Below are 72,089 nucleotides of genomic sequence, written 5' to 3' on the forward strand. Positions count from 1 at the left end.
GCAGTTGGTCAAGAACTCAAGGACTGAAAATTTTGTATCTCTCTTTTTCTGCTCTTCTTTTAAACATTTCCATGGTGGAGTTGACATTAATTATCAGTAGTGTTGTTTAATAAATTTTAGTAACTCCTTCTTGGAAATACTTACAAAATGAGATTAGGAAGTGAAAGATTTAAAAATATGAAAATGTACAAACATCATATCACATTAAACATTAGATGGCAGAACTTGGTAATACATGCATTCACACAAAATTACTTAATGTAAGATTATTTATTGTATGGCAAGAAAAAGTAAGATGCAAGTTATTCATATGAATACTATATGTATGCAAAGTATTTTTTGGTGATTGATCTTTATTTACTGATGGAAGCTTATATTTAAAGGCAGATAGGCACCATTTTGACCCTTTGCAAAGGAATTGAGGACATCAAATCAGTTCCTCAGTTTTGAAATACATATGAACTACATTCCCTGATGGCTGTAATTTGTTTAGAATTCTACTAAATGGTTGCAATTTGTTTAATGCTACAATTTTAGCATTTATTGTGCTTATTTGTGTATGATATTTTCCATACATTTGGAATGTTCCCTGTATTTTCTTACCTAAAATATTCTTTGAAAAGTAGACGCTGATAGCTCAGTTTTAAATTGTCAATAATCAGCCTAGTTTCTAATTAACATAGCTCCATTGTCTTCACCCAGGCAATAAAAACCAAGGGTATTGGTTTGATATATATTGTGACAAGAGATTAAACAAGATTGGTTGGCCATGCCTCCTGTCATTGTGAAAAGACTTTAAGAGAAATCCTAGCCTTATTCCAGCTAACCAGTTCAAGGAGTTCTTCTTCATGACATTAATTCTAAAGCAATAACTGTTACCTTCTCTTTGACCATCACCCGGTCATGATTATAAATAGTGTATGAGACTTTAGGAAATTCAAAGTACTTAGCCTTTTTAAAGCAAAAAAAAGCTGTGAGTGGCACTGAAGGCATAACTGTTTTGAGTGACTTTTTAGCTTCTAAATATTAGCTTAGAGTGGCAGATACATCCATAAGGGATTCATCCATTATTTATGCAACAGGACAAGGTAATATGTGATTGCCTATGGAAAATTAATAAAACTCAACAGTAAAAGATAACTGCATTACTATATAATCCTGAAGACAGCTCTCTAAGCTCAATCCAGCACAGAGCCAAGTTTGATGAAAATACAAGGGTAATTCCAAAACTAAGACCTCCAATTTTTTAGAAATGGAAAGAAACAATTAAATTTCTATGATATATACATCATTTAAAAGATTAATCAATTATCTATTTTTCTACATGATTTCCATTTTGGTCGATGTATTTTTGTAGATGCTGTGACAGTTTTTGTATGCCCATGTCGTACCAGCTTGCTACCATGATCAAGTTGATTCTTCACGTGAATTTCTTCACAGCCATGCAGATGAAAAGGATAGATTTTTGGACTCAATTGTCACGGGTGATGAAACCTGGGCATTCCACTTCACACCTGAGATCAAAGGACAATCACTTGAGTGGTGGCATCCCTCTTTGCCTAAGCTGCGAAAATTCAAACAGAGTCTGCCAGTAAAGTCATGGCAACTGTGTTTTGGGATTGGAAGGGGGTATTGTTGGTCGACTTAATGCCTGCTGGAGCCACATAAACACTGACTGGTACTGTGAAACATTGAAAAAACTCAGATGGGCAATTCAGAACCGAAGAAGAGAAATGTTGAGCAAGGCAAGGAATGCGTATGCATTCTCCATGAAAACGCTCGCCTACACATTGCCCACCAAACTGTTGCTCTCCTGTAAGGCTTTGGTTGGGACATTGTCCACCACCCACCCTATAGCCCAGACTTGGCCCCCTGTGACTTTTGCCTGTTCCCTACGTTGAAAGAACATTTGGCCAGAGGGCGATTCAGCTCCAACGAAGAGGTGAAAGATGAAGTTCAACGTTTCCTCAAGGACTTGGCAGCAAGCTGGTATGACATGGGCATACAAAAGCTGTCACAGCGTTTACAAAAATGCATTGACCAAAATGGTGATTATGTAGAATAATAGATAATTGATCAATCTTCAAAATTATGTATAAATCATAGAAAATAAATGGTTTTTTATATTTCTAAAAAATTGGAGACCTTACTTTTGGGATTACCATTGTACATATTGCCACTATCCTACTTATTATGATAAATTTCAGCAAAGAAGGAAGAGAAACTTTTGTATTGACTAAAATTTTCTTCTTTTAAAACTTATTTTCCACCTTAAATCCTCAAATTTTTAATTGATAAGTACATTAGTAACCTAAACACATAAAGAATTGTGATAATTGCTCAGTGTACAATGCACATTTGAAAGTCTTGGCATTAAAAATGTCAGAAATAAATCTTTGGATACAAATAAGCTGAGCAAAGTAAATATTGTGCCCCTTTATTTGACTTGTTACCAATGCTACTTACATTATTTGTTAGTTTCCATATTCTTTAAAGAATTGGTGCACCAACAAAAATTAACAAAACCCGAGTGTAAATTCAGATAGAAAAGTGGATATGCATGAAAAATAGTTGGCATGTAAATGCTAAATTGTATTTCGTATATCATTGTTTTAGGTAGTAGACATTTTTAGTCATATCACAATAAGTATCTAAGATAATTACATTGAGAATTAGTCAAATTTTTAATTTAAACATTTTCTTCTCACCTCCATTACCAAACACAAGTTTCTCCAGGTTTATCAATGGGGCTTCCAGAAGCATAGACATTGAAAATGCTAGCAGGAATGTGAAGACACAGTCTGCAATAGTCATTTGTGTCTGCAAAGGAAAAATCATTTATTGTTTGTGTACGTAAGAGGGTATTTATCCTTCACATTTGTAAAATAATTATTCTTTCCTTATGAATTAAATCATTATACAGGTATTTATATGTATTATGACTAAATTCGTATATCTTGTAGGCAAAAATAACTACAGAGCAGTGAATGGGTTGAATAATTGTATAATTTGCTTCCCACCATATTATTAAGAAGTAAAAGAGATGTGAAAGAAGGAAGCAAAAATAAAGTTTAATAAGCAGTTGACATATTTTGCCTGAAACATTCTGGGTAGAAACTGAAAGAATTGGTTGGCATTAAAGGGCCTTGCACTCTGTATTCTTGGACATAAACTGGTTTACCATTTAAAATACACGTCAAGGTTTTCATTCAAGAATAAAATTTGGCATTATTTTAATGGAAAAGAATCATACATACCACATAAAAAGATGACATATGTTTAGGGCTTCTGATAGAAGCAAAACTGTAGAGCTGTGGAAGAAAATGCAGCAAGTATGCTGAGTAGGTCAATCTACTCAATGGTACAAACATCCTCCAAGATAAAACTTTCATTAAACTCCCTGCAAAAGAAATTTTTTAACAGTTAAAGCCACATCTTCTGGCTACATGCGTGTATCGTAATGTCATTCTCAAGATGCATCACATGATGAGTAGGGCACATGCAGTGATTTTACTGCTATGAAAGATACAAACCAATCATTTTAAAATCAAGTGTAATCCTGGGAAGAAGAAAGATTATTCCAAGTCATTGTGCATTTCTCACTGAATGTTATTTTTTCAAATTTTTCATCAAAACAGCAAATAGATCAATATCCAATTTCAACTATCTCTGTCAGGAGACACACAAATGTACGTTGGTGTAAATGCCAACAGTATTTCTTCTGGATTTGCTAAAATAAGGTAAACCTAATACTCATTTTGCCATCAGATTCTAAATTATAACTGATGTCAATGTGCTGCATCTTTCCCTGGACAAATGAAAGTGGAAGATTGGATCAATTCTGGCTGAAAATAAAGCTATATTCAGTTAGTCTAAATTTGGTGTTTATCCATAAAACATTTTATGCATTGATGTATTTTTATTAGGAATTTTTGATCATTTTAAAACTTTTAAGGAAGGAAGCTCAAAAAAAGCTACATGCCGAGATCCTCTTAAGTTAAGCCGATTTCTTTTACACATTTGGCAGTAAATTTCAATTGCTTTCATGTTTACTGACTCAGAATGACAAATTCAGTCCAAGTACCAGAAAATCAGAAACCAAGGATTTTATTAGATGAAACACTTAAGCTTAACCTTTAAACCACAGAATTTAAATTCTCACTGACTGTCCTGCTGGCTGGAATTTTTATGCGTGAGAGTTTTATGAGATACAATACCTTCAAGATAAGGATTGGCCACTCAGCACCTCGATGATGACAAGGAATGAAAAGTAAACAACCTGGGTATGATTAGGCACCCCAGGCTACCTCATAGAAGAAGCATGTGGTAAGGGTATTGGGATGGTGTGGTGGCTAATGTACAGGCTTCCCACCCAGAGGGCCCAGGTTAGGATCCTGGAGATGATAAATATATTTTAGTAGTATTCCATTCCATACTTGAGGTGCTTGGTGGAGAGCACTTTGAGTGAGTATACCGTCCGTTGGATGGGACATTAAACTGCAGACCTCTTGTCGCCTTTCAACAAGAGTAGGCTAATGCTGATGACAGGTTTCTCTCCAACCCTTACTTTCCCAACCATCGCTAATGGCGCAAATGACCTTAGCTGACGGTCACCTCCCTTAAAACTACTAGCATATGATAAATGAAACCAAATGGTCCCTAAGTTTCCATTTGCCCATTCGGACTCATTTAAACAGAAAATCATGCCAGGAATTTTATGTAGACTGGTTATCCAATGCAACAAATTTTTTCAGTGAGACTCGGCATCTCAAAATTATTTTGAGTGAACATTTTGTCCATCTTTTCAACGTAAGATTTATCACAAAAAGTAATGTAGGTAGACCACCCGCTTATTGTCCATTTGCTTAATATGATGACAAGCTAATGATAATTACCAAAAATTTGAAATATTGGGCTAAAAATTTGCCAAAAATTGTTTACTTAAGTTAATTTTTCTTGCGAAGGCTTTGTCCACTGCTTCGTGCCAGAGATCCATCGCAAAAAGGTTCTGATTTTGGTTATTTAGAAGATGTTTTCCCAGCAGTTTTGGAGATCTCCGTGAATTAGTTATCAGTATATAGTATTAAGATGATATTTTATTCAAAGGTTTGAGCACATTAATGGTGTTACAGGCGTTGCTCAAAATGTTGTCTTAAAAAGGTAAGCCATTATGAAGTATATTACGTACTGTCCTCAGGCTTTTGAGATGTGAGTGTGGAGAAGAAAGGAAAAAGTGAAATAGAGAGAGAGGAATACTAAGGAATAAGCTCTAGGCATGATGAGATGGGAGTAGAGAGCGTTGTCGGGAGAAATCCAAAGGAGGCAGGAAAGATGAGTGTAGAGCAATATTGTTGGTGATAGGATGTTGAAGAGTGTGATGGGGGGGTGGGGGGAAGTTGGGCAAGCAAGGATAGGTTGGAAGTAGAACAGGCATGTTGGACAGAATGAAGGGAGAGAAGAGGTATGCGGAATTGAGGAGGGGTTTTACTATAGTATCGGATGTCAGGTTGCGATTTGCTGGTAGACAGAAGTAAATGTATCACAGTTCAGTCTGTGTCAATCCGAAGCCTACCTTAAGCATCAGGGTTAAATTAATAATAATAAACTGATCCCATAGAGATATCCCATGAACTGAACCATTAACTCACCACTTAATCCTTTTTTCTGCTCCATTTAGTATTTTTCAATGAAAATATAAAACTGAGGGACTTCGCTGATAAAATTTCCAACAGTCATGACTAACCACAAAATTTATTATTTGTAAATATTACCAGAAATATTGAAACCTACCATACCTGTAGCAGGGGGACTGATTAGTGTGCGGTGGTGATTCAAGTGTACATCTTTACACGAGATTTATTTCTCTTCGCATTTTCTTATTAGGTTACTGTTAATATGAGCATTTGTTTCCATTAGGTGCAGTCACTTATTTATTTTGAGAGTTAAATGAAAAATACAAGCTCTAGAGATTGGTAGGAGCGCAATCTGATGTAAATATGACTAATACTACATCAGACTGTGCCTCATGATGATGTCACTTGCCGTGTGACAGAATTTGAAGGGTGTGTATGTACATTTGACCACCATACTACTCCTGAGACAGTGATACACTAAAGTATACTCACATTCCTTCCCTGCAGCAATGACATAGCTGATGCCAATAAATGAGACACCCCAAGCGATCCTTTGGAAGATGGCAAAGGTAGCAGATGATAGGGCATTATATTTGTAACCCTTTTGAAAGAAAACTGTTGTGGTTAATATGGGAAGCCATCCAATTACTAAAGACCCAACAGTTATGAAATGCGCCTTCATCTAGAAGTAAATGCAACAGTTTGATTAAATTTAAAGAAATGAGAGACATTTGTCAATCAAATACTCAATTTTCACATCCAACCTGATCTAAGAATTTAATCTCAAACCAAGCAGTTGATAGAACTCCTTCAAACGACCCAATCGTTTGTGCTCTTAGGCTTACCTGGGACAGCTTTGATTGATTTACTCTGAACTGATGTATGTAGTAGCCAGTCCAAATTCCAATGAGGTATGGGGTCGCTCTCATGTACGATGGGGTGTATACATATTTGTAAGTTTCATCTTGTGTAAGTCTCATCAAAGTTCTGCAAAAGTTTGGGGACCCTGTTAGCGCTATAATAGAATTTTGTCACTAATATTATGTACACATTTTTTTTGCTTAGATTTCATATTTAAAATGCCCTATGTTAGTTTATTCTCTTACTGCTTCCTTGCTACCTGAATCCTACAGCCTATTATTGGAATTAGTATGTTAGAAGACAAAATATCTGAATACTAATTGATATTTTTGTCAACGAAGTGATCATCATGGATGAGGTGATGCTATTCACTAATCATATGTAGGGGGCTTGTGGCCTAGGAATAATCTACTATCCCAGTGTCCACTGGACCACGGGCAGTGGACCTGAAATGATATCTTCCAATGACAAGTTGCTGCACACTTTTCCCTCTTTTGGGAGATGATGGTAAACCTATAAAAGGGAAATACTGAAATTATCATATTACCTATGAATTTAGTGATTCAAATTTTCATCTAATCTCCTCCGTAATTTTCATTGCTTTAGCATTATGTATACATGGCTGTGTGTGTGTTTGCGGAAATATATATGTACATATATACATGTATGCATATGTGCATTCATGTACATATATATGAATATGAATGCATGTATATACATATACATACATGTATACATACATATATATGCATGTCTGTGCGTGTGTATATATATATGAATGGTATATATATGGACTGCGACTTGATTAATTTGTACCTGATGATAACGCTTAAGCGTTAAAACTAGTTGTATGTCAATAGAGAAAAGTGGAAAGATACATTGTATTCTTCATTTATTAAATATGACTTTCCACAAACTTGAACTGGGAACAATTCAAAACTTCATGTTCACTAAATTTCATGGAAATATGTAAACGTTCAAATACCGAAGGGCAGTGATACTTTATTTTAATGAATGAATTCTGGACAAACTTACATTATACATGAATGTTAAAATAAATAATCACCAACATACCCACCTAACACCACAAAATTTCGACACTTACTTCTTATAGTTACGTATGATGGGTTCCAGTTGATAGTAATATATAACGAAGAATGGAATGCCGACTGATGCCACCAGTAAAATTCCAAGAATAGCTTTCCCTATCTTAGGTTTATTTATGAGTAGGAACACGATAGGAACAGAAACGATGAACAATTGCATATCTGCAGCCAAATACCAAGAAAAATTGAAGCACTGGAAGTGAAACAAAAGGTCTGTATTAAAAAAATTGCATTTAAACACTCGAAAAAAATACTCTCCTTATAATAAAAGTGATATTCTCTGTCACACAGTGAAATGGATGCCTTTGTGATTGTAAATAACAAGCACCATAATAAAATTTAATATTATATGTTTTTTAATGCTAAACATCAAGAGTTTCAAGGGAGTTCTGCTTTCGACAATAATACCACGAGACGATCTATTTTTTTCATCAAGGCATCTAAAGAAACTTTTATACACCGTTAGCCTTAAAAGTTCCGTTTCCTGTAAGTTTTCCATAAAACGTATTTCGAAAAGAGTTATTTTTCCGTTGATATCTTTAGTTAAAAAAAAATATTTATAATACTAAGAAGTAATCCAATTTTTCCAAAAAAACTAAGACTTCAAAAGGTTAATTTGATTTTTTTGTTATTATGAAAATATAACTATGCCTCGGTGCCTGTTGAGAGGTAAACGGATTGGTTTTGCATTAAATTGATAAATGAATAAAGCATCCTGAAAAGTTTTGAATCAATACATCATTGCTCCTCATTGAACATAAATACGAGAATAATATAATTGTTATTTTAAACGCTATTATTTACCAATATAACGTGGAAACGCTTACTTATATTGAAAGAGAAGAAAATACATTGCCCTAATCTATTACATGATATTGTTTAACTGGAGCATTCCCCCATTTTTTTTAAATAATGGTTTCCACTGAATATACGTAAAACACTTTTTAATTAATGTATACTAATGTTAACAATGTTTTTAACTCTTTTTTGCCACATAGCCCGTAAGATTTCATGTTTAGCGTATTCTTTTTTGATAAAAGAATAGCGAGGAAACCAGTGCGGGAAGCATTCTAAAATAAGGAACGAAAGACTGCGTAGGTAAATACGAGTAGAAGAGCGGAAGAGGAAAGGACAAACCCTGAGGCACAATAGAATTATTTTGAAACATGAGAAAAGGGAAAAAGAAAGGAATATTCTTGCAAGGAAGATCAAGAGGCAAGTACAAAGGAACACTTAAGAAGGACGTAAATTGCAAAAGCTATCCCGTGATGAGGAAATTGACACCGGATAGAGAAGACTGGAGGACTGCAGTAACCCAATCATAGGATTTAAATACAGATGAAGATGAAAGCGATAAGCATTACTGGTAAAACTCTCTTTAGCCAATCTTTTGTGAAATCTTCAAAATATTTAAATTTGCTCGACTTGCAGACCTTGGCGTGCCTTGGATTGTGCTATCATCTCATTTCGTCTCCAGCGCCAGATTCACGTGTCCGGTGCGTGAATGAGGTCGTTAAGTTTTTCTCGCGATTAGGATGATTGTTAACAAACCTCCCAAAAAAACATTGAACATTGAACTGTTCAATTAACTTGCAGAGGAGGTCGCTATTCACGCTGTCCAATGTTCGCTGGCTGTTTATGGAGCACGGCGGGACACCCGTTGCCCGACTGATGAAGGAAATCCCTTCCGTATCTCCCGATTAGATTCACACGGTTGATAAGGCCTCATACAATGAAAACATTTTCAGGAAACGAAATTGCCCTCGCTGAACAATCCGGGGCAGCCGCTAATCGTGTTTCGGGGGTTTTTATTGCCGTAGGATAATATTTTTTTTTCGTCCTCTCCCGCTCTCCGCCCACTTCTGATTGAGACTGTCATAACCACATGTTCCTCTCCCTGCGGAATCCGCTCACACTACTTCCGTGTAATAAAGTCCGCCGGAGTGAAATAACCGCAAGTAGGCATTCTCAAAATTCATAAAACGCTTTACAAGGCTTTAGCCATCGAAAGCTCTAAAAGGCGGCGCTTTTCGCGAAAGTTTACCCGCAATCTTCCTTTAGAAAATAATAAGTTCAGCGCCGGCATGAACGATGCTGATATCTTCAGCAAAGCATTACTTAAAACATGAATTATCTAAAAAATAATATTTAAAGCAACCAAAATGAAAAAAATTTATGCTAAATGTAAAAAAAATATTATAAGGACTAAAAAATTATTCACTAAAACGGTCAAAAATTTCTTAAAACATCCGAGTCCAAACAAGGCTCTTCAGCGCGAGACAAAAATTGGATGGCATTTAATGAATTATTTCCTTCAAATTTCAATTCTTTTGGTACAAATAAACAAATAAGTTCAACTGTAAGGCCTACGTTAAGTGTAGGATATTTGACAAAATGAAAGTTTTTATGATTAAGCTTAAAGTTTTATTGAATCTATTTTTATGTTTAAGTAGAAGGGCATAGACTAGAGCAGGCGGGAAAGTTTTCCTATCATGGAAGTATTTTGGACCAAAATGTAGTAGCGGCATAAGAGGAAGAATTGTTTTAGCCAAAGGAGATTTCACATGGAGGAGGGAACTGATGGCGGGGACGTTGGGAAAATGTCTGCGAAAAGCCTGATATGAAGCGTGGCTTTTTGCGGTACGGAAACTTGGCAGTTGAAGCAATATAATAAGCGTAGAATAGAGGCTTTTGAGATGTGAGTATGAAGAAGTATGGGATAGGTAAACTGTGAATATGAATACAAATGAATTACTAGGTATGGTCTAGTAGAGAAGAAATGTTTGGCAGAAATGCAGATGCATATCATTTTGATTGTCGATGGAATGTTGAAAACTGTTATAGAGCAACGCTGTGATAGACCGATAGAGTTGAACGGAATGCAATGGAGGAAGTGGGAGGAAAAGGATAGGCAGGTTGGACGAAATGAAGGGTGGAAGGAAGTAAACGGAATTGAATAAGGGTTTTTTTTGTAATGAAGGTATCAGGTTTTGTCTTGCTAGGCACACCCGAGAATTGTAATGCAACAATTTCAGAGTGTAAATATCATTCGCCTTGACCGGGATCAGTATCTCGCAGTTTCTTGGAATCTGAGCATTGTATTTCACTTTTTGTCTATCCAAAATCTTCCTAAAACGGTAGACTACCAATCATAACAATAATTTTAAGCATTACGTTAAAAGGCCTTAGCTACAAGATCACTGTGATTCCCTTCACTCATGGTACGAGTGAAGGGAATCACAGTGGTCGTATGTCAAACTTTAAGGGAATAACGTATAATTTTTTTAGGTAGAAAAGTTCCCTTGATTAGTATTAAAAAACGGTAGAATGATGAGCATGAGGTCAATATAGTATTTTCCGACAATTATTAGGAGAGATAAATAAACCAAAAAGTGTGAGAATGTCAACAGAAGGGCTGTGAGGAGCATGCATGTCATATAAAAAATTGAATATTTGCATAAGATAGCAATTGGAAGCGTATAAAATTCCTTCCCATATGCTTGTGTGGAAATTAAACCGGGATATCCTGGAGTAAGCTTGAATTTCTATGAAAGGTAGGTGAACCCGTATAATTAAAGGGGAGAGGGTGAGAAATGCGAGGATTATGACATTTTATCCATTAAATGGACCTGGAACGGACAGTAATGAAAGAAATGGGGGCTGCTGTTTTGGTCATGCTGAGGGAATGAACGAGAATCGCCGTAAACAAAAGAGATTACGTCTAAAAAGAGACGTTTCAGGCGTGATATGGTGGAATATCATAATTAATTAAAAATTGCCAAATTTTCACAAAATGTTAAAAAGTATTTTGTTGAACATTGCAAATTTTTAATTAATAAGATTACGTCTGGTTAGGTCTCTTATGTACGAGTTCATCTTACGGTATTTTTGTATGTGTTGTGCATGAGGTTAAGCCTGTCTAAGGTGGAGACTGCATGAGACGGAAATCATAAGAAGCTGGAATTATAGAAATCGTATCGAGTTATAAACATCATAACTCGTTACGATTACTCGATCACAGTCATATTATCACATAATTATATTCAATGAATAAATGAATTTTTTCCTGATATTTTCCCAGAAAATTTAATTCGGTACTGTAATGAGGGTTGCTTATATATTATTTCAATGCATAAGCAGCCCTGCCATTAACTCCCCCTTTTCATCACAAGCCAGACCTCCCAGGCCTTCTTCGCAAATACGTATCTCTTCCTCCCACTTCATCCTCCCCCTCCATGAAATGACATACACGTATATCTATCGCTAGGATTTATTGTGAATTTCTATACCTTATGTATATCGAAATCGGTAGCACCGAAATAGATTTACCGTTGAAATACGAAAAGTTTACTTGTTCAGCAGTCATGGATTTTCACAAAATTGGCCCTGAGACCGCCGAAATCATTATACTCCCGAATCCTCCTCGAAAGGCGGAACCCGTTTCACGAGGACGGAAAACATTTATTTATTCGATTATTTGGCTGGATTTGAAACGTTAAGGCAAGGATAGGAAATAAAATTTCAGACTAATTTCTCTCGCCTGGCCTGTTTCGGGGTTCCACAGCAACTGCAAACAAAACGTTCATAGATGTTCTTTTACTGGACTGCTTTGTTTTCAAGCCATTTAAAAAACATTTGTCCAAACTGGGAAAGTTTTAATCACATTCGACGTGGTAGGATTATTTGTGTGTTTGTGTGTATATATATATATACACACACGAGGGTCATCCGGAAAGTAGTACCCGTTCGTGCCGCATGAAGTGCTGACGACGCGAGTAGCCGCTGGACGAGGTCAGATAGCTTCAGTGGCTTGTCTGCCTTCTCTGAGCCAAGTTGCGTGACGCTAGCATTGCCTGTGTTGTTTCTGTGATTGTTTACAATGTTTAAAAAAATTGAGAACGCCGCCAGTTGTGAAGTGAGGGCAGTGATTAAATTCCTCAATGCAAGAAACGTTCGCCCATGTGATATTCATCGCCAATTAAAGGAGGTGTATGGAGACAATGTAATGGACGAGTCGTCTGTTCGGCGGTGGTGTCGCAACTTCAACATGGGGAGGGGGAACACACACGACGATGAGCGTTCGGGGAGACCGTCTGTCATTACAGACCAACTGGTGAGCTCAGTTGACGAATTCGTGAGGAACGATCGGCGCGTCACAATTGATGACATCTGTGAGCATTTTCCCAATGTTTCTCGAACAATTGTTCATGAAATTGTTAAACACCATCTGCATTATGCAAAAATTTGTGCAAGATGGGTCCCTCGCGTATCTCAATGAGCTGGCGGCGAAGGACTATGCAGCAGGAATACAGAAACTTGTCACACGTTATGACAAATGCCTTAATTTGCTTGGAGATTATGTTGAGAAGTAGTTTAAAGTATCCTCTTTCAAATAAAATTTTTTATGTTTGTTAATATTTACTTTTGTGTCTTTATTTCACGAACGGGTACTACTTTCCGGATGACCCTCGTGTGTGTGTGTGTGTGTATATATATATATATATATATATATATATATATATATATATATATATATATATATATATATATATATATATATATATATACACACGAAATCCCGCCAAACGGCGAACAAATACTCATTTATATAGAAACAGATAAAAGGAAAACGGATAGGAACACATATAAAGGACGAACACAATAGAGGTGGGGAAGGCGGAATCGAACGGATCACAAGAGTAAAAATATTTCCTGGACCGGATCTTTCCACTTGCCGGGCGGAGGCTCTTAACCACTTGAGCTATCGAGGAAACGTAATTTACCCCGAGATCCGTGGGTCTAATATGTCACCAAGCGCCCCGATTCTTTAGCCAAGAGATGGCGTCAGGGGGCTGTTTCACCCACCAAAGGAGAAATACACGCTACACAAGAGGAAAGGTCAGTAGGTTAGAATTCATACAACATCATACAGGAAAGGAACACTGCGTTTGTTTCGTGGCACGCATAGCCGGAAGAAAGAGATGATCCACATTGGCGATTCCGCCTTCCCCACCTCTATTGTGTTCGTCCTTTATGTGTGTTCCTATCCCTTTTCCTTATATCTTTTTCTATATAAATGAGTATATATATATATATATACATACTCATTTATATAGAAAATACATAAATGAGTTTTATATGTGTCTATATATATTATATATATATATATATATATATAGACACATATAAAAGAGAGATAGAACAATAGAACATAGTAAAAGAGAGGAAGGGGTTAAGAGAGGAAATCATGGACGAATGTGAACGAAGAGACCCAAGTCTCGAGAGTAGAGGAGCATGTATGAACATTACGGACACCAAAAAATATTTATGGAGCAGGAATGTACAGAAGAAGTCAGCGGAAAGGAACGGTTCCATTATATAGCTTAAGATGAGTCAGTTTTGACTTTTCATTCCCAACAAGTGAACAGCACCAGGAGGTTGTTTGCATTTCTGGGGCCCCTGGAAATGTAATTTTTATGCATTCAGATCAAACTTACCATTTTGGTGCGATTGACGATGTTGTTGACGTAGAGCGCGTGTGTCCACCAGGTCTCTATGCATCTATCCCTCAGGATGCCGATCGATGAGCTCCAAACCGGGCCGGAACCAAGTTTCACAAAGAGCGTAGGTATGAAAGCTACGACCATCATGTACACCGGGGTGAGCCTGGAAGCAAGTGACCAATTAAAATTCCCAATTTGGTACGTCATCTATTGAATATATTTGAAGTCGTTTGAGTTTAACGTTAGACCTTACGGTTTAACGTTGTTCGGTCTTGCCACTTGATTAAGGTTTATGAATACCCTTTTCATTGACCTAAGTTCTTTAAATTAAGAATGATTAATCATCGTTAAGGTATATGGACGTGTGTTTATAGTATTGTCATTTTTTCACATTATCCATATATATATATATATATATATATATATATATATATATATATATATATATATATATATATGAATGATAATATATAAAAAAAACATCAACCACGAGGTTCCTACAGAAAGTGTATTATTTCTTACTGGCAAATGCCATGTATTATATATTTTCGGCCTGAATTGATTCCAATGCCAATATTTGTGTGACGTAGTGATCCAACTGTGACGGGCGTTCATATCTAACGTGGCAATGTGAGCTTCAACACAGCAGCGAGATTTCCATAGAAAAAGGATGGTGACACAAGGAAAGGAAACGTATTCCTTTATTACTGCCTGTATGGGAATGTGTGAATTTCACACGCCTTGTAGGACTTAGCACGAGGTGAGCTCAGTTAATTGACCCATAAAAAAACCAACCTTCGGTTTCATTATTATTTTGGAACAAGTCGAACATTTAGGAGAGATACTAGCCACTAGGACCTGGCACGAACAAAACACGTTAGCAAAATCTGTGAAGCTGTATTAGTGGTGAGTAGTCGCGAAATACCCGAAAGAAAAAGTTGAGAAGAAGCTTTATTTCGCGTTGAGTAGACCTTACCTTGAAATCATGTCGAATTTACCTGAATATGTTCAAAAGTATATGATTTATGGATTAAAGAAGATACAAAGAAAAAATGTTGTGAACATTCGTATGTAAAAATATTCGAAGGGTCGCATTATTTTTAGAATCTGGTTTGGAGTCATTCTCAGCCCTTAAGCTATTGGATAAATAACATTAATTCGAGAAGAGAGTTGACCCAGAGCCAATAATTTTAGCTACCCATTAATTTGTTGGGCGGGGCTGAGAGAAGTTGACCGCCAAACTGAGCGGCGTAAATTATCCGATTTACCATTGCTCACGGCTCATTCATACGCATCGCATACGTAATTCGGACTTGCCGACATTAAAATGATACCCAACGAAAATAAACTACAAGTAATCCAATGGCTGGTGATCTATCATACCCTAAGAAATGCCCTTGTGGAGGTGATCTAGTTGCAAACAAATGCAAAATATGAGGAATTTCACCTCATCAATCCGATATAACGGTGTCAAATACTTGACTGTTTCATTAACGCCAACCATTTGATGAGGTACTCACATCAAATAAGTATGAGGGTCAGCCTTAAGAAAGATAGATTACATTAGGCTGGCTGTCGGAAAAAGTAATGAAAAAGTAGAAAAGGGGTTTTTCTTCGATATAGTTAGGTTTAGAGGAAATCATTTATATTTTTGCTAAAATTGCTACCAGAAGAGAGTAAGGGTGACGAGTTTTTTAGAGGAACATAAGCAACCGAATATATATTTACTCAAAGACCAAAATGTTATGATTTAGTCAAACACACCAATCCTTGCATGGTCTACGTATATAGCCATGCATGCGTGTGAGTGTTTGTATATACGCCCAAATATATATTAATTTGCATATATTAGCCAATGTATGACCACTTATGGCTTGTGCTTTACCACTCCGCGACACACAACCTTGCGGCAGATGATTGGATATTGTGTTAGTGTAGATGTAACCCAAAAATACATTGATGTCTACCAATCCGTCTATATTATCAAAATATGAAGGAAAACATGATTAGCAAAACACTTTTGTGGTCATGAGTTGTTGAGCTTTTAAAAAAATATGTAGTATTTTCAAAAATCAAGTTAAGTTTTGCGGATCTTTAAGAAAGTGAAAGTGACGCTCTGGAGTTGTCTGGTATCGACCCACGGCGACTTTAGTCAGCTCCTCACCCTTTGGACTCTCTCCTTTCGTTGAAGCCACAAAACCTGCCCAAGGTGAAAATATCCAGGTTTTTAAAGCATGGCAATCACTTTATCTTCAATTGCTGTACAACTTTGAGTAGGTACATGTATGCGTATAAGGCATAGTGCATCAGGGAAAAGTCCTCATTCCGAATCTACGCCAATCATGTTGCTTCATTGGTCAAATTTCCGCACCGTACAGAATCGCGCTCCATACCAAAGTTTTCAATAGTCATTGCTTAACCTCCTTACTTAACGTCCCCATAATCAATTCCCTCCTTCTTGTGAAAGCTTATTCGCCTAAAGCAATTCTTCTTCTCATATCCTTACCACTGTATAAGCCGTAGCGCACCATCCAGGCCAAGTAAGTCAGTAGAAAGGCCATATTTCGAGGATGATTCAAATAGGGGGAAAGTGCGTTTAAGTCGATTACGAAATCTAATTATGATATAAATCGCTTTTTTAGGATAATGAAAATCAACAAAGATGTATAAGATAATAAAGCAGACAATTCATTAAATGAACATTAGTAATCGTACTTAAAAAAGAAAAATCAAACTCAGCGAAAATCAATGCATCAGTAAATAGTAAAAATTAGTGGCACACCATCGGTCACCTTACGCGTGAACCAAAATGCGTGAAATTCGATTCTTATATTACTGGACCTAATAAAGTAAGGATATTTGCGAATTAAATGTAGAGTGGCTTAAAGCTTAAAGGTACGAATTACTACTTGAAAATCAATTAAGCACAAATATTGGGAAATAATCCATCAAATTATCTAATGAGAGTCCATCAAAACTTCTGTTTTCCCTCGAGCGCTTTCAACGTTTAGGTATCTATTCAACCCTGAAACGAATATACATCGTGACCATAATTTTTAAATGATCTTGACCAGAATACTCCTACGGCTTTCCACCCAAAGAGTTTATGTTCGAATCTTGGAGTTGTAGTAGTATCCCGATCCGTTATCCTAATGTCTAGTACAAAAATTAAGACGTTTACTTAGGGATTTAGGAAAACGTGCGGGGACGAGTTTTATGGAATAATTTGTAGCGTTCAAGAGGGAGGTATATAACCGGAAGATTTTGCCAGATCAGTGTTAGCTCCTATTCCAACACAGAGAAAGTCAGACATATGTGAGGACTACGGAACAATAATTTTGATTTCACACGCAGCTCAAGTGGTTCTCAGGATCATCAATAAGAAGATGGAGTCCAGGGCAAAGGAATACTTAGGGGATGATCAGTTTGGGTTCCGGAAAGGGAGAGGCACGCGTACAGTAATGAGATCACTAATGGATAGGAAGATAGAATATAATAAGGGCGTACTTGCCTGTTTCTAAGATTTCAAAAATGTGTTTGATAAGATAAATTGGGTTGAATTAATGAATGTATTGTATAAAATAATAGTAGATTGGAGGGATAGGTGACTTAACCGAAACCTGAACATGTTTTCGACCACTTAGGTGAGAGTGACGGATGGAGAGTCCAGATTAGCAGTTTTAGGAAGGGGAGTAAGACAGGGTTGTCTATGATGACCCGTGATTTTCAAAATATACCTGGAGTAAATATTTAAGAAGCATGGGAAGAAATGGAAACAGGAATGAAATACGGTGGAGAATTGATAAAACTTTCAGGTTTCCAGATGATCGAGCTTTAGTTTACCAGGCAGCTAAGGGTTTGTAAGCATTACTGAACGCATTGGACTAATTTCGTTTTATCCAAGACAACAAATGTGAACCTTGAACAAAATCGAAATTCCAAACTCCACTAATGGGAAAGTTAACTCTTTGTTAAGTGAACTGCCCTTTCATTTCTGTGTTTCCTCTAGTATTGTGTTTAATATGCATTTTTTAGTAATTATAAAAAATTAAGTACTAAGCGTAACATTTCATGGACGAAAAAAATTACAAATGTATCTAGCTTACATTATTGCAAATTAAATATTTTAGTACTTGCAAGCCTTGTCCAGAACTGTGAACCTTATTCCTATACATCCTAAATATCCACAAAAGATTTTGGAATTTTCATGTTAAATAAGATTTTGAATAACTGATCGAAGCACTTTTCCACTTGATAATTTTTTTTTTATTTTACGACCGGGTTTCGATGTATTACATCATCATCAGGTCCAAATGAGATTTTGTTGTAGTTTGGTTTAAAAATTGTAAATTAATATTTACTTCCTGCAAAAACGCAGAATAATAATCCAGAAAACCCTTGTGGTATCTTACATTTTATTTTTTGGTTGCATATCGTTTGAGGTAAGTTTTAAATCGAAAAATGACTAACCCGCTTTCCTTTTTCCGCCTCTCCTTACAAGGCACAACCTGGCATGTAACTCTACAATAAAATGATGCTCAATTTCGAATACCTTCCCCCAATTTATTCAGTCCAACATGACCATTCCATTCCATTCTTCCTTTACCTCAAATTTCTAATGTTCTCCCCTTCATCACAGATTTCGACATTCCATTCCCCATTAAAATGCTTTGCAACCACCTTTCCTGTCTCCTTTGGAATCCTTCCAACAATTTGGAGTCCTCTCTCATCCCCTCCAATGCCTAACAGTTCCTCGTTGTTATCTTTTTAGTCCACTTAATCTTTTCCATCCTTCTCCACACCCACATTTCAAAAGCCTCAAATCTACGACTATCATCTTGCTTCGTGAACCATTTTTCCGCGCCGTAGACAACTATGCTCCAGATCAAAGTTTTGAAGTGCCTTTTCTTAACACTCCTACTCAATGCTCCTGTCAACAATACTCTCCGCTTTGAGTAAGCTTCTTTGCAATTCTTCTCCTTATGTTCCTTCTACTATGACCATATTGGTTGAAAACACTTCCGAGATACGTACTCTGTTCTACCTTCTCTAGTTTTTGCCCTCCGAATTTAACGTTTAACTTTGCTTTTCTCTTTCTCAAAAACCTCATGACCTTTGTGATGTCGTTATACCTGATGTTAAAAATTTTATCATCACTCAATCACAATAGATTTTGCACCAGTTGTGAGTAACAAGAGATATTTCTAACATCTCACAAAAATAGGAAAGGATTGCAAATTTCTCATTATATTTAGAGAAAAGTATTACTGTTAACATTTTTGGTGCAAATGAAAATTGCCAGCACATCTCTCAAAGTAATAACTCTTTCATATATGATTAAACTTAGTAGGCATTACAATGATTACAGTAATGGCTTCTGATTTTCACGGCAGCTCCAGTATATCTACAGAATTCCCGGAATATGGCGATAAATAAATGAAAACCAATAGTATTTCCTTTCCACGAAGACTCAAAAAATAGGTAAATTCAGAAGATCAAGAAGAATTCAAGAAAAGCAATTGCAAAGATTTGATAAAGCATGGTTTACCTGATGTATCTGCGGAAATATAAGTATAGTATTGAAGACGCCTTGTTGAATCTTCTTGCCTCTTCCTTTGCGATATAGCAGAGGAGGAATCCCGTTAACAAGAAGAAGGTGTCCACAATCAAATACCCATTTAATTTAATGGCGTAATCCAATGTGTCGTACTTCTACTGAAACAGTATAAAACATATAAAAGAATATTGAATAACTTAATTAATTGTATTAATCATTGAGGTAAATTATTGGAACCTTTTTGTCTTAGCAATAGAAAGTATTAGAAACACAGAACTTGGAGAGTAGTGAATGGGGATATTGGAATGCTCAAATGTTCTTCCTCGGTTCACAGTTTTCTCTGTGGACATAACGGTATTAATAGTTAGGACTTCGTTTCACTTTGAATAAATGTCTCCCCTTTTATTTCTTAATTCTGCATTTTTATATAAAATGATCGTTACTTGTCTCGTTAGAATCAATCTTGGAAATAGATCAAAAAAGTTATTTTAAATAAATAAGTGATGAGATTGCTAATGAGTGATTATAAATAAATTTTGATTTGACTAAATAATAAATTATAAATTTGACTCAACGAATATTCTCTTTCATAGCTTAAATCTTCCCGTAGCAAAACACTAAGTTATTATATAACTTCTTGAGAAATTCGATATTACGTGAAAACCTTCATCAGTTCCCAAGGAGATTCGTACAATGATGTCGCATCCGTGGAAATTCCTTTAAATTACTAAGTCTTTCTGTGGATATGTGTTACTAAAGAACATGTCCGTGATGATTCTTTGGCATAGCTTTAATCTCACCTCAGCATTGATGGACGAGTTGTCCAAGGGTCCTACGAGGGTCCATAAGTCTCTGTGTCCATAGATGATCACGACTATAAAGATAACCTTCGTGCCAGATACTGTTCTCAGGGCGTCGTCGTGTTTGAAGTTACTGAACAGCATTCTCACGTTCCTCCGGAGCGAGAAGCACGTCAGCACATTCGAAACACATCCTGGAAAAAACCAAATGGGGTGTCAACGATTCTAAATGACGAAATCCCAAGTCCACGGACAGAAACTGATCACACCTTTGGCTATGGTGAACCTCTCGACTGCGTAATCCGCTACGGTTCCAATGACAGTTAAACTGGCAAGCAGAGTGATGATGCTCCTATAAATAGATTGGAAGAGGGAATCAATAACAAAAATATTTCGATGAAAATTTGAAATTACATCGTGCTCATATGTTACGATTTAAAATACCAAAATTTGAGTGACAGACGTGAAACTGGTACTAAAATAGAATTGAAAGATATTTTGTCTCACTGAAATCTTGCTTCCTGGTTCACTGTGATAGTCTTTTTGGAATGTGCTCTTTTGTAACTACTTATCGAATTACAATTAGTACAATAAAAATGGTTCATGCTGTAAGTAGTATTATTTTAGATCAAGGAAGCTAACACAAAACGACTGTAAAGATTTTGAGAGCTGATCAAATGCTTGGATTGGTCCTTTGAGCTGGGTCTACATTTATTATTAAAGAAGCTGTTTTTCCTCATATTATTTTGGCGCCAACCCTAAGACTCCAATGAAGGTTATCGTTTGAGAGTACTCTACTGAATTCACCATATTGAACTAAGGAAGCTAATTGAGAAGCGCAGAGCAAGGTTGAATGTTCCCGTGTTACTTTCAAATGCACCATACTTTTACGAGAGCTAATTATGAAGACATGATATACTCTTATGGGCTACCGATGAAAATGCTGCTGCTCCTGCTGCTGAGGGGACATGGTAGTCCATTTGGTAGAACCCTGGGCTACTAACCATACTGCCAGGGTTTGATTCCGGGCGCCCTGGGTTTCACCGAAGCTGTATGATTTTTCTGGAACCAGATCTTCTTGGGAAACCATAGGCGGCGCAGGGTAAGGATCAGGCCTCCCTACCCTGATGTGGGAATTCCACACACCGTTGGACTTAGTTCTGGGTGAACTACCCTTACCTATCAAAACTTACCTCGGGTTGATAACTGTGACTTGTTTCTGTCCAAGAGTACCAGAGAGGTTTTCCGACCCGTAGAGTTTTGAATAAATTAGTTTGTATTTTTCCCAAATATTACATGATACCGGCGCATTTCCCAGCCCTCACGTGCCCAATGAGCGCTGTTTCCCCGCACTCGCTTGATACAGCAAAGACATGCGTGGAAGACCAAAACTTACAGCATTATTGCTTGTCCAGTGGTCAGACCGCTGTTGTCCTCAAGCGTGGAGCAAGTGTGGTCGCTAACCAGGACCTGGACGTCGTCCAATGGGATCCCAAAGGACTTAAGGCGATCCAGTTGCGGGACCACGTTCCCCAGGTGGGCCCTCAGGTCGGAGCCGGTGCAAGAGGACGGTATGCAGGAGGCCAACATGACCTCGTTCAGGCTCGAGTGCATAAGACTGCCGACGGTGTACTGGAAAATGAAAGGGGGCGTGTAAAATCACCTTCACCGGGTGAAGGTGAAGGACATCGCGGCATTGCTGAAATTTTTCTTTTCACGGTATCGTTTATTTCTGAGAAAGCCCAGAGTATTTTAACACAAACACTGATTTTTGAGCAAACAATATTTTCAGGATATTCCGGATTGTGTGATATTTAAAAAAAGGTAGGTTTACTTCAAGATAAAGTAACTAATTACAGAAAATATTAGTAATTTTTGAATGCAGAGTGCAGCACGATCTGGTTCTGGTATTTTATTCTGATCCCTCATCGTTCACGGAAAAAATTACATCTTTAATCTATCTGTTCTACACTTAATCTCTCAAATTTTATTGGCATGATCTCGCCTACTGTAGTACAATGGGGGCAATAATACATTTTCAACATCATTGCTAAAGAGATGTCCTTCCAATTCATACAAGAGATTTGCTGTGTAATTTAACCTTCGTTCCGTGAGTGATTCTAAGCCTAGCTCCTCTAATGTTTTGACGCTACTAAATTTATCATAACAAAATTTTACAAACCTAGTTTCTCTATGCTGCACACGATCCAATTCGGCAATCAAATCAGCTTCGTGAGGATCCCATATCCAGCAGCATATTCTAAATTAGGCCTAACCAGCGAAATACTATGGCATTCCTCTTTGACCTTTTCATCACATTTACTCAGTACTCTTATAAATCCTAATTTTTTTGTTAGCATGTCCACATATTCCCCGTATATTGTCCACATTTTACCCAGGAGAGGTCGTGAGTGAGGGTAACGCCTAAGTATTTAATCGAGTCTATTGCGGGACGAAATCAGAATATGGCAGAGTAGGTGATTGGAGGAGGAGATATTTGGGAGTCAAGCGGTGTTGAAAAGGTTGCGTTGGAAGGGATAAAGTTTGGCTACAGGGGAAGATAAAGAAAAAGGTCATTTTAATGTAAATACAATAAAGAGTCAATATATTGGCCGCGGTGGCTTTTGAAGTGTGGGTGTGGAGAGGAATGGAGAGGGTGAAATGGACAGGGAGGAGAACGAATGAGGAAGTGCTTGGTATGGTGGGCGAGGGGAGGGGTTTGTTGGGAGAGGACCTATGGAGGCAGGAAAGGTAAATAAGGGGGGTGTTGACCAGCAGTGGGATGTTGAAGACTATAATAGAGGGGAGAATGTTAGGCAAACGAGGAAAGGGAAGGACAAGGATAGGGATGTTGGACGGGATGAAGGGAGAAGGAGAGTACTCAGAGATGAAGAGAGACCTGATGTAGAGTAGGATGTTGTGTTTTGCTAGGAGCCACATATTATTTAATTAGTAGCTATGTCCATCCAAAAACCTACCTTAACCGGTAGATTACATATTAATTAATATTGGCGGCATTTCTGGAACGGTAGGATTTTCAGTAGAAAATACAGAGTTAGGATTGAAATAATTCAGCGTAGATAAGAAATCATAGTTATTATTTATTTATTGAGTTTACTGTTTTCACAACAATAAAATATCAAATTGTGCGAGGGAAAATTTTATTCCTTATATTGAGCGATTTCGCAGTCAATTTCTCTTAACCCCTAAAAGTAGTCTCGCAGCCGATGTAATGTGGGGCTAAAATTAGTTCTCCTGTGTCAGTACTAAACTCGACTGATTTGTATCCATCTCAAACCTATTAATCTACCTTGCATGTAATCTTCGCGATTTCGGCGACTCCCATTTCAACCAGTTGCATAATAAGGAGACGACTTCTTTTCGTTCATGAAGATACTTACCGAAACGGGCAGAAACTCCAGATGTCTCTTACGTGCCCACCATGGATAGCATGATTCTCAGTTGCCTATTTGGTATAATATTCTTATACCTCTTTGAGTTATTGGTGTATGCATTTCTGTGCCTAGTTTTCAGGTTAGGTCCTTCAGCATTAGGTACCAAACCCATGAATATGATTTCAATATTGGGTCTAATCAACGCGAAATAGCAGTTTTTGTTGATCTATTATTTTTCCAATAATGCTTTTAACAACCCTAGTTACCTTAATGCAGCTTCGCAGATGTTACTATGGTGCCTGCCTTGGATATTTTGATTCTCAGGATTCTCTTCACTTGATCAATTTTTGGGATCGGGATTGGTGCGGGGGCTAACGTACTGGCTTCCCACCCAGAGGGCCCGGGTTCAAATCCCGACGGAGTTGAATATTTTTCAGATGTATATCGATCCCTGCTTGAGGTGCTTTGTGGAGGGCACTTTGAGTGAGTACGACGTCCATCGGATGGGACGTCGTACTCACTCACCCCTTGAGGCCTTTCGTAAAGGGTAGGCTAATACCGACGCCAGGTTCCTCTCCACCCCTTATCTTTCCTGTCCATCCCCTATGGTACAAAGACCTCAGCTGTCGGTCGCCTCCCCTAAATACTACTACTTGATCAATTTCTTATTTATACCTCTGTGTTTTTGTTTGCAAGTACTTATTTTCCCAGAAATTCTTTTTTTCTCATTTTTTTAGATTATTGGGGAATCAAATCCTGGTTCAGAGCACTGATATTGTTAGCATTGCTAAACTGAGCCTTGTTGCTCGTTTTATTACTTCTATCTCGGCATAGGACCCCATCATCGGCGAAATAGAAAAAAAAGCGGTTTCGAACAAGAGTGGGTATTGATGAACTTGCCTGGACCCTGGCCAAAGCCTCGTTTGATGGCGCCGGTAGTTTCGATGGAGGAATCCTGAGCGTGGTGAGGCAGTACTTGCCGATAAAACTCCTCCCGGTCGTTTCCCCGTCCGTGGCCATCGCGCTAACCGACAGGCACTCGTCGAAGTTCCCAAAGTCAAGGGTGGAGCCGGTGAAGAAACCCGTGGGGAACTTGGATGAGCTGTCGAACACTGGAAAAAAGACAAACTTTCATCGATCACATGAGCATGCGGTAATCCATGTCGATCTAAATAATAGGTGATGCCACATTTGTTTCACTAGCAAGAGTTCGTCGGGAATTTATTTATTGACACAGTTCTTCATTTATGGACGCCTTTCGTCATAATAGGCTAATGCTGACGTCTGGTTTCTCTTCACGCTCTCTCCATTCTCTGAATATTCAAATTACCCACCGCTTCCTAATGGCACAAATTACCTTAGCTGTCGGTCGCCTCCCCGAACAACTATTACTACAAGAAGAATAGACACTTTGGATGGAATTAGAGATGGCAGAATGTATACAGAGCTAAAGAATGAGTCACTGTAATATGTAGAATGGGATTTGAGGATATTTTAGGTGATGTTAGTCAGGACTTAGAAGCAGAATAGTGCGTACTTCCAGGGTAATCAAAAACCTGCGCTAACCAAGCAGACTACCATAAATAATACTACCACGCTGTAAAAATTTAGTCATAACGGATTATTTAAAAAAATGCTAACGTTATATTTATGAATAATCATTACGATAATGAGCATTGTATATTCAAATGTTTTTTTCGTTTCTGCACATTACGTGTAATATTTTAAATTCACAGATTTCTGATACCTCTGCGATTTAACGTGTTCGAGCATTCAGAATGAACTGTGAGGGGAAAAATAAGACAAGCTCAAAAATTTCCCTATAACATCACTCCTGCTTTAATGGACTAAAGGAACCAATTATATTTCATTTCAGCACAATGAATTTGGGAACATATTCTTGCGCGTATCAAAAAAAAAGACAACAGCCACTAAAAGGTCAATTGAGTAATGCCATTAAGTGAGCTATGAGTCAGTGAACCATTCACTAAAATGAGCGGTCATTCTAAGTACGGTATCCACCCCTACGGATCTTCGAGTTGGAAGGTGACAGAATTAAGAAAGGATTTATTTTAGTGCAGGGCATCATGCTGCTTTGCAATGCTAAGAAATTTGGCCAATTTTACTCAAAGACTAAACACGACCACGTATCTTTGCCTCGCCTAGCAAGACAGCATGGAATTCTCAATCTTATCTCCATCCTAAATGATAGGCTATTCAATAATAATTGCAAATAAAAATAGTGCTAGTACAATTTTACAGTCATTCGTACTCCAAGCAACCAAAATTACAAAATATCACTAGAGAACCATTTACATACTTGTGATGAAATCATTCACACTTTTCGGCTTTTCATTAGGTAACTTTCATCGACCTGTATTCGTAAAACTTCTTTAGTTATTCAAATCAACCATCGCTTCTCATCAGCATGCATTAAAACCAAGATTAATAAAGTTTTTCCTCCATTTGATCGAGATTATTAAATTTCTCAACTCCTTTTTTGATTTCCTGGAGCCGTAATGCCAGTTTCGTTACTCAACACTGAATCCACTCAATGTCGGCTGACCAATTCCACTGTTTACGTATTGCCTAACGTTTTTAATGACAGCAGTTATTGCCATAAAACCTCCAAACTTCTACCTCCCTCACTACGACTCGTCCAACAGTTCTTTCATCATTTCCTGTTCCGTGATTTACAGCGGCAGGTGCCCTCAAATATCTCCTCCTCGTGACGCAGAGAAAACGAAACTCGTGAGAACACCATAAGGTGGACGTTGAACGTATGCAATCGAACATTTTGGGACAATTTCTTTACATTACTTCGTCATGTTGGCTCTTAAATTGGACTTTTAAACCATCGGTACTCATTTTCCCTTAAATAAATATTGTTGTTATAATATGAGGGATGAATATTATAACATAAGAAAATGAAATTAAAGAGAGAGAGAGCGCATAAAAAATCTTTTTCCTTGTTATTTTTAGATGGACTTTTCAAGATACGAGTAAATGTATTTGCGAGTATTTATAAATTGGTTCGATTGAAGGCTATTGACGAAAATTAAAACGGATATTATGTGTTGATTTCCTGGCACTTTGTTTGCGTAAACTGAATTTCAAAAGACTTTTTCCTGATAATGGCGGAAATTTAAGAAATATATGGATTTTTCTTAATAATATCGTAGGCAGCATATTTTGTGTTCATTTTGAAATAAGACTTTTTCTCTGTGCCAATGACTCAATACAACTTAGTGCTCACCCAAACTTGAACCCCCTCGACTACACTGTTTGAAGCGTAGTCGAAAGAGTTACCAATAAGAGGAGGAACCCTAATGTCGAATCTCTACGCACCGCTATCGTAGCAGCATTCATGAATATGGACAGCGCTGTTTTAAAGAGTGCGTGCTATCGATTCAGGACTAGATTGTAGGTGGTCACTGCAGCTGAAGAGGGTTACATTGAGTAATTTTACTCTTGACAGATATCACTACTTGAATGTAAAAGGGTTTTCATTTTCATTCGTGTTTTTTAAAAATAAATTTGCTTTCAAACAAAAGTTTCCTCTGTCCGGATTTGAGCGCTGCACTCCACTGAAAATTTTCCGAGAGAGAGGCCAAATCAATTTAATTTTTTACTTAACAGAAAAATATTAGATACTTTTATTTGAAATTGTGCGACTTTTTTGCTAAAACAGAAGAATTGTCAGCGACTGTTTCTGTAAATTATTGATACTAATTGTGCACTAATTGTCCGAGATGATGGAGGATGATAATACATAAGCAATGAAATTCTCGATAGATGGGAAAGTCTAGTTAAATATTAGAGTAGGAGGAAATAAATTGAAGTATGTGCAGCAGTTCATGTCTTAGGGCAGCATTTTAAAGGACAATGGGTTAATTAGGAAGAGAAACGCATTAGCGAAAGTTGCATTTGCAAGAAGAAGAGAATTAATGACGGATACACTGTATAAATATGTTAATAAAATATTTTTTAAAGTTTTTTCTGTGGAACGCAGGGTTTCATGAATGAGGGACCTGGTCTTTAGCTGAAGGGAATGAGAGTAGATTGGAGGCTATAGAGATGTGGGTGTGGCAGAGAATGGAGAAAATAAGTTGGACAGAGAGGAAGGCAAAATGCCGATTCTTTAAATAGGGAGGGCGAGGAGAGGAAGTTGATGGAGGAAACCAGAAAAATGATTGATTGATATACTGGTGCAGGGGACCTTTGACGGGAACCCTGGACACTTAGACCTCTTGGTCCATTCTACATCTACACAATACCCCGTAAGCCGCCGCAAGGGCCTGTGGCGGGGAGTGTTTGGTCACCACCCGTAAACTACTATATAATGAAACCACAAGCAAAAGCAAATTATGTTACCTCTACACGAATATTAGTTTGTTAATGCCATCGAAAAACCTTAATCACACGAAAGAAAGTACTCACATGCAAAAATATTTAATAAAAGGATACGTACATTCAAATCATGCGGTAGAATAATTTAATAAAAAGTACAACATGCAGAAAGAAACATGCAAGATGTCAACAAATATATATATATATATATATATATATATATATATATATATATATATATATATATATATATTTTATAGGAGGAAATAAACTGAATTGGATTTTTGCATGTAAGTACTTTCTTTCGGGTGATTAAGGTTTTTCGATTGCATGAACAAACTAATATTCGTGTAGATATATATATATATATATATACGAGGGTCATCCGGAAAGTAGTACCCGTTCGTGCCGCATGAAGTGCTGACGACGCGAGTAGCCGCTGGACGAGGTCAGATAGCTTCAGTGGCTTGTCTGCCTTCTCTGAGCCAAGTTGCGTGACGCTAGCATTGCCTGTGTTGTTTCTGTGATTGTTTACAATGTTTAAAAAAATTGAGAACGCCGCCAGTTGTGAAGTGAGGGCAGTGATTAAATTCCTCAATGCAAGAAACGTTCGCCCATGTGATATTCATCGCCAATTAAAGGAGGTGTATGGAGACAATGTAATGGACGAGTCGTCTGTTCGGCGGTGGTGTCGCAACTTCAACATGGGGAGGGGGAACACACACGACGATGAGCGTTCGGGAAGACCGTCTGGCATTACAGACCAACTGGTGAGCTCAGTTGACGAATTCGTGAGGAACGATCGGCGCGTCACAATTGATGACATCTGTGAGCATTTTCCCAATGTTTCTCGAACAATTGTTCATGAAATTGTTAAACACCATCTCCATTATGCAAAAATTTGTGCAAGATGGGTCCCTCGCGTATCTCAATGAGCTGGCGGCGAAGGATTATGCAGCAGGAATACAGAAACTTGTCACACGTTATGACAAATGCCTTAATTTGCTTGGAGATTATGTTGAGAAGTAGTTTAAAGTATCCTCTTTCAAATAAAATTTTTTATGTTTGTTAATATTTACTTTTGTGTCTTTATTTCACGAACGGGTACTACTTTCCGGATGACCCTCGTGTATATATATATATATATATATATATATATATATATATATATATATATATATATTTATATATATATATACTACAATTCTAATTATTTCCTACGCGATTGCTGACATGCCAAACGGTTCGAGGAAAAAACGGCATTTTAAATCTATCTGTTCTACAATTAATCTGCCTGATTTTACGCTGGTAATCTGATCTACCATAGTAAAAGGTAGCCTGTGATATGTCCTTCACATCCTAAGATATATAATCTGCCTCAAATTTACGCAGTAAATTTACCATTGCCCATTGCGACAAGCTATTTTAACCTTACGATACGGAGACCCAGGTACCTTAAGGTCCCTTCGAACTTTGATGCAGACGGGTTGCCGGTGCACCGCGATAAAGTTATGGAGATCATTCATCCAGCCTCTGTCCGGGCTCAACATTGCCTCGGTGTTAACGTAAAACGAACGTAGTTACGGCCATGAAACAGCGGAATAAAGAAAGAGCCAAGGCCGTAAACTTGGACGGCCTTGGCTCCAAGTTTACAGTCTTGGCTCTTTCTTTTTTCCATTTCCTCGGTAATCAATAGAAACCCGTGTGTCAATGAGGCCAGGCCCTTTACCATTGGTAAGCGGGGTTGGGAAAGAAAGAGAAAAGGAAATTCATACAGCATTAACGCACTCAGAAGTTACGAAGAAATGAAGAAGGAAATAATGTAGGGCCAGCAAAAGGAAGTTCTCGAAATACAGGTACCTGTACGTAGAAGATAGCAGTCTTCAGGGACCGTCAAAAGACTTACCTTCAAAAGGCAGAATGCCTTGAACGAATGTAATGCTTACAAACTGAGATATGTAGATTCACCCGCAATCAGCCAATGCAAGCATCCAGACCTAATTGGCCCATGCTTGTTCATAGCTACGACATCACAATCACAGCACAAATCTAGAAACTTGATCTTTGACGTAAAGCGACTGAGAGTGTGGACATGAGTGGAAAAATAAAATGGAACGGTAAAGGTTTCTCGAGCAGTATAGGAACTGGATACGCCATCCAGTTTGTAAGCTGCTGACAGGATGGGCAGCTGGACGGTAGCATCAAGTTAGGATAATTATAGGTATATACATCTACAGGCATACCTGGTGTATACCGGGTAAGTAGGTTTTGCATGGACACTGTATAAACAATTGAACAAAAATACATCTACTTCTCTCACTTAACCAAAATCACAACCTGAAATTGGGCATTACAGTGAATTCCTCTTCAATTCCGCATACTGCTTTCCTCCCTTCATTCCATCCAACATACCTATCCTATTCATTTCACTTCCTAGTTTGCCTTCCGTTCTCCCCTTTTCCAATCTTCAACATCCCATTCCCAATCAAAACGCTCTGATTACATCTTTACTGTCTCAACAGGATAACTTCCTTAATTCCCTTACACGCATATAAAGTACGAGGGTCATCCGGAAAGTAGTACCCGTTCGTGAAATAAAGACACAAAAGTAAATATTAACAAACATAAAAAATTTTATTTGAAAGAGGATACTTTAAACTACTTCTCAACATAATCTCCAAGCAAATTAAGGCATTTGTCATAACGTGTGACAAGTTTCTGTATTCCTGCTGCATAGTCCTACGCCGCCAGCTCATTGAGATACGCGAGGGACCCATCTTGCACAAATTTTTGCATAATGCAGATGGTGTTTAACAATTTCATGAACAATTGTTCGAGAAACATTGGGAAAATGCTCACAGATGTCATCAATTGTGACGCGCCGATCGTTCCTCACGAATTCGTCAACTGAGCTCACCAGTTGGTCTGTAATGACAGACGGTCTCCCCGAACGCTCATCGTCGTGTGTGTTCCCCCTCCCCATGTTGAAGTTGCGACACCACCACCGAACAGACGACTCGTCCATTACATTGTCTCCATACACCTCCTTTAATTGGCGATGAATATCACATGGGCGAACGTTTCTTGCATTGAGGAATTTAATCACTGCCCTCACTTCACAACTGGCGGCGTTCTCAATTTTTTTAAACATTGTAAACAATAACAGAAACAACACAGGCAATGCTAGCGTCACGCAACTTGGCTCAGAGAAGGCAGACAAGCCACTGAAGCTATCTGACCTCGTCCAGCGGCTACTCGCGTCGTCAGCACTTCATGCGGCACGAACGGGTACTACTTTCCGGATGACCCTCGTATTTTATCGCTTATAAGCAAACTTTTTACTAGATATTTCGTGAATAGATGCTCAGAATGCACCAAGACACTTGTAATGGATCTGAGTTTAAATACGGTTTAACTTTATACCTTCATAAGGTGATGCCGTGAACGGTCGCGATTGAAAAGGATGCTAGAAATGATCCCACACGCTCAGCGAGAGAGGTTGGTGGACCGGTTCCGTTGCTAGTTACTTAAATGCTTAAGTAACAGAAGGTAAAACAAACGAGGTGCCATCGGCATAGTAGATTGCAGAAGAGGGAGAGAGAGTTTTTGGAAGAAACTCGAAGCAGGCAGGGAGAGTAGATACAGGTGATATTTTATGAAAATACATTATAATAAAAAAAGATTTATAATTCCGTGACGAGGCAGTTCAAGATATTGATGGACCGTTGGGAATGTGCTCACTGTATGCGATGAAGAGCGGTGAATGTGACGGGCATAGGAGGTTAAAGGGAAAATTGGGGCCTTTAAGGAGGTTGCATAGATAAGTCAATGTACATGTTAATCTCATAATATTTTCTGCATTATTAGTCGTACGTTCACTCTATCAATAGACGATGATAAAAAAGGGTCTTCCTATTTTTTAATAGAAATAGGCGTCGAAAATTTAAGGTTATATACCACCAGAAGAATTATGAATTAATGATAAAGAAATACACGTCGTTTTACGAAAAACTGATGTATTGCGAGGATTTATGTAAGTGTTGTAAGAGTGTTAAAATTGCAGCACCTTCCCGATATTTTGAAACGATATACTTCATGAAAAAAATGCCATAACTGCAGTGTTTCAGAAATTAACTCTCTAAAACTAGGCCAATAATATCTATAAAACTAGGCATGAATGGATGTTACACTATTTTTCATCACTGGTGAGTAATGCATGATCTTAGGTGACACATTGGCTAGTGCAGCCAGGATTCAACCTCCTTAAATGATTAAAACTTTTGCAGTCCATCTGTGAATTTGACTCATCAGGATGTGGATTCTATCTTCTTCTACACCACTATGGTGGCTTCAGGCAATATATTAAAATATTTTAAACCAGTTAAAACAAATTATCTCTTGGATACAATATGATTGGGCTCAATTCATTGGACGTTTTTTCTATTCGTAAATTATATGCACTGATGAGAGATACATATTATTATATGAGAGCATATAATAATATTTCGGAACATTAAAACTTCTAATAAAAAGGTGCCAATACCTAAAACATTTATGGGTGTCACAAAGGGAGCAAACTTAGTTTCATGAGTAAAAATGGGTTTGAACATGCATATTTAACTTTTAGTCACTCATCTAATAATCCTTTTTTGTAGGGTATGTGAAGGCTTTAAAATGTGATTATACCTTACATCCTTAAAATGCAAATCTACAGCTTCAATTTTAATGAAGAAATAAATATTTTATAATAATTATGATATGTATACACATATTTAGAAAGATGGTGCACAAATTAAAGTGAAACGAAGAGGCAAGATCGAAGAATATAAGGCACAGTTTCGTTGAGCGGATCTGCCGCTCACCGCCGTACTCACTCTTCACCGCCCACATGGTGGCGTTCCTGAGTGACTCCAGGAACTGCATGCTGTCGGCGCGACAGCGTGGATTCGACACGGCTGACGAAATGGGCGCCGAGAGCACTGGGAAGGAAGGCAGGGAAGAGGTCGCCGAGAAGCCTTCCATCCAGAGGCGGCCATGGGTCACGTTGCCCTTGTCCTCCAGGGACTGCGTCGCTACTAGGGCCGACAGGAGGGTCAGGGAAATAGAGATGCGCGAGAACGGATATTTCTGCCGCGCCATGGTGCTAGATTCGAGGAGGAGAATGCCTTGTCCCTCCTGGAATTGATGAAAGAGAAGGAAGAGGAATCAGCGACACGTAGGTCAGCCTATGCAACAACCAAAACCGTCATAAGATGGCTACCACTCATTCCCCAACGGATCATTGTTGACGCTTCAACTAAGTGTAATTAAATGAGCATTAATAAGAAGTGCAATTGTTAAATGATAATTATGAAAGCATCCATGAAGCAAACATGCAAAAGTTGATGACTATCTATAGCATTTGGACAGCACAATAGAATACAAAATAAAATAGATAACACGGAAAAGGACGCTCACATTTTAGATTGTTTGAGCTTTCGACCTTCTCTGAGGCCTTCCTCATATCCTTTTACGTGTTATCTATTTTATTTGGTGTTCTATTGTGCCGTCCAAATGTTATATTGCTCTCGTGAGTGCTTCTACATAATCGATATAAGCTAAATAATAAGTCAATAAAGAACACTAATCTGATGATGACGTTCAACGTCGAAACCTGGGTCGTGTTTTTCAAAAATAAAGTGTGTGGAATTACAAAGTCAATTATTTCATTACATTTCAACACTAATCTCGTTGATTGAATGATGGTCAAAAAATTTGGTCGAACTATGCCTATGTAATGCTATGCGGACATAATTAAATGAAACTAAAGCTAAATGCCTTCGTAATGCTAAGCGGGAAGTTTATAGTTTTGGTGGTTCTTCTGCTTATTAGGTCCATTGCTGCTATGATAAAAATTTGTGCCCGTTGCATTGGCATCTTCCTAGTATCCGAGTGCCTTCACCATTGGAGTGAAAGTATGTCATACAACAGATATACATACAAGAATGAATCAAAGCAGCTGAAGGACCAAAAAAACCAGAATCTTCCTCTTATAGCAATAAATAAAAATAGCTACAGGATTGTGTCCAAAGGAATAAAAGTACTATGAACAATGCATCCTCTTCTTTTCACCTTAGATTCACATACCTATTGTGGAGTATTTGGTATAAGTATTTTTAGTACCCTGCTGAGAGTTCCTTCAACAAAATTGACCCATGGAGTTCAATTCCTCTCACAAACAATTCGATGTTATGATGTCGTTAATTTGGTGATACGATTCTCATTCACTCTTTAAACATTTGTAAGCCAAATATTCACGTTTCCATACTTTCCCATTTCCTTTGCAGCTAAGTCGCATTCCATCATGATGTACTCATATTCCACTGTTGAATGTACTTCATCATTTGTACAAATAGAATTCCTCAAGTAATCTATTCCCACAACGTTTAGTCGACATTTATTCTTACCCTGTAACCTATACCTTAAATAGGATTCAATTGATCAATTGAAAAATGGTTCTTCGGGAGTTGATAATCAAGATTTCTAATCTAATGGACGCATCACAAATGCTAAAAATACTCCAGCCAAGGCACACTTTCCCAATGCACAACGGGAAATTCTAAAACGTTAAGTATTCAAACACTTGCATCCTCTGAGCTTCCGTTGGAAGGCATATAGTTTTCACCAAAACGAAAATAATCTATCACTATGTTAATATTGCTACTTGAAATGTTTTTGAGTATTCCTTTATTTACATTGAAATGATTTTTCACAGTAAATAAGGATGGTTAATGAGAAATAATGCTTAAAAAAAGCTCTTTTTGAGGACTACTTACTAGAAAACCATCCTGGAAAGGGCAGTTATAAGAAATTCGAGTGCATTAAACTCGCTTTAAAGATCAGTTAGAGAAAACTTCCGAATATATATTGGTAAATCTTCGGCTTAAGGATAGAAAAAAATACTGGAGTAATATTTCTTCTTGTGTGCTTAAATTGCTCAAATTCTTCTCGCACTCATTCGTGTCCGAAGAAGTGGGGCGCTCGGCCCCACGAGTCATTTTTTTTTGCTCCCAACAAACCTGATTTGGGCGTTTTGGATGATAAATTCATATTCTCTGGTGTTGGCAATCCAATTGGCCGGACGAGGGCACGAGTGAGGTGATGTATTACACGCAAGAAACTAAGAATAATAAATAGACTTTTATGCAACGTGAGATGAAATGGTCACAACGACTTTTTAATGGCTTAGCTTAATGTCCTCCTAGCCTAACACTTTCTTGAGTTACGTCTCATTCTTGTTATTCGCATGTTTTTTTATCATACATCAATATCAGAATGAGACTAATGAATAGTGTTTGCAATGTTCCACAGGAAAAATGTTCTATTTAAAACATTTGTCCAATAATTTATGCTCAGCGCAAAATAAATTTTATACGCATAAAAGTTTATTCTTCAGCGTGGGTTACTAGTTTACACGTGTTTTTTCTACGTCAAGAAGGATCAAACTTCACGATATCAGTCGTGAAAGCCCTATTATTTTCAAGTCACAGATATTTTAAAAAAAACCTGAGCGATGATGCAAGATAAACATATATAAATTCAAATTCTTAATCGATTTTGTCCATTGTATTAGCAGAAATCAGGTCATTAATTTGAATTACGTAAGGAGTTGCGATTAACTTCGCATAAATGCTGTCCTATGTAATTTCATCTGATCATAAAAATATTCTTAATGAAAAGAAGTCTTTGATGATGAGAAATGATTCATAAGAAACATGCAAATTTATTTTTTAAATGCTTCTGGGAATCCACGTAATAAGTACTCCTAAAACAGATACACACCCCTAATTAAACCATAAGTAGAAAAATGACGCTTCATTTTCACAAACTACTTCCTTGGTGTGCAGTCTCTAAGAATTATTCTTAGAGATCTTTATTCCGTCCTCTGAGCAACAAAACCTCCGCCAATCTACTTTCCAAATGCCCCTCTGCAACATTGAAAGGTACAAAAAATCTTTAAAATACTCTTAAATCCACCAGTCCCCTTTCTAAATCCAATCTGATTCTCAAAACTATGCAATCATGCTAGAATCGGAAACTGCTCTATCCTTATAATAGTGAGGACATACATTTACGTAGGACTGGAGGACTCAAAAAATTTGGAAATCTCTCCTTGAGCGAAAGCCAATAATGAAGGAACCGTAGCTCACACCCTGTGAAGTAGATCCGTCATTTTCTTAGCATTAGACTGTTTCTTGACCGTCGAATAAATTTGAAGATGACCAATTTAGAGATATACGTTGCGATCTGCTTCTGAATGAAAATATGTAAGACTGAACAGATAAATAGTGACGGTAATCCAATATAGCTTGTCGTTGAAAACGAGTATATCAATGTAATAATTTTTACATCTGGTTAATAATGTCTTCATCACTTTCTTGAAATTATCTCTAAATTAAAATACATGTGAAAATAACTTTCACCCATCGTAATTAACCAACATATCAAATGTTTAAGTATTCGCTTCATTGCTAGTTAAAAATGGCATTATTCAGCTTTTGATGAGCATTAAAAAGTGATCGTAAAAGAGCTTAACTCAATTTATTTTTTGTTCAAAAGAAAAATATTATACACTTTTAAGTGACCTGCCTGCTGCATTCTTTATTCAAATCCCCTCCCGCAACGTCACCTGTTCAGTTAACGTCCATTCCGACTGCCTCCTGAATTTTTAAAAATGTCATATACCTCCTACACTCTGCTCTGATTTTTAAATTGGCCAATGCACCACGCCCATCATTACTTGAATCAATAATCAGAGAACATCCTGTAGTCCATTAGCTCCATCCTCCTGCCACCCAGTTCCTAGACACAAAGCTGGCCTGAACGAAAGTTTTGTTGACAATTACAAAGTATCTCCTCCGGCCAACAGCCATTCAAATAAAATTAAAGACCCTAGAATAAGGTTGTTTCCTTAAGGCTGGCTTCTTTTATCTAGCAAAACCACCGGAATCAAAAATTTCCTATTAACTTACACTTTCCTCCCCTGTTTTCTCAACAACCAATTCATGATTATGCAAAATCTTCTGTTTAACCCTACCCTCCAGTAGCTCCGCTTCTCCATATCCTCTTGTCAGTTTGCTCCTCTGATGAAAGCGGCTGGGGCCACAAATATATTAAAATGAGTTTTTCTTTATTATCAATTATTTTCAATTAAAATATTGAATAAGGAGAGGGTGTGCGGAAAGGAGAGGAGAGGAAATGGCTTTGGTATGAAACAGTATTTTCTCCGACTTATCTCTAATTGTTAAAATTTTTTTGATTTGATTTTACCTTCACACTTCCCGGTAGTGTTTTTACTTTCTTGAATAACGCACCAATTTCACCCTTCCAATGCCAATTTTCCATATCCTCACACTGCGTCTTCCAACATGCTTCTTTTGCTTTATTTGTTGCCCACCTCAATTTATTTTTTAATTCTTTGTTCTTAATTTGCCTAACTCTGTATTTACATTCTTCCATTTTCTCCGCTCATCCATCCTTTTAATCATCTCATCCGTGATCCATAGTTTCCTAGTCCTTTTAGCGTTAACGGTTCCAATTGTTTCTTTTGCGACTTTAGACAACTCTTTCTTAATACTTTCCCATTTTTCTTCGATAGTACTTAGCTCTTTACCATCGTCCATGATTTCCTCTACCGCCTGTTTGTATTCCTTCCTTTTCAAACCATTTAATGCTTCTACATTCCATTTTCTAACTCGCCGCCCCCGCCTTATCTTTATGAAACGGACGCTACATTTCATAACAACTAAATTGTGGTCAGAGTCCGCATCCGCTCCCGGGAAGCTGTGCGAATTCTTCACACTGTTCCTAAACCTGTGTCTAACCAGGATATAATCTAGCTGATACCTTTCTGAGTCAACTGGCATTTTCCATGTATACCTACGTCTTTTGTGGTGTCTAAACCAAGTGTTGGTGATGACTAGCCCCTGTCTCCTGCAGAACTCAACTGCTTTCTCCCCGCGGTCATTCCTCGAACCTAAATCGTAATCCCCCACCTCATCAACATATCTTCCTTCGCCTACCGTCGCATTTCAATCCCCGATCACAATCAAATGTTTCCCTGCAGGAATACACGATTATGCCCTGTAACTGATCCAAAATGCTTTTCACTCCTTCATCTTTATGATTGCTTGGTGGCATGTATACCTGAGCAATGACCAATTTCTTCGGTTCTGCTTTGACCTATAGTAATAATGTACTAACCATTGCTTGCTCTATCTTATCTACACTGCTTCCTACCTTTTTGCCAATATTATGGCTACCCCTCGCTGGCTCTCTTCACCTCCGCTGTATATTACTCAATAACCATCTTCCAACTCCAGTAATCCCCGCTATCCTTCCATCGTACCTCGCATTGACCTGTGTCTACAAGTATTGTATTGATTGCATTTCTTGTATTTCCTCTTTCCATCTCTCGCTTTATATTCTCTAATTTTCATGTCCACAACATTGTTCTAACATTCCAAGTTCCTATTCTATCTAATTCTGTCTTTTTCTTCTGCGTCTTCTGTCATGCTGCTGTCGGTTTAGCTTGGCAAGTGTTTCGTGAGATGACCGCCGAAGCCTTTCCTCTCCCGCTGTCGGGCGCGACAAACGGCCGATTGGGCTGAGTCCCGTAGTTGCCAGGAATCATATTCTCTATACTGTCCATCATCATATTCTTGGGAATAATAATTGAGATGATTTCCCGTAGCCTTCATCAATACTGGTTTTAACGTGACACCATCACTCAATGGTTGCCCCATTGGGGTCTGAGGAATCGACGCTGCGCGGATTACCTTTCGTCGGGATCCTAACCTTTGACCTACCTGGCATGGGTGGCCTTACCGGGAACAATTATCATTGCTCCCGCCAGCACAGCTCTAGGGGTCATCGGAACGCACAAGCCCTTCCACCACGTCAAGGTTGTTGGCCATGAGAGGGATAAGTGCATATGTGTATATTTTACCTATAACATGTTTAGTGGTGTAAACAAATTTTTCTTTCTTTTATCCTCACAGTTCCTCCACCTTTCTGTATTTTGCTCCGTCTCTGAAAGCTCTCCATATCTTTGCACACGCCTTCCCACAGAATTATTTGGTCCTACTACGAGTAGTTTCTTGACTCGATTTATCATTGCGATACTATATGCGCACATTATATTTGTGACGCGAAATATTGAGACAAGAGAAAACAAAGCAAGAAAAAACTAGGAAAAATTTTGAAACTGGTTCAAATTGAAATGCAGTGCAGATAGTATGGAAAAATATGTTGCGATGCCAGTTACAATCTCAATGGATTCTCTCGCAACTCACCCAGACGCTACGCTTCAGCTTTAAACGTAGTCACGAGTACACCTTCGTGTTCATCTGCGACGAAATATACTTTTGTATTGCCGCCATACATGTTAACGTCACTTATCTCGAAAACATCAAATTTAATAAAAATATATAAAAATGGCCTTTTTTATAAATACACTATACCTCAACGGCATGGCTGAGTAATGGCATATTGATACGAGACTTCAGAAATTGATCGATATGAAACGGGAATTGACTCGTCAAGCCACTCGAGCGATTGAAGGGAAGCAATTTTTTCCCTGCCTGGAATGAAGCTTACTTCGGTGAGACTCTGAAAACATCGGCTTTGGCTTATTTTAGTGTGATTAAATAGGAAAAATCACACGTTTTCCTCAATTGGAAGGTACGTCAGACTTGACAACTTGAGGATCTACTTTCCTTCGCGTGCTTTTCTTTTTCCGACCAAGTGGAAAACTCCCCTTAGGCGGCTTTTGCGAAGAAATGGAGGCTGTAATTACCCCCCTATCCCCCTCCACCCCAACAAACTCGAGCAAATCTTGTACCTTGCTTAAAAACTCCTTCCAGTCTCGTTCTGAAAGTCCACGGAGAGAACTTAATAAAGTTGACAGCATTTAAGACAATTCGGGATCAATCATGTTTGGTAGTTATATGAATTGACTTATCGTTTATCATACTGAAGAATCCATTCATTTTTCTCAAAACTTTTTATGTTTATAATCTTGTTAAAATATCTCGTGCTTACTGTCGGAATGTTCTCATGGTGAATTATTGTATTTTCCCATCGATAACGCGGACGTTATGAGTAACGCGCATAAGTAGAGCTTAGTAGTTATCATGAATTTGTGTTGATACCGCGCGCCCTTTTTCTCGTGGATTTTTTAGATGAAATAACTGCAACAGTAGCAGATCTGTATAAAATAGAATGCAATTGGGAAGGCATGCTTCCAGACTAATTTATTCTTGCGAGAATCTTCTTTAAACTATTGTGTACATAAGTATGCAAATGTCTGGATTTTTTCAATTTTCATTTTACATGACGCGCATCGTCATTTTTTTTCAATCATATGAAAATTTTTGTACAGATAACGCTCGCGTTATCGATGGGAAAGTACGGTACTTTCAAAATGTCCACCCATTTCCATTCTGAACAACTGCCAAGGTTTCGATCCACTTTCTTCGGAATGGAAATGTCATTTGGCAGGCTGAATTTCCGTGGAACACTAAAGAGTCGGCTTGTATGCTGCATTTAACCTGGAGGAGACCCCGTGAAGATGACGAAATATTGCTGATCAGCAATGTCATTTAATGAGATAATAATAAAATGTATTCTGCCGGGTCATGGCTGGTCTTTGATGAACCCCAGCACTACACACTACACTACTCCTAAGTCCTGACTAACATCGCATTTCCTATTCTCCTAAATATTGAAATAATTCATCATTTAGGGGATCGAGATGGTGCGGGGGCTAACGTACTGGCTTCCCACCATGAGGGCGCGGGTTCAAATCCCGGCGGTGTTGAATATTTTTCAGAGGTATCTCGATCCCTACTTGAGGTGTTTTGTGGAGGGCACTTTGAGTGAGTACGCGGTCCGTCGGATGGGACGTTAAACTGCGGACCCCTTGGCGCCTTTCGTAAAGAGTAGGCTAATGCCGACGCCGGGTTTCTCTCCACCCTTCATCCTTTCCTATCCATCCCCTATGGCGCAAATGACCTTAGCTGTCGGTCGCCTCCCCTCAAAACTACTACAATTCATCATTTAGCTCTGCATGCTCTCTGTCCACCATTTTCTATCTTTCTAACTTCTTACACAATATACTCCCTCTACCGATATCCACATGGTAAATTTATTATTACGAACGAAAAAAGTTCAATGACGAAATTTTCCTTCAGATAATATTCACCGCTATGGACACCTTTATGAACCCTTCTTCCGCCAACCTCTTCATTAAATACTTCCCTCCAAAAAAAAATACGTTGAAGCACTATTCTTGGTCCTTTTCATTGACGATATCCTCCTTCTTTGGTCCCAATGCCGTATAAATATGTCCACTATATGATTTCATTATTGCAATGGTATCGTGCATGCCTCCCCCTTCCTAAACCCAAGCTGAGTATCCCCATAGTTATCACTTGCCCAACTCTATCCTTTTATAGATGACCGTGAGAACAACTTTAGCTGCGTGGAAAATCAGAATTATTAGTCTGCAGTTCTTACATGATGTAGCCTTTACCTTTTTCGGAATAGGGACTAGCACTAATCTCAAGACGTCTTCCGGCCAGATTCCTTCCTCATAGATACTACGAATCATATTCTCTATACTGTCCATCATTATATCTTGGGAATGATAACTGAGATGGTTTCCCGTATCCTTCATCAATATTGTTTTTAATGTGACATCGTTACTCAATGGCCGCCTCACTGGGAAGAGACGCCTGTGCAGCCGCCTCATTGTGGGGCAGACGCTGGGCGGACTACCTTTCGTCGGGCCTTCAACCTTCATATGCATTGATGATACTACTAGGAGCAATTATCATTGCTCCCGTCAGCACAGCTCTAGAGGTCACAAGCCCGGTACATGTCAAAGTTGTAGTCCCTGGGATGGATAAAGATTTTACCGGTCTGAAATTGTCTACTTTCTATGATTACTACTTCTAAACTACTCTATTCGAAGAAGAATTTATAAATAAGTAACGAAAAAAGCTTTATTTAAACCTTTATACAGAAAAAATCTCCTTAAAGATACTTGTGTTGCTTATTTGGGACAATGATAATATTTTTATTGATAATAACCGCTTTCAACAGACAATTTTTCTCTTTTTTATAGCTTGTTTTGGCCATATGTTTTAATCGAAGGGGCATGTTATATAAGTTTACGAGTCGTATTGTCTCCCATCATCATTCATCGTGGTTTTGGTGCGCAAAAGTTCGACCTCCATTGATTACCGAATACGATTTATGTTCCCTCTTTCAATTCAGTTCTATTTACATTCATCCGCTCGTCACTTTCACCAGGTCAAATTTCATCGATAATATTGAGAGTTATTTCGCGACATTTTTAACTTCTTTTTACCAATTAAATCTCGATAAATTAAATGAATTTAATTGACGCCATGGAAGAACAGGTTTTTTCATACAAACAGGTGCAAATATTTGTTTTGGAAAGGAATTTCTTATAGACATTATTTTTTAAAAGTTCGTTCTTTCATAATATATTATTCGTTGGGGGGATAACATGTACCTTTGCAATTTGATGATTTGCTACGTGTTAAAGTGCATCATCCCATTCAAATGAAATTCAATTTGTGCACACACTTACATACATGTATGCATCTATATATATATGCATGTATATATATGCATGTATATATATATGCGTGCATACTATACTACCTTGATCAAATATTTCCCGGAATTTATTCAGAAAACTAAAAATACAAGTTTATTCATCTAAATCTATATTGTCCCCTTCAAAGTAATCCCCATCGACTGCAACACACTTATGCCAGCGCTTGATCCAATCCTCGAAACATTTTTTATATTCGGTTTTCGGTATGTCCATCAGTGCTTCCTGCGATTTTTCCATTACTTCCTCTCGGCTGCTAAAACGCGTTCCCCGTAATGGTTTTTTAACTCGATTGAACAGAAAGAAGTCACAGGGAGCCAAATCAGGTGAATTCGGTGGCTGTTGGATGGTATTTGTTGCATTTTTCGTCAAAAAATTACGAATAATGATAGCACTGTGCGACGGTGCGTTATCATGGTGCAAAATCCACGAGTTTTCTGCCCACATTTCTGGTCTCTTTCGGCGAATTGCTTCACGCAAACGTCTCATAACGCCCAAATAATACTCTTTGTTTACTGTCTGGCATTCTGGCAAAAATTCATGATGCACTACACCGTTGTAATCCATGAAAACCGTCAGCATTGCCTTCTTTTTTGACTGAAAACGACGTGGTTTTTTTGGTCTCGGCTCATTTGGTGAACGGCATTCACTTGCCTGATGTCTGGATTGCGTGTCGTACTCATAAACCCACGTCTCGTCTCCAGTAATGATCCTTTTGATGAATGTGGGATCGGATTCAGCCTCGCAAATCATGTATTTTGCGACGTCAACACGGTCTCTTTTTTGCATGAAATTGAGGTATTTTGGCACCAACTTTGCTGCTACACGACGGAAACCCAAATCATTAACCACAATGTCTTGGGCGGATCCATAGGCAATGTTCAAGTCCTCCGCTATTTCTCTGATGGTTAATTTGCGGTTATTGACCAACAATTCTTTTACTTTATCAATTTTTTCACCGACTTTCGATGTCGATGGTCTGCCACTGCGTTCATCATCTTCGATTGACTCACGACCACTTCTGAACCGCTCGTGCCACTGGTAAACGACCGTTTTTTTTAGAGAATCGTTGCCGAAACACTTTTCCAACATTTCCAACGTCCGTGCGCCACTAAATCCGTTTTTTACGCAAAATTTAATACAAGTTCGTTGTTGCAAATTTAAATCCATTTCTGCAATTGTAAAAAATCGCCAACACACACAGAGATAGATGTACTCTTGGCTACGTAACTTTTGCAAATGTCAAGTTATGACACTAAGATTTAAAGGGAATATCAACAACAGATTTACCAATTTAACAAAAAAAACAGAACTCAAATCGGAACGATGGGAGCGCCACACGGTGGTTATTCCGGGAACTTTTTGATCAAGGTAGTATATATGTATATATATACATTTTTTTTCCTCTTACCCGCCCTTCAATACTTGCTGCATTCGGATTGGAGCCTCAAATGATACTTCAGAGAGCAAATACATTCCCATTCCATTATCGTCAGCCGTCTTAGGAAAATACACGAAAATGATGCGTAATAATATAATGAAAACAAAGTCCATCACTTCGCAATGTCACCCTGGAAATCAATGCGATGCTATTATCTCATCAATAATGTCGGAAACTGCTCAGGCATCACTAGAACATTTTCCACTAAATATGTTTCCGTGGGCACGAAACTAATATGCTTCAATGAGTGCCCCAAAGAGTTTTGTCCTTTAATTTCACCTTTCCCCCGAGTGAAGGAAGTGGCCGAAGGGGCTTATTAGAGTGGCCTCGCCTTAGTAATCCGAGGTATTACATGACATCTTACCGAGCGCCAAGAGCAGGAACCCTTTGTATGGGCTCTTTCTTCGCAAATGGGGGAAAACTCTCATGAGGAAAGACTGTTGAGAAATCCATCCTCTCACACACAGCGTCGATGTGCAGTGATGTGCTCGTATGATGAGGTGGATCGTCGAAACTTTGGTGCTCTTGACGGGCAAGAAAATATATCATTTGACTCGCCGACTTTCATATAAAGCTTAGTGTTTTATGGACGTGAGACATGATCTTTGGGGAAAGAGGACGAGTGCAGATTGGAGGCTTTTCATCTGTGAGATTGGAGAAAATAAACTGAACTGAGAGAAAGACTGACGCCGAGGTTTGTAAATAGAGAGTGTGTGAGTATAACGGAAGTGTTAGGGGAAATCAGAGAAACGCAGATAAATGGGATGGAGGAAACATTGAAAGGTTGTGTTTTATGAAGGCAATGATATAAGGAAGAACGTTGCGAAAGTGGGATAGGGGAAGGAAGAAAGTGGGGTATTTGCAGTTTGAAGGCAAGCAATTGTTAGGAAGAAATCTAGAAAGAAATTGTATGTCCCCAAGATGCTTAGAAATTAACAGTCAGATCTTCAAAAATCTACCTTTAAAATAGGTGGAATATCTTAATTGTTCCATTTGACAATCCAATTTGTATTATCCAAGCTTCGTGTCACAAAAATATGAAAATTCAGACATTAAATAACCAGGAGGAAAGTGCGCACTGAATTTCCTGCACGACTTAGCTTTCTTTCGAGGATTCCAAGGATAGTTTACGGGAATGAAACAGGTAGGCAATCTTGTTAAAAACCGTTTCCCTAACATTTTGGACTGTTCCCCGCCTTTCATCACGGAATAAATCTTTGGTAATTCATTTGACGGTTGACGAAATGATTCCGGTGATGATGGATGGACGTGATTATTTAAATGTATAAATGAAGCAAATACGCTATGGGTTGTGAAATTCGACACCCTCGAGTCGCGAAAAGAGATTGCGTGCATAAATTCTTGGGCCGCTGGGTATTTTTGTGCGGGGAAGGATTGTGTTGACCACGCCCTCCAACCCCTCGAGATAAAGCCCCGGAGGGCAGCGATTGGACTCCAATTGAGCGACGAAGGAACAAAGTCCCCGACGAAAAATTTGTTTCTCTGGCGTACCAGGGGCGTTGATCCGCTTCTGGCCTTGATCACGGTAGGGTAGCACCCTCCCCTTCTAACCCAGAGGTCGCGGGTTCGACAAATCCCGGCTATATGGATTTTCCTTCGCTCAGGGCTCGGGTGTTTTTGATATCCTTGTTGTTCTTTAATGTAAAAAGAATGTGTGCATATAAAAGGCAGAATTGCTGTTTTCCGATTGTTTTTTTTATTTTTTAAAAAACCGTCGCAGACTGATCAATTGACGATAGGCACCCACGAAGCGTTTCATTCACTGCACTTGTCAACGTTAATGCTCATCTTACCCTGTAAGCTGTCGCGATGACTTGTGATAAAAGGTGTTGGATGAAACACGAGAGAATAATTGTGGACTAATGGCACTGGAGAAATTAAAAATGTCTTGCTAAAGCTACATTTCCCACTGTTATGCGAAGAATAAAATGATTTCATATACGTGTATCGATCGGTTCGACAGTTTCCCATAACGTATCACAATGGACAACCAACACAATGCGGCACTAAGGTAATTCCTTCTGTTTCAGCGGCAAACTCAAATGATTTGTATATACATATAAAAGTTTACGTCGTACATAAAGTCTACTTGCTTGCAGTGACTCCCAACCCTGTCTCTGCAGCAATAATATGACTCTTTCTGTTAATTCAAAAACATTCTCCACGGAACGGGCAATTTTTCTCTGTATCTTATTTAATTTAGAAATAAGGTGCTTCAACCCAGATAGCAACCCAGTGTACTTCAATTCAGGGAATCATTACGAGTAATCAATAACGTATAAGCTACTTGGTCGATTGCAATGTAAAAAGAGTAATTGGGCGTCTAGTTGTTATGATTATCTTAATGAATCCTCGCACTCAGTCATTACTTACTCAGGAAAACGAGATTAATGAAAGGTCGGAAAAATTCAATGCAGAAGTTATTAACAAGCGCTTGGATGTAAAGTGAGTTCATCCTTTGTGGAATTATCAGTTAGTGATATCCAGATACGGATAATGCCGAATGTCAGAGAAGGAGAGGCGTCTAGAAAATACATCAATGAGTTTAATGACGAAAGACGAGATGGACATCGTTATTCGAGTCTGATTCCATACGCGCCCGAAAAGAGGCATCTGAATGGACATGAGAGTAAAAACGAAAGCAATCCATGGCGGAAATTGAAATCTGGAAGAAATAAGAACACGAGGTAGACACTATCCAAGGACTTTTTTTGGTAATGCTAGTCCAGCAATGACGGTAGGAATTTGATGGGCACACCGGCCAATCACCACTGCATTTCCAAGTATTCCTTAACAGAGCACAGCTCACCTAGCGCCAAAATAAGCTTTTATTCAACTACAGGTACTTTCCGCCTCTCTTAATTCCATCCAGTGTATCTATTTCATTCCTCTCTGACTCTCTCCCTGTATCACAGTCTTACACATCCCATTGCCAGTCACAATGCTCTGAACCCGATTTTCCAGCCACCTTTGGATTTCTCCCAATAATACCTCTCCTCTCCCACCATGCCTACCGCTTCCTTGTCTGTTTTTCTTTCTGTTCCATTCACCTTTTCCATCCTATACTTCAAATTCTTGAGGAATATTAAGTTATTGTTGTTGAGTGCTTTTCCGATAATTATTCTATTGATTAAGATAACTTTTGGATGGAAAAAGACTTGGCATTGCTAGATTTCTTAGCTTCGTTCAACTAGACAGGGCGCCAAGGGGTCCGCAGTTTAAAGTCCCATCCGATTTACAGTGAACTCACTTTCCATTAAGAACCTCAAGTAGAGTTCGGGTTACCTCTGAAAAAGATATGTTACCTTCGGGATTCGAAACCGAGGCCTCTGGGTCGGAAACCAGTATCTCACCAACCCGATCACAATCCCGTCTCCCTTTTGCTAATTGTGAGAAATACACCAAGCAAAATTTCCTCACCGATAAGACTAGAGTTTTGAGAGCCTTCAGCTAAATTTTCAGGTTCTATGAGGTCGTTCGACTCAAATGCAGGACCGTCCAAAAACTGACGCTTAAGCACACTACCCCGAAAAAATAACACTATCCTGGTTTTTTTGTAGCACAACATTTTCTTCTTGAAAAATCCAGGCCAAATCTTATCTCGCGCCCTACGTGGCGGCTATAATGCACCAAGTTTCGCAATATATGAAAAAGATTGGACTTCCTCACGAGGAAAACACTCACTTAATGCCTCCAAACCCTACGGGTATGTTTTTCTCCGACTGCTATAGGGATTATGAAGTCCAGGGAGCAGAAGTGAGATGGGGAGGGAGGAGGGGGAAAGGCGAGGTTGGTGGCCGTCGCAGTTTGCTCATTCATTTCTTATCCCCCTCGTTCACGGTCCCGTTGGCACCGTCCGAAACAAGTTCTACGCGCACGTGGCATGTATTTCTATAAAAATGTCGGTGGGCAGACAGGCGGTCGTTCGGCCTTTTAAGTCTTAAGCCCGCCAGCCCTAAACGTTTCGTAATAATCCTCCTCTGACTCACCCCATCCTCCTTGTGTGAGCGTGTGTGACGCAATGATCTCGGCATCATTGCGGGGAATAAACCATACACTTCCGAAAGGGCGAAATATCCGTGCAGATTTTACAGATGGACTTCTTTCCACCGAGACCACGCGAGGTATGCGTCCGTGTTAAGTTGCAGGTAGGCCATGACTGCGTAGAGGATCCGGAAATGTTAACACTAGGCTTCGTACTTAAATCAAATTGAGGAATATGATGTCAATCCAGAAAACTGCCAACCTGCGGGAGCTTTTGCTTCATCTGCATCACTTAACGGCTAATAAATTGAATGTTATAACCGAAATCTCTCCTATAGATAACAGCTGTCTCTAACGAGTAGATACAGCATGAAATTGTCGGTAGGAACCTTTTTCCTGGTTGTGGTTGTGCCCGTCAATCAAAAATAAAAATGAAATCATGATCATAGAAAAAATTTGGCACAAGAGGAATTTAAATCAGGGACTCTGAAAGTCCATATTCGGAGTTGCCAACCATGGGCAACTTCTGCCAAAGTAGTGGCATACACACACACGCACACACATAAACGCGTATACAGATGTATATGTGTGCATATATACACACACATACATATATATATATATATATATATATATATATATATATATATATAGTATATATATATATACATATATATATACACACAATTATATATATGTATATAAATATATACACATATAATATATACATATATATATACATATATATATACATATATATATATAAATATATATATATATATGCATATATATATTTATTTATTTATATACCTCTATGGGCTTAGTACTAGGTGAGCTCTACCCTCACCTACCAAGCTGACCTTTGGGTTAATAACCTTGGTTTATATGTTCCGTTTATGTAATATATACGCTGCTTTGTATGAGACAAATAAATGTATTTCAATCCGAACATAGGTTGATTATAGCCCCCTACTCTTCACTTTCAAATGATAACACCCCTGAACTTCCCCCGAGAGCGGCTCTTCTGTTAATCATCAACTCACTTTCATTGAAGTACGTACAATTTTCCTTCAAGCATCTCTCTTCTGTTTCCACTTATTACACATGCTTCTATTAAAATATCCAGTCGATCTCAATATTTGCCAATTTCATCTAGTTCATTTCCTCATCGTGCTCCATAATTTCGTTTTCTTTTCCATCAGCTACATTCGTCTTCATTCCTCACTGTCCAGACGATAATCAGCATCCGCCATTGCAACTATAGTTATCAAAGGTTTTTAAGACCGAGTCTAGCGATGGATACTATCAGCAGTCGTTCACTCGTAAAAAGATTGATTTAAATGGTAAGAGTGACGGAGCACTGCTTCAAATCTAACCCTCGCTTATCACGACACCAAACAACCACAACAACCCACATGACTATAAACCATTTTTCTTTTTATTTCCCAATTACTTAGCCCACTCTCTCTTAATAGACTTCCCTAATGGGTGAACTATTTGATTAACTTTAGTTTATGTTAATCAACTTTAATGTTTATCTAATTTTTTCTATTTCGCGAAAAATCCATTATCTTCCTTTTTTGACTCATCGATTTTTATTCGACACCTACCCTACAGATTTTGCATTGCGTTAAGTAATGGCTGTAAGACTTTGCCTGACTGGCTAACAAATCCTTGATTGCCCGAAAATGTAATTGATTCGAAGATTTGCCCACCTATTTCACTTCAGTACTTTCAATTCCTCCCTTATCAATACTTCATCACGCATCAATAAGGGCAGGTAATAATTGACATCCTTGTCTTACTCTCCTGCATAGAAATGCCTTTACCGACTATCCGTCTGCTAGCCACACAGTCTTAGTCTATGCAGTCTGAGACATGTTATGGATAGGTCTCCTATTCCTCAAAACGGATCTTATCCTTTGCAAAGTGTTGATTTATGACCCCCAGTTTACTCTGTCAAATCCCTTCTGAAAATCCACGTAGTATACTAGTACATTCTGGTTTAGATAGATAGAAGATAAGCATATTGGGAGGAGTTGAGGATCGAAGGAAATAAGCAGAATTGAATGACGGTTTATTGTATTTTGGGGTGTCGAGTTGTGTCTTTTTAGGCTAAGGCAAAGCTTTCAAGTTTTGTTCAATCCAAAACCTACTTTATACGTGATAATACCAAAGAAAATACTTTAAGATTTAAGGTATTTAAGTGTTTGAGGCATCAATAATGGGTGGTTAGTATTCCTATACGAGTATTGTATTCGTTCTGAGTTAGCTCCTGTGAAGAGATAACTTTTTGGCATAGCTCGGCCTAGGCCAAGGAATGTTGGCTTTGGCCAACTTCAAGCTTTGCGTCGTGTGCCAAATGTCAAAGTACTGGACTGTTCTAATCAGTTTTCGACTAGCTCCTTGTTTCACTAGCTTGTCTGCCATTTCATTTATGATTAAACCCTATCGGTCTGGAGCCTAGAAAAGTTCTGGTTTTTTTCGTCTAGCTACACCATTGAGGAACTTTCGACATTCCAGTAGCAGACTTTAATTAGAAAACGAAGGTTTAAGAGCTTTCTATATTGCTGTCAATGCTACCATTCGTCTCAGATTTTGACCAGCCTCTTTGATGACGTATGCTCATGATATAGTGGCATAAGCTTCAGCCTGATACGTAGTCACTTGTCTTCCAAATCGAATTAAATGCTTCTTACAGAGTTTCGTTGAAATAATACCCCAGCCCCGACCTTATCATTATGCTCGAAGCCATCCGTATATCACACATTGGCTCCTTGATGTAACTGTGTTTCCCCTCCATTGTATCGTTGTACCCGTATGGAGTAATAAGTTTTGAAGAAGGAATGTGCTGGGTTGGACTTTCACAGCATTCCATCTCACCTCATCTTAAGGAAGGAATGTGACAATCTGATCTCCGTCCATGGATTTCCATTACCCGATATGTTTTCACGTTACTTTCATTTGATAAAACTTCTGATCTGATGTACATTCACTTAACGTGTGGCGGAGACCTTAAACGCGATACAACCTCGAGAAAACACGTACTTAGAAATACTTATTGAATTTGGTGTCATCTCTGCCTTTATGATGACAAGAATATTAATTCCACTAAGAGGCGGAATCCTAATTTCGTGGTGTCTTGAAAGATAAAAGCCAGTGAAAGATATTTTGGATGTTTTTCATTCAGATTATATCCATTTTGCCCGGTTTCCAAGCTTGTTTTAATTTCCCTGTTCATTTTTTTTAAATTTTGCGTAGAAAAGAAAAAACACTATGCTATTCTATTCAAAAAATATCATGAAGAAGCCCCGCAAAGTTACGCCATCCACCATTGAATACATTTCTTTAAATGCTTGTTTCATCTTATTTGCAGGGAGCTCATCGGCGCTCTTTTCTCACGTACATCTGTCACTTATGCCATTCTCGTGTCTAATGTTTAGTTGCAGATGAATAGAAAGGGAAAGTTAAAAAGAGGCTGCTGTAGACTCTTTCCTGAAAGACTTCCTTCTATGATTCACGTGCGATTTCGATACAATTTTACGCATAAGACCCTTCATTCGTTGCGAGTCACACATAAAACTTGGGCCCCGCGTAAGACAAAGCCTGAAGGAGGGATCGCGGTTTCGAAATTTCCACACCGCTCACGGACTCCGGTGCGAGTTCATACGCCGTTGATTCGATGGACCATGGAGGGTTACTCGAGGACTGGGGAACGATCTCACGCCAGGATCTTTCACCCTCCCTGCGTCCAGTCACTCCTTGCACTTCGTTTACAGTCCGAAAAACTGTTCAAAATTATTCTTAATGAAGGAGGGAGGGTCTCCATTACTAAACAAATTCCAGCCGTAACCTTTCGAAAGATAAATTACAAGTGAAATCTCACACCACCGTGTCCATTGACCAAAGCATTCCCTAAGACCTCACTCGGACCACACCTTCCGCCCATTGTAGGTTATAAGAGTAAACACGAGCTTGTGGACCTAAATAAGTAAACGTAACCCCCCTTTTACACAAAGAGTTGCAGATTGGGGAGATGCTGTCGTTGTCGTCAGTTCTATTCAAAACACTGGAATGGTGATTAACAATCGCTATTAGCATTTCCAGCCTTTAGAATTTTCATCACTTTCTCTCTCTTCACGTTTGTGCAACGTAGGCTCGATAAAACGTGTTACTCCGGTCACCAAAAGTCTCTTTCTTTCCAAAATTTTGTCCCCGTTACTACTTAATTTCCAAAGTAAATAATCGCCACGAGAAATAACTTGACGCCTTTTATGTAAATTCAATAAAACTGATCACATCTCCGCACCAGTAACTCTTTAGGAAATTTTAGTTAGTATATATAAGTGGCAGACTCCGCACAAAAATATGGCTAACGGTGACAAATTTCACTGCGAAATACGGAGCAATATCATACCACCAACCTTGGATTTGATCCCTGATCATTCGACATCCAGCCGAGTGCTTTAGTTTTAATTTAGCTCCCGGAACATGTCCCTTCGGTGTGAATTTCTTGTGTTTTTAAGGGTACAAAATGTGCCGGGGAATTCCCAGGAATATTAGGAACTTCGCATGCACGGTAATTCTTCAGAGTCTTGTTCCTTCAAGAGCGTTGAGAAATTTACCGCGGAAAGGAAAAACTTGATGGCTATCTTTGGCCTTCGCTCTCGGCTTGAGAAATTTCAATGATCTGGGTTCGAATTCCAGTTTAAGGCGTTTTTTCCAATGTGAACTCTCTTATTTTAATGTTAAATGTTTTAGAGTTCAATTAAGCTCAATTCTGGCCGAAGATTTGAAAGATGTTTTGACCAGCGCGCGAAGATTTTAAGCACTGTGTGTAATTATAATGAGATGACTAAGCGCTTAAAATAATTTGAATTTATAATTATATTGGTTGGAAAGAGGTATAATCCAAGGTAAATCAGAAAATGGCAGAGAAAGTGGATGGAGGAAATATTGAACGGTAGTCGTGTGCTAAAGACCATCGTAGGGGAACATTGGGTAAGCAGGATAGAGACAGGAAGAGAGTGAGTTTTTCAGAAGGGATGAAGGCAGGCAGACTTTGCATTAAAACGAAGAAGGAAATAATGTAGGGTAAACAATAGGAAGTTCTCGCGATATCTAAAGATAATAGTTGTTAGGGGCCGTCCATAAATTGCCTTAAACTGATAGAATACCTTCAATGGAACGTTATGAATTTTATGCCAAAAGTTTGGGTAGCGCAGCCGTAAGGGAAGGGTATGAATACCAAATTGAAGTCCTACTATTGAAACCGTTAAGTACTTAATTTGGTAGAGTATTTTATTCGCGTCTAAAGTAAGTTTTGGGTAAAAAAAACTTTGCTTTATTTTCGCCTAAAAAAACAACCCGACACCCCACGATACGGTACACCGTTATTCGATTCCGCATACTTCCTTCAACCCTTCATTCATCCCAATATGCATGCCTTTATCCTATCCCTACCTCGTGTAATTAACGTTCGCCCCATATATATTGCAGGGTTCTTCAACATCCTATCGCCAATCAAAATGCTTTGCATCCAACTTTTCTACCTCCTTTGGTTATCTCCCGACAACTCTTTCTCCTACCCAGTCTAGCCTAGTACTTCTCGTTCGTTTTCCTTTCTGTTTATTTTACCCTTTCCATCCTTCTCCACGTCCACATTTCAAAAACCACCAACCAATGACTATCATCTTATTCAACGACCACGTTTCCGTGCCGTTCAAAACCACTATCCATAAGACTGCTCAAGTGTACAAAAATCTTTATCTTATTTTTCCGGAAGGAGACAAGGAGAGCAAGGACTCCTCTAACTGAAAGCTACGCTGCACCGGCGGTGAAAGGGGCAGAAGTTTCAACAGAAGGCACCGCTGGCCCAGATCAAGAAGATCGGTGAGGTATCAACCCGCTCACAACTGCTGTTGAGAGCGAAGTTCACCGAAACGGTTACAGCATTGTGGAGCATGATGGCTACGGGAAACCGCCACATCACTCTCCCCGAAAGCTGATGTACCCTCGTATTCACCAGTATGACGAGATGGCACCTCCCTGGCAAAATATTCCGGAGATATAAAGAATCCTCCCTCCCTGAACATGATTATTTTACCTCATGCAAGAAGTAAGTTCCTGGTGAACCGATCTTCATTTTGTGAATGTCAGTTGATTGCTCAATTTACTCACTATACATATTTTATTTTTTGATATAATCTTCTCTAAGCGTCAAATTAATTCAAAATCATCTACATTAAGAGAATATGATAAAATTGAGACGAAAATGATACTAAACACCGAAATTTTATGAATGCTCAGTTATATTTTTTTGTATAAAACAAAGAGCCTTTTAAAAAAGATTTATTTCTCACTGAACATAGAGCGAAGTCATTAACCAATGATCTAATAAAAGTAATCCTCTAATTTCTTTGCACTGGAAAAGCAAAACGTAAAGATTATTTCACTAAGAATTAGAAAACGACGATAATTGATGGCGATACCACCAAACCTTTTTGTGGTTCGACTATATTTTCATCACGCATGTGAAATTTATGACATCTTCATCTCCAGAAGATGTCTCATATGTGAGCGTACCACATCATAGGTTGGTGGAAACTGCCAAGATTATTCCTAATTCATCAAGATGCTATTTTTAGAGGTTGAGCCTGAAATCATTGAATTGATTATGTTAGTAACTTATGGCACCTCCACATTTAATGAAGTTTCGCAACATGGGAAAATCTAAATCATTTTCTGGCTCCTAAAAAGAGTAAATTTATCCATTAATATCTTGAGGGATCTAAAAATATTTGCGAATTCACTTCTCTTTAAGTATTAATTTTTCTAAATCTCGCAGTACTTCTTATATTACCATTAATTTTAACAGCAAAAGTAGCGATTCTTTTGATGACCTATAAATCCCCCGTTCCAATAAGCTTTCGTAAAGTGGAAACCCAGCTAAATGACTTCATTGTACCGAAAAACGACATATTCATCACATGTCATCTAAAGTCATCTAAAGTCAGTACATAGATCAACAAGTCATTTAATCCGCTTGCACAATTCCTTTTTTTACGGACATTTTTAAATACCCGTAGTAAAATGTCTATTACCTCACTAATTACTGTTCTGCATTTAGAGAGTGGTGATCTAGGAATTATTTTTTTTATTTTGCGTAATGTAACGTTTTATCGATGCGTTTTAAATTCTACTCGAAGGTCTGAGAATTGACACACTTCGTACAAGATTTCGGAAAGACTGTATTAAATAGTTCACGATCGTCGCCCTTTGGCGGTTGTGGGAAGGATAGCAATCAAGTTCAAGATCGGAAGTTTGAGCGGAGTCAGTCAAGCTTATACTTTTTGCGAGTCGGCTCTAAAATACTACTCTTCTTTCACTTTTACGAAGGGCAACGGCCACCGAAAAGGGGATAATTCATATCGAGAAGAAAGGTTCAGGTACTGAGAAAACCAGTTGCGTGAGCTTGTGGCCATGATACCGTGGAAAAAAACGAATTGGCGAATTTTCCGCGCGAGTGGCTTCTTATGACTGATGCCCATGCAATATCTATCTCAGTGATGCTGTTAAGCGCTTAGTACTGATGGCAATCGTCTAACTGATTTGCTGACTTTTGCTTGATGACCATTTACTACTATAACTTAGTTAGTTAATAAAGGTAATTTAGTTAGTCCCCCACCTGATTTCTTTCCTGGTCGCTCCCATGCCTCGCTGTCCATCACTTCCGCGTAAAAATGGCCAAATATTCGTTGGGTTCTAAAAGAGCAATATCGGTCATAATATGTCTCTAGCTTCACATTGAGGATTGTGTCTGAAACCACTCCTCCTCGATTCATCCCTATATGCCATAACTCCTCTATTTGGTCCCTTCATGTGTTTTTGTGCCCTAAAAATTCCAACGGAAACATGTAGTCTGGTCGCTGGGAATAGGTTGATATTTCTTTTTAAGGAAGAAGTTTGGAACAGGTTTTGACCCAACGAGCGAACGAACTTTCTACGGGGAATGGCTAATAGCGATGGCGACACCGCCAAATGGGAAAGTGTTTTGGGAGTCATATGGTGGGATGAATTTTGAAAAAGGAATTTGAAAAAACTTTTTCCGGCTTTTATGACACTTCTATTCTTTATATCTTGCGTTCATCAGGAGCCTTACGCTTTCCGTATTCCGTCAGTTTCTTGGGAGTCTTTTACTTCGAATACTTGAAGATGCTTTATCAAAATACTGAAGCACTAATTTGATGACATAATGGAGACAGGAGAAATCATTTCTCGCATGTTCCCGGGTTCAAACCCCGTGTGACACCCTTTAACACTCCGGTTAAAATCCAAAGAGTCCGCTTTTCTCGTTAATTGTCGTGGAAATACTGATGGTGGTTCAAGGAAAGAATATTGCCTCTTTTACTGGTTTGGATTTGTGAAATTTATTGGTTTCATGCACAGTACATGGATTAGTTCGGTAGGAGCATTTTTTGTGAATGAGTCATGAAAACAATGCAAACATAATCATGCAAATCAAATCGAATTATGAAAATAAATATATTAAAAAATGTAAATAAAATCATCACATTGGATAATAAAAAACCTCTAAGTGTCACGTGTAAAATCATTCAGCTATGTAATAAAAAGATTCAAAGTGCCTATATGGGCAAACAAAAGCAATAAGGAAAATGATCAAATTATGTAAACAAAATCATGAAATTAGATAAATAAATATGTTGAATTGGGTTTAAAACATATACGTATATACGTATAATACGTATCCTGTTATTGGATATAGTTGCATGTAAGTACCTTATTTCGTTTGATTAACTTTGTTCAAGTGCATGATCAAACTAGTATTTGGGTAGAGGTGTCTTGATTTGGATTTTGCACACATGGCTGGTGACTTAACACCCCCTGCCATACGACCTTGCGGCAGGGATATTATGTTGATGTAGATTGCTGTTAACATCTCGTTCATCCCAGAATCTATCCGAGGATCTTTTGTGGAAAGGGCGAGGAAGGCGGAGGAAGAATGGAATAAGTATTCGGTGAGCATGTTTCCTTTCAATTTTTTACTTATTTTTTACTCACTCTCACTTCGGACGACTCGAGCGAATGGCAATTGAGGGCGTAGAAATATGACCTCGACCCTCGGAGGCTGAAGCGAAAACCGATCGCGTTGGGCTGCAAGACTATGCCCGGAGGCTTCCGGGTGGGGTTGACGGCTTTAAATTACGAATCATTAATAAAGGAAACGGTGAAAAAAACGCAATTGCACGGTGGTCAATTAGTTGTCTGAAATATGATCAAAACCATACCATAAGAGGCTCCGTGGATTCTGATCACTTCATCAAACCCAAACATATATCCAAACACCAATTAAAATACTTGAAAATCGCGCTGACATCGGACCAATCGCAGCAGGCACATTAGCAGCGTCTGTGGAACTAGATCATAAGGAACTCGGCTTCATCAGAAAAATATTTGATAAACGCCCAAAAGAAAGATTTGAAGTGGAATTAATATAAAATTGACAAAGAATTTGGAATAAAACTGGGAGAACCTGGAAAAATGTAGAAATTTGGCGGTAACTATTGATGAATGCAATGGTGGATGGCGTTAATTTGTGGAACACCGTAATGGGTAGGAAATGCACGAGAAAGAAAATGTTAATTAATTTCACATTAATGACTAATGTACTAACACCATTTCCTAGATACCATTGCGGGTGGTGTTATGTAGATGTAGTATTGAAACTTGGGCGTTGGAAAAAATACAAATGTATTGCTTCATTACAGCATGGAGGTGTTCAAGAGTGGAAATGAAGTCGGAAAAATAATAATATGGTAATTTTTATGTCAAACGAATCCAAGAACCACGTTCGATGTTCGAGTTTCCACAATTCACTGGAGACTTCAATGAGCGAGACTAACACCCAAGAATAATTGATGCCTAATGCATGACGGTAATGATCGATTAAAGTAATGGCTGATGACTGACTACCCCTCATGTAGTAAGTCATAAGTAGTAGTAGTAGGTAAGATGTAGGAGTAGAATGTAAAATGCGGTAGCGAGGTGTCTTCGAAGTATGGCGTGGGTATGGCTGTGGTCGTTTGAATTCGACTTTGGATACTGGAGTGAAAGTTACATTAAGTTTCGCACCTCAGCAAAAGAGACACCACGACCTTTTTTACGTGAATCGGACCATTTATGTGGAATTCCCTCCACTTCGCCCTAACTCTTTCGTCATAGCCTGACTGTCTCGTTTTGTCAGAGATGCGAAAGATTTTCCTCTAAAGGATACAGAAACGGGGGCCGTTTATCAGCTAGAACAATTGTATTTAGTTTTAATTCATTACATTGCAGAACCCCAGCACTGAATTTCGAAATCAAATCGCAAGTGCCCATACACAAAGTCAATGGAATCCACGTGGGAAATGGTGAAATATAGGAAAAGTAGCTTCTTTGCGACAATCATATCTGGAGTAGGCTGAATATGTTCCAATGTAAATTTATGTGACTTAAGAGTTTGAAGGGTGAACACAATCCATTTTTTAAAAGTTTTATGAGATAGTAACAATACATTTTAGCCTCTGAGAGACAATGCTCTCAAATAGGTTGGTATTTATTTGAATATATTAAACACGCACAATATTTGATGTCTTAAACATTTCCAAAATAAATAAACCATTGCATAAAGTAGGAATATGTGGATTATATCAACCAGAACTGAGAAAAGAGTGGTGTGCAGATTACGGGAAAAATTCTGCGATATTCGTTTCAATAGAATTCACGAATGAAGTCGCAGATATACAACCAATTATGTTTGTGCGATATTCATTTTCCAATACCGAGCGTTGATACATAACAAATAACGAGGTGGTGACGATACATATCGATATGACACAATGCTCTTTGGGTATATCGAGCAATATTGATCATATCAAGTAGATATAAGAATTAACATCGGTTGTTCGCTTGAACCATAATATAATATCAACTATATCCGTCATATCTTCCAGGATTCTCGCCCTTATACATCGTCAATGGGTCATATCGCTATAAGCCATAAGCTATCGTTATACACGTAGGTCATATCTCTCAATGTGATGAAGGCGGGGACCTAAAATGTCCGCCATAAATGATCATTACTCCCTGTCAGAAAATTCTCCCTTGCGCAACCTACTTCGTTAGTCAGCATCCGTCGGTCAGTAATCTTTCTATCTATGGCGGAAACCACCCTTCAATTGCTCACTCGCTCCCTTAGCCAACTTTTTTCGTCGAGGTTACCTGCAAAATTAAGCAACTTATGACGAACAGTGACCATCGTAATTTGACCACAATTGCAACTATTAAAATGACAGACGAAAATTTATACTTATCAACTTCAACGCCGATACATAGAGGAAATAATTCCAGTCCCGCAATGAATTCTGAAAGGACCGATAAAAGGAATCCATTTTCCCTCGTAAAAGCCGTGTGCCTAACAATAGTAAGCCTCACGTTTATCGATTCGATTTCCTAAAAAAAAGATGTACCGAACGCACTATGGCATATTTACTCTAAGGGATGATGATCCATCACTTCCTGCCATAGGCCGTTCTTGGCGGATTCTACGATTCAATATACTACCTTGATCAAAAAGTTCCCGGAATAACCACCGTGTGGCGCTCCCATCGTTCCGATTTGAGTTCTGTTTTTTTGTTAAATTGGTACATCTGTTGTTGATATTCCCTTTAAATCTTAGTGTCATAACTTGACATTTGCAAAAGTTACGTAGCCAAGAGTACATCTATCTCTGTGTGTGTTGGCGATTTTTTACAATTTCAGAAATGGATTTAAATTTGCAACAACGAACTTGTATTAAATTTTGCGTAAAAAACGGATTTAGTGGCGCACGGACGTTGGAAATGTTGGAAAAGTGTTTCGGCAACGATTCTCTAAAAAAAACGGTCGTTTACCAGTGGCACGAGCGGTTCAGAAGTGGTCGTGAGTCAATCGAAGATGATGAACGCAGTGGCAGACCATCGACATCGAAAGTCGGTGAAAAAATTGATAAAGTAAAAGAAATGTTGGTCAATAACCGCAAATTAACCATCAGAGAAATAGCGGAGGACTTGAACATTGCCTATGGATCCGCCCAAGACATTGTGGTTAATGATTTGGGTTTCCGTCGTGTAGCAGCAAAGTTGGTTCCAAAAGACCTCAATTTCATGCAAAAAAGAGACCGTGTTGACGTCGCAAAAGACATGATTTGCGAGGCTGAATCCGATCCCACATTCATCAAAAGGATCATTACTGGAGACGAGACGTGGGTTTATGAGTACGACACGCAATCCAGACATCAGGCAAGTGAATGGCGTTCACCAAATGAGCCGAGACCAAAAAAACCACATCGTTTTCAGTCAAAAAAGAAGGCAATGCTGACGGTTTTCATGGATTGCATCAGTGTAGTGCATCATGAATTTTTGCCAGAAGGCCAGACAGTAAACAAAGAGTATTATTTGGGCGTTATGAGACGTTTGCGTGAAGCAATTCGCCGAAAGAGACCAGAAATGTGGGCAGAAAACTCGTGGATTTTGCACCAAGATAACGCACCGTCGCACAGTGCTATCATTATTCGTAATTTTTTGACGAAAAATGCAACAAATACCATCCAACAGCCACCGAATTCACCTGATTTGGCTCCCTGTGACTTCTTTCTGTTCAATCGAGTTAAAAAACCATTACGGGGAACGCGTTTTAGCAGCCGAGAGGAAGTAATGGAAAAATCGCAGGAAGCACTGATGGACATACCGAAAACCGAATATAAAAAATGTTTCGAGGATTGGATCAAGCGCTGGCATAAGAGTGTTGCAGTCGTTGGGGATTACTTTGAAGGGGACAATATAGATTTAGATGAATAAACTTGTATTTTTAATTTTCTGAATAAATTCCGGGAAATTTTTGATCAAGGTAGTATAAACGTAGATGTAATGTTTGCTCCGATTACTAAACTTTAAAACTAATAATGGCTTTAAAGCTTCCTATTTTCCAGTCAAATTTTTTAAACCGGGTTTTGTTTACGATATTTTGTGCAAAAACCTGTATGCAAATTAAAGCACGATGGCGTCCACGTTTACCTTGAGATTGATAAGAACAGAGCAGTTTCCACGAAGGCAAAATAAGCCTGTGTAAAATTTCGCCCAAACAATGTTTTGGGGTGAAATGAAAGTGAATGGAATCCATACATAAACCACAGGAGATGTTCAAATATTAGTAAGTTAGTAGCGCAGCAAGAAACAAAAAATATATAGGCGGCACATGACTTTCAATACATAGATTGCTTTTCCACGACTTAATTTAAGGAGAGCATTACTAGTTGGCGGAAAGTACATGCATCACTCAGATACATAGAAAGTTTTTCTGTGCACGCAAGACGAAATTAAAGAATAGTCTTGAAATCATCCTCTCTTAGGATTTTATCTTAAATACATATTTTTTATCAATCTCTTTTATTCTGAAGTGAAACTGATTCCGCATCTCCCTATAAGGGGAATGATTCGACGCCGACAATGGAGTTACTTCAGCTACCACGTTCAATGCATCAATTTCACCTTTTTCATTATCCTCAACACCCACACAACAGCATCTACAGTTTTGTGCGAAACTCGGGAAGACGGCAACTGAGACCCTCGATATGATCAAGCAGGCTTATGGGGATACTGCCTTAAGCCGTTCCACAGTATTTGAGTGGCACAAGTTGTTTAAAGAGGGTAGGGAGCTCGTTGAAGACGATCATCGCTCCGGACGGCCGTCGATGGCAAGAACCGACACGAATGTGGACAGAGTGAGGACACTGCTGAACACAGACCGACGCTTAACCAGTGAAGAAATTGCAGACCAGTTGGGTCTGTCTGCATCCAACGTCCAACGCATTATTTCACAGGATTTGGCCATGCGCAAGGTGTGCGCCAAGATGGTGCCGAAAATTCTGAGTGTCGACCGACAGCTCCTGGCCAAATACGGCATTGCCACGTTGCCGCACCCGCCCTATTCTCCCGATCTGGCACCACCGGACTTCTTCTTCTTCCTCCTGATGAAAAGACAGCTCAAGGGACAGTAGCTAAATATGAGTAACATCCCCCCTGATAGTTTTTGATTGCATTTTCCTGCAACCCGTCTAATAAAGCATAGCTTTTCAAAGCTTCAGGATTGTACATTGAATGATATTCGCGAGGTTTAACAATTTACTGTCCACACCTCGGAAAAGTGTCGGATTTCAGGCTGTGTTATGTTAAGAGGTAAAGAGATGTATCGTTACTCTATTTTCATCCATCCAAAACCAATATCTAACGGCAGAATACTAATATATTAATAATGATTTGAGAATCTTGACTAAAACATTACCTTGCTAAATGTAAAATTTGTGTTACTCAGGTTGATTGTTTGTCAGTACTCGTCTCCACATAAAACCTCATACACACTGACACATGGATACAAACAGAAATATGTCAGAAAATGGACCAAACGTGTCCACGGAACTTAAAACTCTTTACTTTCGTTGGAGTAGAATTATTCCATGACAAAAATATTTTCACCGGTATCAGGTACGAATAAATCAATTGCCACGCCTCAAAATATATAATTCTGTTGCCTGGCTATAATTATTAATTAAAGTAGTGTTCATAGATACCTCCATGTTCAGTACCTGTAAGGATCAGGCTTTCTTGATTAAGTGTCAGCTTTTATTTAAAAGTATTTTAAATTTTGTTTTGATATTTCCACAGATTTAATGATTAGTCAATATCCTCTGAATTTATAATGTACTATTGAGAATGGGAAATAATGAATGAACATTAAATCAAAGACAATTTTTAAATTTTCATATAGATTAAGAACGAAGAAATGGACGAAGTTCAAGAAATTCCAATCGACAGGGAAGGCCAAAATAAACATTAAGGCTGGGGTAAATAAACTAGAGCAGGTAGAGGTCCATGCGCCGGGACCGGGATTCGAACCCGGATCGCATGATGTCCAAGTTTAAGAAGACGCCTCGATATAACCGGCTAAATCACTCGGCCGAACATCGAGGGATCCGGGTTCGAATCCCGGTCAAGGCGAATGCATGATACACTCTAAAATTGTTGCATTTAAATGCATATTAGCGGATGGCTCCGTTAAAAGTTTCTGTTGCGGCATTTCCCGCAGTTTCTTGAAATAGGTAGAGGTCACTTATTTAGGAAATATTTTCTAAGAAGGGGGATAAAGCAGTAAGGGTATTCAAAGAGGATTTGCATTGGGTAAAGAATTTACAAAAAAATGGGACATAGATGTATTTCATATTTGAAGAAAAGGTACAAAGAAAAAACTAATGAAAACTCTAGCATGGAAACATATTTGTATGGTTCAAAAACTTGGTCGCCGAAGCAAGAGAATAGGCGTAAATCGGATGCCTTCTAGATATGGGTGTAGAGAAATACAGAGAAAATAAAATTGACGGAAAAATAAAATGAACGAATTATGTCACCCACATTCAATAAGTTTTCGCTAGGTCGGGACAACGTAAAATGGCTGGCCGGGACCCAAAAAACAGCAGGTGAATGCCTAAAATCAAAATACTTAAGAACCGGTAAGGTTTAAGTCACTAATTTTTTTATTGTTAACAACCATATGACCTACAGGTGTTCTATCTTTTGCAAATCTGCTCAGCGCAGTGACCCAACAATAACTTTCCTTTATTTGCTAATTTATCTAAAATGAAACATAAAAAAAAACCTTTTAGTGAATGAGCTTTTAAAAAGTTTAGTAGACTTTCTTTCGCCCGGAAACTGCTGAGTCACTTGCATTACATCGAAATCTTTCGGTAAAATTTCAGAATAAAATTTTCAAGAATTGCTTCCCTTCCAATATCGGTTACATACCACAAAAATGGGAAAGCAATCATCATAAGCCAGTTCGGTATTTATGGAAGAAGTGAGACACTGAGTGCCTTTTAATATTTCGGCTTCTTTCATTTTTACCTAGGGAAAGTGGTAACGTTATTTCATCTCAGCTCTTATTTATATCTAGTCATCAACATATAGTACCCCACGGGTCACGATTGAAAACAGGCGTGCAACATCAAAAATTGAGTGTATCTTAATTTTTAGCTAAAATAAATATCTTAAGTAAATCGATTAATGTAAATAATGATAAATACAAGTACATGCACTTCGAAATATGAGTGTGATACATTTCTCTACGCATAAGAGAGGAGATATTAGTAAAGAGAAAAAAATAACTAAGATTAGATGAAATAAAGATAACATACTAGCCTCCTTTGAATGAAAAACGAAAAAAAATTGCCCCCTACCGCGTTCGCTTGCGGTTATTCAGATCCCTAAACATTTGCAAGAAAAGTGGCACCTTGTTTTTGGTTTTGATCTAAAATTTTCTGTTGACACAGCTGACTCCAAGCGATTGATGAAAATAAAATAGAAATTTGTTTGAAGGGAACTTGCTATCGGCAATGGAACCAATTAAAAGAAAGGTATAATGCGTATGTAATTTTCGTTGTTAGTAGTTATCTTTGACCTAACCTGACCGTTGCCACCAGGAAATTTGCCTAATTGCAACGTAATTGTGTAAATAAAGAGTACAAGTGCTTCAATCTGCTTTCAAGCAGATATGTTCTCACGAATATAGGGATTTTGCGGAAAAATCTGTCGAAAAAATCGGGAACTGTCGTTAGGTTACATTGATTTTATTTTTTTAACTCATATCTACTTCACAAAATACCCGGGAAATATTTCTAAATAAATCTTTACTGACGGTCTCCAAGAAATATTCGTTGAAATATGGAATCCTTGCACAACAGAAAATCGATCCCACCCCCACAATCCCGAAGGATGTAATTTTTTCTTGCCCCGAGATTCCTTCATGGCGTTCCTCCTCAAGGTGAATGTTTATTAAGCACCTACTTTTCAACATCTTTGAGTACCGTCATTTGTTGGTCGGAACACTTATATTTCTGTATGTTTCCAAAAAAAAAACTGGTGGTGGATTAAGATTTTCTTCTTTCGTAGTATATTCATGTTCAAATGCATAGCTAAGTTACATCGTCACTTCAACTCTAGAATGAAAAGAAAAAAATGTTCTTTGGTTTTCAATTGCCACGCTCTGGCGGGTAAATGAAAACTTTTCATATTGAGGGTGCTTTGAATTTATGCAAATCTCACCGGGGTCGCGGTTTAAGTCTTGAGAGTTGAGTCCGTCACTGCATGTTAGATCATGTTCCATTTTTCTTTTTGAAGTTAGGTTGGAACACTTTTCTTATGTAAGAAGCTCCAATATCGAACATGGTGCAAAAACGCGAGAAAGAACTCTGGAAATGTGCTATAAGTAATTTGGAATCGTAATTTGGCATCTTTAGGTAAATAGTTGGGAAATGTTTGAACGAAAAAGTGGAAGAGAGGTGTTATTTCACGTGAGTAAGACATTTTAATACGTGTCGAAAGTTTAAGATAGTACGTTGAGGGATTTAATTTCAAAATTCAACCGGATACAGAGAAAAGCTTGCCCGTCTCAAGAAAATTCGTCATAATTGAAGTAAAAGCGTTAAATAAGCTAGAAAGTACTGAGAATTGCAGCAATGGAAGAATGATTTGACTGACATATTAAATTTATATGTAGGTCAGAGTAGAAGTTAAGGGAAATTGACTGTCGGAAATATGCAATATTATCAGTGATTTTATTATTTATAGCAGATTTGTATATCGTTATATCAGTGATTAAAGTTTATATCAGTTATTGGTAGTGTAACACCATACCGAGTATTGAAGGGATCGTACAATTTGTTATCACAGCAGGAGAAAATATTACACACGACAATATGAAATATTAATCCAGCATTAATAATCGTAAATTAGACTAATGCCTGTTTATCTTACAACCTGTTCCACACACCCTCGTGGTGGCTTGGAGGTTAATTGTGCATCAAAATTAGACAAAAGTATGTGGTACTATACACACTCTCGTATTATTTTCTGTTTGCACAGCAGAGGGAAAGGGGGTGGATTATCACCCCGGGCCAAGTCCACTTTAGACCTAAAGACTCTTCCTTTGTATCTTTATATAACTCTCTCTCTCTTCCCTCAGAATCTTTAGTGATGATGGTCCAGGGAGTGTTTCAACACAGACCAATTGGCCATTTCGACACCAAGAAGGAAATTACTTTCACATTGGTAATGCCGCTCGCTAACGTGTCCATCTAACACATTTCCTTTGCTTTTTTTTAAGACGCTCAACCTCCCCTCCATCTCCGGTCAGCTCTCTTTGCGAGACTGCCAAGTCACAGAAAATGTTATCATTCGCGTTTTGAGGGAGGATTTTGTTGCGAGAGAGTTGAGCTAAGTGTAAAGAGAGAGGGAGAGATGTTGTTGGTCGAAATTACGGTGAAAAAGAGGAACCATGAGCGACCGAGTAACATGGACTGAGAGCACCCGGAGACATGAACACTTGGGATAACAGTTTGTGCATAATTCAGATGCATCAATTTTGCGATTTCATCGACATATTCGTGAGAAACCCACTCATTGAAATGTAGGTTTTCCGCGGTCCATAAAAACTAATATGCAATACTGGTATATGGACTTCCTCTTGTTTTTTCCATGTATTCCCTTGTACAGTTCGTTGCGTGCTAAATACTCTTCCAGGTAAGAGGATAAGTGTATATTGGATATGGCTTTTGAGATGTGGGTGTGGCATAGAATTGCGAGAATAAGTTAACCGAAGAGTAAGACAAACTATGTGATTTTAAATATAATGTGAGGAGGGAGGCAGTTGCTAGGAAAAATTAGTACAATGTAGAAAAAGAGGGTGGAGGTTATGCTTAGAGGTAGAGGGATGTTGTAGACTTTGAATGAAGGAAAAAGTTTGGTAAGCGTAGTAGAGGAAGGAAGAGAGTGGGATTTTTCAGACATCATGAAGGCAGGCAGTAATGGCGAAAATACGAATGAACATATTATGTAGGGCAAACAAGAAGTTCTCAGGAAATGAAGAAGTAATAGTCGTAAAGGGAATTAAATTATCTACCTTTAATAGATAGATCTTAAATGAATGAATATGCTAAACTGCATTCACACTGTCCTTAAAGCTTGCTCTCTTCCTTATTCCATAACGCGTATTTTATGTGCTCTCCTCTACTGCGGGCTTCAAATTCCTATGACCATTGAAGGACAATATACCTATTAAAGCTAGATTTAAGCGATCCCTAACAGCTATTATGTACCATGTAATGCATAGCATTACTCTGGATTTCACAACATTATTTCTTTTTTCCCTTCTTCGCACCTTCCATCTGTCTTCATAATATCCAAAAAGCCTATTCTCTTCCTTCCTCCTCTTCGCTTATCTAATATTCTCTTTCATACCACGGCTTACGACATCCAAATACCTCATAGCAAACCCTCCATCCATTTTTTTCTGCCCTCTTGGGATTCATCTACCGGGAACCCTGCAAGCCATCTCTAAGGCTTTTGGTAGGAAATGATTCAGACCATCTATTCCCAATTTAATCTATGCTTAGTAACTTCCTCTCTTTTCCGCCACATTTAAATGATTATCGGCATTCTTCTTTTCTCTCTGATGAAATTTCTCCCGCAATATACGCTTAACTCGTCAAAGACCACGTTTCGTAGCCAACCAAGATTATGCTCCAAATAAAAGCCGTTACCAATTTTTTTTGCAATTTTAATTAAGTTTCTTCTCATCAAATCCCTCATCTCATTAATGCTCTATTGATTAAAATATACAAATATCTTGATATCCCTGTAGTACTCTTAGTTCTATTCTGTTTAATCATTTGGAGATAGGAAACTATATTTGAGGCTTCATTTTATCATTACGCTTTTCATTCAATTCTATGGATGGGAAAGTTCTGTATACCTACATATGTTCTATTCCCCGCAATTAACCCAGGAGGCGTAAGGTATGGGGAGTTTGATCACCAGCTTTCAGTAACTAAATGGGTGTTTAAGGTTTACCCGTAGTGTTTTCATTATTTATTTTTGTTTTTGTTGTGTTCGCTTATCGCACGAGAAAGGAAAGAGCTTCTGAATATATATGTTAATGCACTATATCTCCCTTATCTTATCCGAATGGCCCTATCTGTCAATAAAATAAAGGGCCTTAATGATTTCTCTGGTGTGATTAGTTAAATAGAGTAGCCTTCAGTAGTAACAATAAAAAAATCTTATAAGAAATAATCTAATAACTATCTATTCCTTTTGTATCTAAAGTACTCTATAAAGGAATGAGGCTAACGGTTTCATCCTTTACGGCGTAGAATTTAATTTGAAAAGTTTAAAACATCCGTGCTATCACGTGGCATCCTGAATAGTTGGGAACGTAAATCAGCTTGCATTCAAAATTGTTAGCTCGTATATCATGCACAGTGTTATATATGAAATTTAAGTACTTAGGTTCATTAACTCTGGTTGTATGAATTATTTCCTTTTGTCTGAATTTAGTAAGTTCTCAATTAATCATTATATAATTTTAGGATTACAAATGTGGTTCATGTGCTTCATGGAGTATTCCTTTTCGCCTGCTACGAGGGATTCTATATTTACCACGACTATGTCCACCATGAAGACTTAAATTTGACGATATTATTAATGAAAGTTTTTCAGGAGCGGGAAGAAGAGAACAAGGCTCTGGAACAGAATTGTCACCGTAGTTTAATGCGCTTGATTTCCATTCCCTGAGGGTCACATTATGATACCTTGAGTCATTTAAATTTTACAGCTGCCATTCAAAATTCGTTGGTATCATTAGTTTAAGTTCAACTACAGTAGGCTGCTCAATTGATTTGCTGTTAGCGACAATCGACGTCTCTTTTTTTTCAAGTGAAATCATTAACTACGGCCATAAAACTGCAACTTTCGCCGACGGAAAACTAGGAACGGTAGCAATAATCATTGATAACGCTAAGGAGATCCCGGAAATATTAGAAAGAGACCTATTGACTCTTGCTTTGAGATCTATACACTAGAGCCTAGGAGTTTTTCATTTGAAAAAGCAAAAGTTTGAAATCCTCAAGGGTAATTTAATTCTTTTATAGGTCAGAATGACTTGCGAATAAATTTATGATGATTAGTGCGCAACAACCTCTATTGCAGAAGGATTAAAATTTTGCGATATTTTCCCGTTGAGATAAACGTCAAGCAGATGTCAAATAATCTTCCATCTTGGTAATTATTTTATTTTTCCGACGTACTTTGGCGACATTTCCGAAAAAAGAAATGTTTCAGAAAGATATCCTTCCATTCAACTGAGAAAGAAATTATTTTCCTCGTGGTTCACTAAGTCATTCCGACAATGACGGAAGGCCCTCGATCTATATTCGCCATATCATTCCGCGAACTAGTCTCGCACAGCTGAGCAAAAGTTAAAAAAATCCAGAGAAAAAATGGGTTCCTAATAACTCATAGCGATAAATATATGAGCGACTCGGGCTTTTTAATACCTGATTACTGACCCTTATCTTGGGCGAAGGTTTCTCCTTCACAATTAAGAACGGATAGTATCAATTTTCCACTCCATTAGATTTATTGTACGAGCTGATTTCTATGTGTTTCATCAGCTTCAGATACCAAAATGAAGTCAAGTGCCGTCTTAAGACGGAACTTGACTCCATTTTGGTATCTGAAGCATTTTGGTACCTATAAATTACTACTATCCGTTCTAAAGTATGTTCAAACTCCTCCACATCACGCCTGAAACTGCTGTTTGTTTCTCCTTCACGTTCCGATATCTCCATTGCAATCCAAAGCCTGAAGGGTTGATCGTTTTTTTTTGCTGATCCTTTCAAAGAAATCTGGACATTGAGTGATTATGGTCACAGTTACGGCAGATATTTTATCTGCCGTATGAATGAAAGATTTTTATATAGCACAGAAATGCAGGGCTACATCAATCACAACCAAGGTTTCGATACTCTAGTGTGATAATCGCATCGAAGGGGTTCATGCCTTCTAATGAAATGATAAAAAAATGCACAATCAGCCAGCTAAAAAATTCTGTGCAAATTCCTATAAAAAAATGTAAGTTCAGAAACCCCTCGGGAAGTCTGAAGAAAATGGAATATATTAAAAAACCAAATGAATAATTAATTTCAAAACCATTTATTAATATATCCCACCGAAGGTACTTTAGAGATACCTTAGGTGTACTCAGTTTTAAAACAGATTAGTTCGAATATACGCGATTGTTAATGGTTTTGGTTACGCTTGGAAGTATCAGCGTTCTGCCAACTCCTTAGTGCGAGAGAAAGAGAGAGCACTTTTGAAAGGTTGCTGGGAGGATAACTGCAAGTAACCTGTGACTTCCATGCATTCTAAGAAGTCTTTTTTTCGTGTATTTTGGAGGAATTTATAGAGAATATTTTAACAGTGTTACTTTAAGTCAGTTTTCCTTCCTTCCCCGTGACCTATATGCACGTATTCGTGATCACAATCTTTTACCTTCACTGAAACAGCTATTACATAATTATATCTTACATAACTTGTATTAAGGTGGTTCTGTCATTAAATCAAATGACCAAGGGCCTAAGGACATCATTTCTACGTAAAAATCTCCAAATAAGTCTTTAATCACTGTAAATATATCATCGACGCTTGTCAGACTAGTTCCCATGTTAATCTTGATTAAAGAAAGTATGTTTAATGTGGGCTCTTATGAACGATATGGGTATCTTCTGTAAAAGAAGCGTCGTCTTTAATATTATAGAGAAAACCACGTTTTCGCAAAACTAATTTTCAACAGGTTACTATGATGTTCTAATTTTTGTTTAATGTCAACCCAACTACATTAATCAACCACAGAGCTGGTTTGATAGATGATGGAATAGGTCACCCGTGGAATGTGAAATTCACGCATCTAGGTCATGGAGGGGGGATTCTGTGCCACCTTGGGTTTCACAGGGAGATCTAGTATCCGAAAAAAATCTTGGGAGCTTGGGTGAAGTTGAGAGCGACCAGAGGCGTCCCCCGAAACAGAAAAGTCCTGACCCTTCAGTCAGCAGCCCAGCGATCTACTCAATACCACGCTCTATTATTTATCTAATAACATTATCATAATTTTTCATAGTTCATCTTGGATAATTTTTTATTACAATGCATTATTTAATTCTTCCTATAGTGGAAACACGGATGAATAATGTTGAAATAGAAAATTTGCTGTATAAATATTTTATAAATAACTTGTATGCATTTATTCCAAAGGATTACATTTAAATTTAACAGGCTTCCTGGTTACATTAAGAAAAGCAATAGAGGAGAAAAGGGTCAAATAACTTGTATCAAAAGTGATTGAGGAAGTCTGTCAGAAGGAAAACCACGGTAGGAGGAAGGTTTGCCATATATATATTATATGTTCTAATATGAAGTGGCTAGGTGTTTTATAGTTGATTGTACTTTTATCATTGCTCCCCTTCGGCTAGCTAATATTTTGTAATATCTCACCGATATACCCTGCAACAAGCAAAGATACAAGTGCATTAGTCTGCTGAACTCATCTACATCAGTACATTTAACGGCATTAAATTAGGCTGCTTTCAGTGAAGCATCTGCCACTATTTCACATTAATAATTACGTTAAACTAAAAAGTTGAATACATTTTAAAAATTTTTTTACTTCTTCTTGGGATATACGAGCACTCTCGTGTGTCCCAATGTTTTATACAGCCAAATAAGAAGTCAAGTCAGGGTTTCAGGTCAAACCAATTCAGGTTCCAAATTAG

General features: G+C 38.2%; 1 protein-coding gene across 1 annotated transcript; it reads right to left on the reverse strand.

Annotated features, from left to right (window-relative positions):
• Positions 1 to 6,905: 6,905 nt before the first annotated feature.
• On the reverse strand, positions 6,906 to 33,344 carry LOC139698139 (nose resistant to fluoxetine protein 6-like). The gene is made up of 8 exons (XM_071597063.1): positions 33,080 to 33,344; positions 24,756 to 24,967; positions 21,857 to 22,092; positions 20,730 to 20,812; positions 20,461 to 20,654; positions 19,652 to 19,815; positions 14,098 to 14,266; positions 6,906 to 7,007 (listed from the first exon to the last, which is right to left on the reverse strand). The coding sequence occupies exons 1-8, from the start codon at positions 33,342 to 33,344 to the stop codon at positions 6,906 to 6,908; spliced, it is 1,425 nt and encodes a 474-aa protein (XP_071453164.1).
• Positions 33,345 to 72,089: the final 38,745 nt, after the last annotated feature.

This window comes from Hetaerina americana, unplaced genomic scaffold (genome assembly GCF_022747635.1).
Source record: "Hetaerina americana unplaced genomic scaffold, ioHetAmer1.1.p SCAF_8, whole genome shotgun sequence".
Taxonomy (NCBI): domain Eukaryota; kingdom Metazoa; phylum Arthropoda; class Insecta; order Odonata; family Calopterygidae; genus Hetaerina; species Hetaerina americana.

Coding starts and splice junctions, on each gene's coding strand:
- LOC139698139 (XM_071597063.1), bottom strand. CDS start 33,344: ATGGCGCGGCAGAAATATCCGTTCTCGCGCATCTCTATTTCCCTGACC. Junction 22,093..24,755: donor AGGCTTTGGCCAGGGTCCAG/GCAAGTTCATCA, acceptor TTCATTTTCCAG/TACACCGTCGGCAGTCTTAT. Junction 14,267..19,651: donor TATTTCCGCAGATACATCAG/GTAAACCATGCT, acceptor ACTTGCTTCCAG/GCTCACCCCGGTGTACATGA.